At 44.7% G+C, this 72,089-nt stretch overlaps 1 long non-coding RNA gene across 1 annotated transcript; it reads left to right on the top strand.

Annotated features, from left to right (window-relative positions):
* The first annotated feature begins 24,970 nt into the window (after nucleotides 1-24,970).
* LOC124798307 lies at nucleotides 24,971-43,149 on the top strand. The gene is made up of 2 exons (XR_007016933.1): nucleotides 24,971-25,053; nucleotides 41,992-43,149. It is a non-coding gene; the product is annotated as an uncharacterized LOC124798307 (long non-coding RNA).
* The last annotated feature ends 28,940 nt before the right edge of the window (nucleotides 43,150-72,089 follow it).

The following is a 72,089-nucleotide window of genomic DNA, read 5'->3' as shown; positions in this document are numbered from 1 at the left end:
TTCGTTTGATGCTTATTTCGTGAGGTATTTGGCCCGGTCACGATCAATGGACCACCCTATATAAACTGAAGAAGATCGAACACTGCTGAACGCGGTCTCTCCTGGAAGAACGCAACTGCCGTAAGGAAACACCAAGAAGTATTGATTCCAGCACGCTTTCCTTAACATCGATGGACATTATCGGGAGAGAGACTTTGTATATATAGTGACCGATAGCCTGTTAACCGATGTGGACGCAGTATTACGCCAAAGGGCGATTGACGCTGGTTTTCGGTACTCGTCAAAAGACACATACGCAGTTGAAGTTCCCCCGCAAAGCTCGCTGGAGAAACACGTCAGATGGGTGTCTCTTAAATTCACTTGAAATGTTGTTTCTTGTGGCTTTCAGTGAAAAGACTGGTCTGATGCAGCTCTCATCTGTCTTGTGCAAGCATCTTCACCTCTGCTTATTGACAGCTATCTATATTCCTTTCAAGCTGGATATTGTGTTCTCATGGTCGCTCTCTGTAATTTTTCCCACACTTTCTTTTCTTACCTAATCGCCGATCCGTGGTATAGGGGTAGCCTCTTTGATTCGTAATTAAAACGTCTTCGGTCCCGGGTTCGATCCCCGCCACTGCCTAATTTTTGATAAATAATCAGCATTGGCTGCCGAAGACTTCCGGCATAAGAAGTCAGCCCCATTCTGCCAACGGCCTTGTCAAAGAGGGCGGAGGAGCGGATAAAGGTTCAGGACACTCTCTTGTCCTAGGGGTTGGAAATTGCCCCTAAAGGCGGAAGAATCAGCAATGATCAACGACATGAGGATGCAGAAGGCAATGGAAGCATTAAAGACACGTAACGTGTATCCACAGGACATGTGGCCTGTAATTGAAGAAGTGTCATGATGATCTCTCCATTGGCAAAAGATTCCGGAATAGTCCCCCATTCGGATCTCCGGGAGGGAACTGCCAAGGGGGAGGTTACCATGAGAAAAAGACTGAATAATCAACGAAAGGATAACGTTCTACGAGTCGGGGCGTGGAATGTCAGAAGCTTGAACGTGGTAGGGAATCTAGAAAATCTGAAAAGGGAAATGCAAAGGCTCAATCTAGATATAGTAGGGGTCAGTGAAGTGAAGTGGAAGGAAGACAAGGATTTCTGGTCTGATGAGTATCGGGTAATATCAACAGCAGCAGAAAATGGTATAACAGGTGTAGGATTCGTTATGAATAGGAAGGTAGGGCAGAGGGTGTGTTATTGTCAACAGTTCAGTGACCGGGTTGTTCTAATCAGACCAACACCGACAACGATAGTTCAGGTATACATGCCGACGTCGCAAGCTGAAGATGAACAGATAGAGAAAGTGTATGAGGATATTGAAAGGGTAATGCAGTATGTAAAGGGGGACGAAAGTCTAATAGTGATGGGCGACTGGAATGCAGTTGTAGGGGAAGGAGTAGAAGAAAAGGTTACAGGAGAATATGGGCTTGGGACAAGGAATGAAAGAGGAGAAAGACTAATTGAGTTCTGTAACAAGTTTCAGCTAGTAATAGCGAATACCCTGTTCAAGAATCACAAGAGGAGGAGGTATACTTGGAAAAGGCCGGGAGATACGGGAAGATTTCAATTAGATTACATCATGGTCAGACAGAGATCCCGAAATCAGATACTGGATTGTAAGGTGTACCCAGGAGCAGATATAGACTCAGATCACAATATAGTAGTGATGAAGAGTAGGCTGAAGTTCAAGACATTAGTCAGGAAGAATCAATACGCAAAGAAGTGGGATACGGAAGTACTAAGGAATGACGAGATACGTTTGAAGTTCTCTAACGCTATAGATATAGCAATAAGGAATAGCGCAGTAGGCAGTACAGTTGAAGAGGAATGGACATCTCTACAAAGGGCCATCACAGAAGTTGGGAAGGAAAACATAGGTACAAAGAAGGTAGCTGCGAAGAAACCATGGGTAACAGAATAAATACTTCAGTTGATTGATGAAAGGAGGAAGTACAAACATGTTCCGGAAAAATCAGGAATACAGAAATACAAGTCGCTGAGGAATGAAATAAATAGGAAGTGCAGGGAAGCTAAGACGAAATGGCTGCAGGAAAAATGCGAAGACATCGAAAATGATATGATTGTCGGAAGGACAGACTCAGCATACAGGAAAGTCAAAACAACGTTTGGTGACATTAAAAGCAACGGTGGTAACATTAAGAGTGCAACGGGAATTCCACTGTTAAATGCAGAGGAGAGAGCAGATAGGTGGAAAGAATACATTGACAGCCTCTATGAGGGTGAAGATTTGTCTGATGTGATAGAAGAAGAAACAGGAGTCGATTTAGAAGAGATAGGGGATCCAGTATTAGAATCGGAATTTAAAAGAGCTTTGGAGGACTTACGGTCAAATAAGGCAGAAGGGATAGATAACATTCCATCAGAATTTCTAAAATCATTGGGGGAAGTGGCAACGAAACGACTATTCACATTGGTGTGTAGAATATATGAGTCTGGCGACATACCATCTGACTTTCGGAAAAGCATCATCCGCACAATTCCGAAGACGGCAGGAGCTGACAAGTGCGAGAATTATGGCACAATCAGCTTAACAGCTCATGCATCGAAGCTGCTTACAAGAATAATATACAGAAGAATGGAAAAGAAAATTGAGAATGCGATAGGTGACGATCAGTTTGGCTTTAGGAAAAGTAAAGGGACGAGAGAGGCAATTCTGACGTTACGACTAATAATGGAAGCAAGGCTAAAGAAAAATCAAGACACTTTCATAGGATTTGTCGACCTGGAAAAAGCGTTCGACAATATAAAATGGTGCAAGCTGTTCGAGATTCTGAAAAAAGTAGGGGTAAGCTATAGGGAGAGACGGGTCATATACAATATGTACAACAACCAAGAGGGAATAATAAGAGTGGACGATCAAGAACGAAGTGCTCGTATTAAGAAGGGTGTAAGACAAGGCTGTAGCCTTTCGCCCCTACTCTTGAATCTGTACATCGAGCAAGCAATGATGGAAATAAAAGAAAGGTTCAGGAGTGGAATTAAAATACAAGGTGAAAGGATATCAATGATACGATTCGCTGATGACATTGCTATCCTGAGTAAAAGTGAAGAAGAATTAAATGATCTGCTGAACGAAATGGTCTAATGAGTACACAGTATGGTTTGAGAGTACATCGGAGAAAGACGAAGGTAATGAGAAGTAGTAGAAATGAGAACAGCGAGAAACTCAACATCAGGATTGATGGTCACGAAGTCAATGAAGTTAAGGAATTCTGCTACCTAGGCAGTAAAATACCAATGACGGACGGGGCAAGGAGGACATCAAAAGCAGACTCGCTATGGCAAAAAAGACATTTCTGGGCAAGAGAAGTCTACTAATATCAAATACCGGCCTTAATTTGAGGAAGAAATTTCTGAGGATGTACGTCTGGAGTACAGCATTGTATGGTAGTGAAACATGGACTGTGGGAAAACCGGAACAGAAGAAAATCGAAGCATTTGAGATGTGGTGCTATATACGAATGTAGAAAATTAGGTGGACTGATAAGGTAAGGAATGAGGAGGTTCTACGCAGAATCGGTGAGGAAAGGAATATGTGGAAAACACTGATAAGGAGAAGGGCAGGATGATAGGACATCTGCTAAGACATGAGGGAATGACTTCCATGGTACTAGAGGGAGCTGTAGAGGGCAAAAACTGTAGAGGAAGACAGAGATTGGAATACGTCAAGCAAATAATTGAGGACGTAGGTTGCAAGTGCTACTCTGAGATGAAGAGGTTAGCACAGGAAAGGAATTCGTGGCGGGCCGCATCAAACCAGTCAGTAGACTGATGACAAAAAAAAAAAAAAAAAATGTTACGGCCTAAAGTCAAGCGCCGGTAAGCCAGTCAGGAATGGGAGAGCAGAGTGGGCTGTGAAGAAGAAGTCAGCCAATCGCTCGCAGACCGACTCCTCTCCAGGACGACAACGCGACAGCAGCGGGTTTTATGCGAAGAGGACATAAGCGCCGTGCCGTACTTGCCGCGGACCGATACCTCAGCAGCTTCGACACTAGTTATTTCGATTGTACTGTGTAGCTTTGTCTATACTGAAGAAGCTTGTTTATTTCATAGATCGCCCTTTGCTTGCGACACTTTCTTATTATTGTCAGTTACATATTGATATTTTCTTTGCGTAATAAAACTCATTAATACGATTTGCTTGAAAGCCGGCCGGTGTGACCGTGCGGTTCTAGGCGCTTCAGTCCGGAACTGCGATGCTGCTACGCTCGCAGGTTCGAACCCTGCCTCGGGTATGGATAAGTGTGATGGTCTTAGGTTATTTATGTTTAAGTAGTTCTAAGTCTAGGGGACTGATGACCTGTGATGTTAAGTTCCATAGTGCTTAGAGCCATTTGAACTATTTGCTTGAATTGTTGTATAGCTGTTTCCTAGACTCCCCATAGTTGACGACTAGGCAGGATTCAACACTTAACGTCTCAGGATGTGCACTACTAGCCGATCCTTTAAGCAAAGTTCTGCTACAAATTTCTTATTTCCCGTTACGATTCAGTACCTCCTCTTTAGTTATGTGATCTACCTTAGCATTCATCTGTAGCACTAAGTTCCGAATGCTTCTATTCTCTTCTTGTCTGAACTGCCAGTCGTCCACTTCCACGCAAGACTACACCCCAGACAAATATCTTCAGAAAATACTTCCTAACACGGAAATTTGTATTCCATATTAATAAATTCCTCTTCTTCATAAAAGGTTTTCTTTAAATTCCGAGTCTCCGTTTTATGTTCGCTGTACTTTGGCCGTCGTCTGTTATTTTGCTGCCCAAATTACGTAACTGATAGACTATTTTTACTGCCTCATTTCCTAATCTGATTTTCTCAGCGTCACCTTCTTTTATTCGAGTTCATTCTATTACCCTTGTTTTGTTGTCACTCATCTTATAACCCGTTTTAAGATACTACCCATTACGTTCAATTGCACTCTCCCATCTCTCAAGTTTTTCTTTATTGCGCATGAACTTTCCAGATTTCTCCTTGGCTCCTTTAACGGTTACCCAATATGCAGATTGAATAAGAACTCCCCTCTCAACCTCTGCTTCCCTTTCGCGACCTTCGACGCTTTTAAAATCAGTCTGGTTTCTGTAGAAATTGTGAGGTAACTTTTGCACCCTGTTTTTTATCCCTAGCTACATTCACCTACATCTATAAAACGCAAAACTCATTACGTTGTGTGGTGGAGGGAACTTTGTATTCCAGTTACAGTTCCCCATTTTCCTGTTCCAGTAGCTAACGGTTCGCGGGAAGAGTGACTGCTGTTAAGCTCCCTGTGACCGCGTATCTCTCTAAGTTTATGTTGATAGTCTTTTCACGATACGAAGGCGGAAACAATATATTAGTTGCCTCTTCTAGGAACGTACGCTCTTTTCAATTTAACAGTAGATCATACCATGATGCAGAACGCCTGTTTTGCAGGCTCTGCCACTGGAGTTCCTTCAACATTACCGCGACGCTTTCGCGCTTACTAAATGAATCTGTAACGAAACGTGTTGCTCTTCTTTGGATCTTCTCTACCTCCTCTATCAGTACTACGTGGTTCGTATAGAATTTCAGAGAGTATTGCAGTCGACACAATCGAAAGGTTTCCCCAACTCTGCGAATGTTCTTTTTCTTCAGTCTATCGTGTAAGATAAGCCGTAGGATCTCTATGGCTTTGCCTATTCCTACATTTCACCGGTATCTGTTCTTCCCAAGATTGACTTCTATCAGGCTTTCCATTCTTCTGTACATAGTTCGTGTCAATGTCTTGCAACCATGACTTATTAAGGAAACCGGAAGATTAAGTAAAATTATTGGGTATTACTCGGATAGTTTGTAAAATGTTCATGGCCCCAGCGGTAAAGTCGTCCTCTTCACCATTGTTGATGCACCTTCCCTGGGATAAGGGAGCTTTGTCCAGCCTGGAGACGATTGGCCTCTGCGTAATGTTTCTAGATGGGTTGTAGTCGGGACCTACTACTGTATGCTGGCTGAAGGTATAAGACTTATCCATTACAGCAAGCGTTTCTGTGGTCTTTAGTTGGACATAAAATTCTGGCAAGAAGCAGCGTTTTGCAGTGGACTGTTATTAGCGCGAGTAGGAAAGAAGCCCGTGAATATGGCTGCATTTCTGCTCCTTAAACTAATGCTCTGGAGACCTGAATGTTGGAACACTTATGTGGTGCGAATTTGAGCTCACTAAACTCAGCTGTGAGTCGGAAGACCTCCCAGGTGCAGGAAGAAAGTAGTGGGATACGTGGGGCGGCGGTCGTATTTGAAGAGTGTTGAGTGTATCGAAACGTGCGTATGATCAGAAAAGTTGTTCTTGCGATAAAGAAAGTTTTTAAAAGAATCTGCCATGCATGGGGGTAGAAATTCTGCCCAGTGTTGCAGTTATGGTCAGCGTGTGCAAACTCGCCTGATAACAATGCGTGAAGCCAATAGCTAGCTGCAGGTGGTGTTCAGTTAAAGTGAAGGACTTGGTGAGGTTTAATTGATGCCAGTTAGTTCCATCTGTTTCATCAAGAAAAGAAGTACGACATACACACATCATAAAAAGTTTTATATCACCTCGGTTCTGATAGTTCCGGAACCTGTACAGAGACTTTGAATAGAGATCAACATAAAGACCATTTCCGCCCTTCCTATTGCTCATGAAAACCACGCATTGCATGTTGTACCATCATACAGCGAGAGCTTCGGAGGTGGTGGTCCATATTCCTTTAGACACCGGTACCTCTAATATCCAGTAGCACGTCCGCTTGCATTGATGCATGCCCGTATTCGTCGTCGCATACTATCCAAAAGTTCATCAAGGCACTGTTGGTTCAGATTATCCCACTTCTCAACGGCGATTCGGCGTAGAGCTTCAGAGTGGTTGGTGGGTCACGTTGTCCATAAACAGCCATTTTCAATCTATCCCAGGCATGTTCGATAGGTTTCATGTTTGGAGAACATGCTGGCTACTCCAGTCAAGAAATGTCGTTATCCTGAAGAAAGTCATTCACAAGATGTGCATGATGAGGGCGGGAATTGTCGTCCATGAAGGGGAATGCCTCGCCAACATGCTGCCGATATGGTTGCACTATCTGTCGGAGGATGGCATTCACGTGTCGTACAGCCATTATCACACCTTCCATGACCACCAGCGGCGTACGTCGGCCCCACATAATGCCACTCCAAAACAGGGACCCTCCATCTTGTTGCACTCGCTGGACAGTGTGTCTAAGGCGTTCAGCCTGACCGGGTAGCCTCCAAACACGTCTCCGACAGCTGTCTGTTTGAAGGCATATGCGACACTCATCGGTGAAGAGAACGTGATGCGAATCCTGAGCGGTCCATTCGGCATGTTGTTGGGCCCGTCTGTCCTGCGCTGCATGGTGTCGTGATTGCAAAGATGGACCTCGCCATGGACGTCGGGAATGAAGTGCGTCCAATTCCGCACCCAGTGCTGGAGCTGTGTCGCGGGAGTTATCTCTCCCCTGGGCAACAGTTAAAAAAATTTTGCGCCGCGTTTCACTCTTGCATCCCTAGAAGATTCATGAGCACCAAATGAAGATAGGCTACAAAGCCGTGGTTTTGTCCTTTGTTTTTTGGCACGCATTGAAACGGGTGATATATGGCCAGGGAATATTCTTTGGACAGACGAGCCACATTTTACTCTGCACGATGCCGTGAATACACAGAACTGCCGCATATATGGTTCTACTCTGCCACACGTTGTGCAGTAACATCCACTGCACTCAGGTTATTTGACAGTGCGATGTGGTTTCCCATCTTTGTCGTTCTAGTTCTGTTTTTCTTCGAGGAGACGGCATCTCACGGGCGTGGTGTACAGTGCCATGTTGCAGATCGTGAGGACCTCCCTGTCCAACACGTGATTCTAGCTTTGTAACAACGCAACTGTCTCCACACCACTATTTTCGCGCAAGATGGGGCGACACCACATGTCACTTGCCAGTTACAATATTTGCTTCGAGAAGCTTTCAGCTCTGGGCTGTTGCAAGGTGCGCAGCCTTAAAGATACCCCGACCCCATTCCATGTGGCTTCTGGCTGTGGGGATATGTCTGTCGGAGATATGTCTGGACTCTTCCTGATCCGAAGGATACTGTACAAAGAAATAAGCTGCGAGGAACTGTCGACCGTGCCGTGATGCGGATGCAGCATATTACTGGGTCTGGAGACCATATTGAACATTCAGAATGAAATTTTCACTCTGCAGCGGAGTGTGCGCTGATATGAAACTTTCTGGCAGATTAAAACCGTGTGACAGACCGAGACTCGAATTCGGAACATTTGCCTTTCGTGGACAAGTGCTCTACCAACTGAGCTACCCAAGCACGACTCACGACCCATTCTCATAGCTTTAATTCCTCCAGTACCTCATCTCCTACCCTCAAAACTTTACAGAAGCTCTACTGCAGATCTTGCAGAACTAGCACTCGTGGATGAAAGGATATTGCGGAGACGTGACTTACCCACAGCCTGGGGGATGTTTCCAGAATGAAGTTCGAAAGGTAGGACACGAGGTACTGGTGGAATTAAAGCTGCGAGGCCGGGCGGAGTGGCCGAGCGGTTCTAGGCGCTGCAGTCTGGAACCGCGCGATCGCTACGGTCGCAGGTTCGAATCCTGCCTCGGGCACGGATGTGTGTGATGTCCTTAGGTTAGTTAGGTTTAAGCAGTTCTAAGTTCTAGGGGACTGATGACCTCAGATGTTAAGTCCCATAGTGTTCAGAGCCATTTGAACCATTTTTTTTAAAGCTGTGGGGGGTGTTCGTGAGTCGTGCTTGGGTAGCTCAGTTGGCAGAGCACTTGCCCGCGAAAGACAAAGGTCTCGAATTCGAGTCTCGGTCCCGCACAAAGTTTTAATCTGCCAGGAAGTTTCATATTGAACATGTTTTATATTGTGAGCATATCGTAATAAACGTGGCAAAACCACCGTTAGGGTCTATCAAGTGTTTCATAGTTCTTCCCCGTTCGCTCCCCTCACACCGCATTTCGACAGCTAATAGCGCCATATTTTTATCTGATGGCGGAAACTGGAACTATTATTTTTTTTCTGCATGCTCCGCTAGGACACCGATTAATGGACGTACTTCCGATGTTTCAGCACCCTGCGATGTATACGGCCCGCGCTACAGCACTCGCAGCACCGTCAGCTTAATAATAACAACAACCCGCGTACGTCTGCCCGACCACCTAAAACGATACGCGGTGTGTTGTGTGTCCTCGTGCAGACGCGTGTTGTGCCAGAGGCTGGCTGTGTAGCGCTGTATGTGGTGAAGAACAGCGGCCGCTGTGGCCGGCACGCCCTGATTTACGGTGAGGCGGCAGTCGGCTGCCGGCCGCCTGCTCCCGGTGATACGCCCGACCGCTCGGCGCCTGGACGGTGCCTGCGGCTTGTCCCTGCCAGAGGAATGACGGCGTCCCCGCCGTACGCCGACGGCTCTTAAACCACCGCTCTGGTAAAAGCGTCGGAGGCGGCTACTGCTTGCAGCGCAGTTCCGAGCATCTGGTCCTCACAGCCACGACTGTATGTAGAGGTGGTCAGCACGTGCATCAGGATCGCTCGTTCCTAGAGAACTTGGCCCCTTCTCGGAAAGTGCGCTGGATAGAAACTCCGGTACTGGTGCCCATGAGGGAGGCGACTCGAGCAAGTCGCAACGAAAGAGATACCGGCGAAGTATCATCATGAATAATTTGCGACGAAAGTAGACGACTAATGAATATATTTTAATCTTTGCAATCTCTTCCCTTCTTGCTTACAAACGTCGCAGTATTAGTTGGTGAAGCACATGCCTAGAAGCACGTATGAGGTGATTTAAAGACTGATCAGTGCAAGAAATTATATTCTTCAACAGTTGCGCTACAACTAACGAACGCTTCTCAGCCATTCTATTTGGCACTAAACATAGCCCACAGAACTGCAAGTACTATTTTCACCCACTGCCTGAAATAAAAAAGAAAGAGATTAGTAAACATGTAGTTTCTCGAATAGAGCTCCCTATCTTTATCTCTTACCATTTGAAATAAACTGACCAAATTTTTTTTGAAATGAGAGTGCACCAAAAAGAAATCATTACGCCTATTATTCCGATAACGGTCCAAGGACTGCCTGTCTAATCTCTGGAACAGTTCTGAACCGATGGCCACGAAGTGGTTCCTTCAACTTCGGAATCAAATCAAATGGTTCAGATGGCTCTGAGCACTATGGGACTTAACATCTGAGATCATCAGTCCCCTAGAACTGGAAACTACTTAAACCCAACTAACCTAAGGACATCACACACATCCATGCCCGAGACAGGATTCGAACCTGCAACCGTAGCAGTCGCGGTTCCAGACTGAAGCGCCTAGAACCGTTCGGCCACAACGGCCGGCGGAATCAGATCAGTCACAAGGACTAAAGTCCGGGGAGTATGGTGGATGGTACAGTACTTCCCAGTCCCATCGAGCGAACAGAGCAGCCACAGCTTGCGCTGTATGCGCCCGCGCATTGTAATGCAAAATGATTGCGCAGAAAGTGTCACAGCTTCTTTCGCAAGCTGGTCGCAGGTCATACTCCAAAAACGAACAGTAATACTGTGCATTGAGCCGGCCGCGGTGGTCATTCAGAATGAAATTTTCACTCTGCAGCGGAGTGTGCGCTGATATGAAACTTTCTGGTAGATTAAAACCGTGTGACAGACCGAGACTCGAATTCGGAACATTTGCCTTTCGTGGACAAGTGCTCTACCAACTGAGCTACCCAAGCACGACTCACGATCCATTCTCATAGCTTTAATTCCTCCAGTACCTCATCTCCTACCCTCAAAACTTTACAGAAGCTCTACTGCAGATCTTGCAGAACTAGCACTCGTGGATGAAAGGATATTGCGGAGACGTGACTTACCCACAGCCTGGGGGATGTTTCCAGAATGAAGTTCGAAAGGTAGGAGACGAGGTACTGGTGGAATTAAAGCTGGGAGGCCGGGCGGAGTGGCCGAGCGGTTCTAGGCGCTGCAGTCTGGAACCGCGCGACTGCTACGGTCGCAGGTTCGAATCCTGCCTCGGGCATGGATGTGTGTGATGTCCTTAGGTTAGTTAGCTTTAAGTAGTTCTAAGTTCTAGGGGACTGATGACCACAGACGTTATGTCCCATAGTGCTCAGAGCCATTTGAACTGTGCATCGATGATCTGCCGTGGAGGAACGTAATGCGTTGGGATAACACTATCACAGTGGTACAGGAGAATCACCATAACTTAAGACGGCTCCATTCGCACCATAAACAGAACAGGCTCTGCTAACGGTATACTACGCCTTCCACACCGCTGGCAACGAGTTCTACACAACGCTGGTGACAGCTTTGAAGGACAGTAAGGGATGCAAACATGTAACTCTTTTGTATCGGTTGTGAATAAATAAGTTGCTACTATTTAAGTTCCAACCCTCGTATACAACGTTTAGCAGATGGTTGTTACATCACAAAAAACTCAGTACACAGTTAAATGCACAGTAGTTCATCTGTTTACTTTAGCTGGACGTGTTGTAATCAGGAGATCTATCTTAGACGGCGTATAAGGTACCTTATAAGACTAAGATGACAGCCAAGTCCGTCGAAACCAGCTGTCTATCAACAAAGAAATTGTGTTGCAATATTAGCTTTAGAAAATTTTTATCGAGTAAAACAGATCGCTCCTTCTGGTTTCTCAACATGAGAAATGAAGTCTATTTATCATTCTTTAGTATTGATCGCATAGGTGCTGGTTGAGTGTGTCTCGTTTCTAGAAACTTTTCTGTTTACGATATTGCAGTGCCTATGTTGTGTATAAGTGCATTCGGTGACTACGGCCGTTATGAAATACATTAAATATATTCTCAGTTGTGAACACGGACAGCCGTCAGCTGTATAATCGAAAGACGAAAATGACAAGTTGTGTCGGACAGGGAAATACACTCCTGGAAATGGAAAAAAGAACACATTGACACCGGTGTGTCAGACCCACCATACTTGCTCCGGACACTGCGAGAGGGCTGTACAAGCAATGATCACACGCACGGCACAGCGGACACACCAGGAACCGCGGTGTTGGCCGTCGAATGGAGCTAGCTGCGCAGCATTTGTGCACCGCCGCCGTCAGTGTCAGCCAGTTTGCCGTGGCATACGGAGCTCCATCGCAGTCTTTAACACTGGTAGCATGCCGCGACAGCCTGGACGTGAACCGTATGTGCAGTTGACGGACTTTGAGCGAGGGCGTATAGTGGGCATGCGGGAGGCCGGGTGGACGTACCGCCGAATTGCTCAACACGTGGGGCGTGAGGTCTCCACAGTACATCGATGTTGTCGCCAGTGGTCGGCGGAAGGTGCACGTGCCCGTCGACCTGGGACCGGACCGCAGCGACGCACGGTTGCACGCCAAGACCGTAGGATCCTACGCAGTGCCGTAGGGGACCGCACCGCCACTTCCCAGCAAATTAGGGACACTGTTGCTCCTGGGGTATCGGCGAGGACCATTCGCAACCGTCTCCATGAAGCTGGGCTACGGTCCCGCACACCGTTAGGCCGTCTTCCGCTCACGCCCCAACATCGTGCAGCCCGCCTCCAGTGGTGTCGCGACAGGCGTGAATGGAGGGACGAATGGAGACGTGTCGTCTTCAGCGATGAGAGTCGAAGCCAATGATGGTCGTATGCGTGTTTGGCGCCGTGCAGGTGAGCGCCACAATCAGGACTGCATACGACCGAGGCACACAGGGCCAACACCCGGCATCATGGTGTGGGGAGCGATCTCCTACACTGGCCGTACACCACTGGTGATCGTCGAGGGGACACTGAATAGTGCACGGTACATCCAAACCGTCATCGAACCCATCGTTCTACCATTCCTAGACCGGCAAGGGAACTTGCTGTTCCAACAGGACAATGCACGTCCGCATGTATCCCGTGCCACCCAACGTGCTCTAGAAGGTGTAAGTCAACTACCCTGGCCTGCAAGATCTCCAGATCTGTCCCCCATTGAGCATGTTTGGGACTGGATGAAGCGTCGTCTCACGCGGTCTGCACGTCCAGCACGAACGCTGGTCCAACTGAGGCGCCAGGTGGAAATGGCATGGCAAGCCGTTCCACAGGACTACATCCAGCATCTTTACGATCGTCTCCATGGGAGAATAGCAGCCTGCGTTGCTGCGAAATGTGGATATACACTGTACTAGTGCCGACATTGTGCATGCTCTGTTGCCTGTGTCTATGTGCCTGTGGTTCTGTCAGTGTGATCATGTGATGTATCTGACCCCAGGAATGTGTCAATAAAGTTTCCCCTTTCTGGGATAATGAATTCACGGTGTTCTTATTTCAATTTCCAGGAGTGTATTAACTGAAGGACGCTTGCTCGGTGTCAGCGGATACATACGATACTGAAGTGCCTGAGTTGTTCAGAAATACGAAGCACTGTTCCTTCGGACATGCATGCATGTCCGCCCTGTACGGGAAAATACATAATGGATGTAGAAACCAGGCTGTAGACACTCGATTGACGACGTATGGAGTTTAGGTCTAGCCCTAAGTTGTGCTCAGTTAGCCTAATGTTAAGGCGACCGCTTGCGGTAAGTGGGAAATCCTTGTCCGGCACAAATTTTCGTTGTCGTTATTCCATTATATATGCTTGTTCATGGGCGTTTCATGGTTTTCTGTTTGTCTGAACAGCTAAGCAGCCGGTGTGTGGCATGCACATTGTAACAACTCGCCTCTCGAGGCCAATTCTGTTGGCGATACAGTCCACGTAGGACCTTGGCATGCTGGCCGTGCACCGCCTCCCCTTCTGCATTAGATGTAGTTGCGCCACAGCACTGTTTAGGTTTACATTCAGCACATAACTTTTCCGGTCCTTAACGCAGTCTTGCGACACAGGAGCTGCTCCTGCCTCCCCATGTAGGACCCCAGTTGTTAGCAAGAGGCTGGGTGCCCCCCATACCAGTCGTCACACTACCTGCAACACCGTCGCTGATACCAGGGATCGAGGTTCGGTCCCCTGTGTGGCAGCGACACGCGCGCCCGCAGCACGGCTGTGGAGGCGGCTGGCACGTCTTGTACGCTGGAGGATGTGTTGACCTCTGCGTGCGTCTCGCAGCCGCCGCAACAGGTAATCTTTATAACGAATGTTAGGCCGAAGTTAGTATTCGATGAGAACACGACTGTTAAATTAAACTCCCATCAGCGGCGGTTTATTTTGTGCGCAAATGATGACAGCTAATTAAGCAGAGGTTATGAGAAGACCGCTCGGGACTGGTTTCTACGAGCGGAGGATCGGCTCATGAGGACAAGAGGAAGCCTGTCGGTAACCGGAAACCGTTTCGCTTACGGTCGTCGCAGGAGAGTTAATATCATTAGAAGCAGCTGCTCAGCAGCGTTTAACGGAAAGGGATGGGTACTGTGGGCTAGCAATGGCTGTCGTTTCCTCTCGTATGCAGAGACGATGTAATCGTGCTAATTACTTCAGGTGTGTCTACCGGCAGCGAAATGTAGATATTCCTTTGTAGAAAGAGATGTCATCTGCTAATTTCGAGCCAGGTAGGACAGCTAATACTTTAACAAATTACACGACTCTCTTGCTACTTACTTGATATCTTCGTACATAATATTAAGAGGTAATTGCCAGTTGCCTGAAAACTTACTGTTTCCTGTAGAAACCAACAGTAGCTACACAGAATCCGTTACAAAGGTTATTAGATTGTTCTGTACGAATGCAAAAGTCACCTTTACAATTTAATCACGCACTAGGTTCAAATTGTTCAGATGGCTCTGAGCACTATGGAACTTAACATCTGTGGTCATCAGTCCCCTAGAACTTAGAACTACTTAAACCTAACTAACCTAAGGACATCACACACATCCATGCCCGAGGCAAGATTCGAACCTGCGACCGTAGCGGTCACGCGGTTCCAGACCGAAGCGCCACGCACTTAGGTATGCTAGAAACTTACTGACAAGGGAAGCTCGCCATCGCACCCCCCTCAGATTTAGTTATAAGTTGGCACAGTGGATAGGCCTTGAAAAACTGAACACGGATCAATCGAGAAAACAGGAAGAAGTTGTGTGGAACTATGAAAAGAAAGAAGCAAAATATACAAACTGAGTAGTCCATGTGCAAGATATACAACAGCTATGACGGCCTGAGCTGATGAGAGCCATGGTCCCGTGGTTAGCGTGAGCAGTTGTGGAACGAGAAGTCCTTGGTTCAAGTCTTCCCTGGAGTGAAAAGTTTAATTTTTTATATAATTAACTTCGCTCTCCAAAATTCCAGGACATGTTGAAATTTTCTTGGAAGTATGCAGGATTTGGCGGTCTACACACGGAAAAATTTGAAAACGTTAAAAACATATATTTTGGCAGAGCACAGGGCAAACTGTGCGACTGTGAAACTGTTGCATTCACTTGTGGCAGTTTATGTGACAAACTCTTATGTTTTCATCACTTTTTTCGGAGTGATTATCACACCCACAAGAAAACCTAAATCGGGCAAGGTAGAAGAATCTTTTTACCCATTCGCCAAGTGTACAAGTTACGTGGGTCGACAACATATTCCTGTCATGTGACGCACATGCCGTCACCAGTGTCGTATAGAATATATCAGAGATGTTTTCCTGTGGAGGAATCGGTTGACCTATGACCTTGCGATCAAATGTTTTCAGTTCCCATTGGAGAGGCACGTCCTTTCGTCTACTAATTGCACGGTTTTGCGGTGCGGTCGCAAAACACAGACACTAAACTCATTACAGTGAACAGAGACGTCAATAAAAGAACGGACAGATCATAACTTCGCGAAAATAAAGAAAGTAAACTTTTCACTCGAGGGAAGACTTGAACCAATGACCTCTCGACCCGCAGCCGCTCACGCTAACCACGGGACCACGGCGCTCCTGAATACATACTCTCCTAGATGTTGCCTACATTGCGCATGCGCTACTCAGTTTGTACATTTTGCTTATTTTTCATAGTTCCACACAACTTCTTCCTCTTTTCTCGATTCATCTGTGTTCAGTTTTTCAAGGACTATCGACTATGCCAAGTTATAACTAAATCTGAGGGGGGTGTGATGGGGAGGTTCCCTTGTGAGATGGCGCTGTTGCCGCACTCTTCGCACGGCAGTTAGATCGAATCGCGCTCTTCAGCGCTGGTTTTAACTTGCTCAAGTTGCTAAGAACTCCACTGCAAAATTTAGTAAGGGGTACTACTATGGATGGTAGTGTGGGGTAATGAATCAAGCCCCCGACGCCCACGAGAAAGACAGCACGTGACACTGCATGTCTTACGAGAGCCAACAACCGTCACTATTTCAGGCGAATTTATTTACACTACTGGCCATTAAAATTGCTACACCAAGAAGAAATGCAGGTGATAAACGGGTATTCATTGGACAAATATATTATACAACAACTGACATGTGATTACATTTTCACGCAATTTGGGTGCATAGATCGTGAGAAATCAGTACCCGTAAGAACCACCTCTGGCCTTAATAACGGCCTTGATACGCCTGGGCATTGAGTCAAACAGAGCTTGGATGGCGTGTACAGGTACAGCTGCCCAAGCAGCTGTTAGTTATTTTCATGTTTCCAGGATATTTTCTGAATGACCGATTGACTTGCCTACCTCACAAAATCCAGCGCATGGACCCACACATCGACTGTTTCTTCTCCCTGTCAGATTTTGAATGTCTTTATTTATTTATGTTTCAGCTAATTCAACCTATGCAAAGCACAGCCTGTTTATTCTTAAGCTAAAAAACAGAATTTCATTCGCTTTTTTCCATTTCACTCTGGCTCCTGCTGTCCTCTGCTAGTATAAACCTGCGACTTTCTTTCAGTTCCTTATCCCAATATTTGGGTGGCCTCTCTTGTGGTCTACGACTTTCTCTGAGACTCCACTCCAATACTGCCACTGTTGATCTATCGTCATTTCTTCGTGAGATATGCCGAGCCCATTTACATTTTAGAGCCTGTGATTATTGGGCCTCCACAATATTCTGAAACATGTGCAGAAGTAGTATCTTGCTCTTATACTAGAGAGGGACACAGGTACACCGAAGTTGTGACAGGACACATATACATCATTCTAATGCACACTAATTCATCTAATTTTATATTGCCGTGTGACTTTGGCCTCCCGCCGGGTGCAAGTCTTTCGATCTGTCACTAGTTCGGCGACTTGCGCGTCGATGGGGATGAGGTGATGAAGATTAGGACAACACCACACCCAGTCCCCGAGCGGAGAAAGTCTCCGACCCAGCCGGGAATCGAACCCGGGCCCTTATTATTGACATTCTGCTGCGCTGACCACTCAGCTACTGGGTGCGGACAATCGATCTAGTGATGGAGGTTTAAACTTGCGAAACTGGTCTTGATAATGAGTATACGGTAACTGGTAACCGTAAACTTGTTGTTTCATTCGAAGACTATTGAATTATACAATAGTCCTTTTAAGATAACTGCACAGAGCCGGATGTTAATTGTACACAAACCGATGTTTCCGGCATACAGGTGTACTGCTGCCGTCCCTGAGCCTAGACAGACGACGCCTTAGGCTGCGTTCACACTGCCGGCCGGGCCGGGCCGGGCTGCCTCGTACTGGCTCGGCTCGTGCCTAGCCAGCTCAGGCCGGCGAGTAGTGCATTCACATTGCGCGCCGCGCCGAGCTGGGACGGCGAAATGGGGGAAAATCCACTTCTCCGATTTTCATGTTTTAAAAATTCTTAGCGGTATTTAAGACTTCGCCACATCGTTTTATGAACTTATTTTTTCCTTAAAAGCGTTAGTTACGTCGTGAAAAAAGAAAAAGTCTACTTTTCGTTTCGCGTGATTTCTTAGTTTCGTAACGCTTCCCAACCGATTTTGAAGAAAGTATGCGGCTAAAGAATCTGATTTTTGTACACGTGGTAGTGCAACATCTTAGCTTCGTATTGAATCATTTATCTTTCCATATTTCTTAACAGTCATTGTGAAATGATGCTATTTGTCAACGTTGTGCACTTGATTTACAAATCTTGTAGTGAAAAAGTTATGTAGCGGGTAGCTTACTGTTAGATCCGTTTTAGACCATGCATTGTCGGGAATGAAATGTAGCTAAAAGTAACAAAAAGTTTTTGATATGGTAATGATACTGATATCTGTCTCTGGTCACAAGTAATGCGAGCTACTCAGTGGAGTCAGTGCCGCGTCCGCAAGCCACGGAGTTCGCGCGGTTACAGCTTGGTTTAGTGTTGTCATATAATGCAGGACAGAAAAAAACTAATTACTAGTGATCAGCGCAGACCTAGTGCCGGTCCCTCTTATTATTTTAATGGTCTCATTCTCTAGATAAATCCAAATGTATAAGAATTTTTCCCTTGGCTACTGGACAATCATCTGCTATGCTTTTATATTGGCCACACGTTGCATCACAAAAGACAAACAATTATTTGTCATCAACATCCTACAATTAGTATGATGTACATTTAGTATTTCGAACTAAAAGATAACTGAAGCGCAATTCTGTAGTCTCGTTGTCTACTTTGACAGAAAAAATAATGGAGGGTTAATGAAACTAATGTAGATCGGCACTGATGTGCGTTTCATTGTTCTTCATTGTTTTTTTTTCTTCCTTGTCGGGCTGCGCTGCACTGTCAAGGTAATCCCCACTCTTTGGCTAAATGGCTGGCCGGAGGCCAAATAAATAAATGTAAAAAGATCCCCACCCTTCGACAGCTGACAAGGAAGTCAGTAGAAAACGCAGCTGCAGTCAACCGTTGCTCGCCTTTAGCTAGTCTGTGCTGTCGTGTAGAACAATGTCTTCACTCTTTTACTGGTATTGCTTTGACTCTGCAGTAACTCGTCGAGTTTTGAAGTGCAGAAGAACTAGGAGGTTATGGATTCATCCCATAAATAGCGACAGACATTTAGGAGAGTTTCTTTCTTTATATGAAGAACTTAAAAACTATCCTGAAAAATTTTATTCAAATTACAGAATGAATCAATATACATTTCAGTATGTGCTGCAGAACATTCAAGACAAAATTTCTAAACAGAACACAAATTTTTCCAGAAGTATAACAGCAGAAGAAAAATTGTGTATAACGATAAGGTAAGATTCGTCAGTACACACTTTTTGGTTTGCAGTAGAACTTTGTACAGCATTCACTACCTCCAATTAATTGTAGTCATGTTTTTGTATTTTAAATTTCACATACGCTAACTTCTGAGGGGAAGAGAGTTTATGGGACTCCTGAGAACCATTAGGAAGTAATTAGCTTCGTCATTTTGGGTAATGTCTTGCTGTGCCTTCAACGAAGAATCGCAGAAATACTCCTTCAGAATTTTACAACTTTTTTCTTCATGATGCAGCGCTTGGCAGTGGTGACGGTTCATCATGTGGAGCCACTGATGACCTCACAGAATTCTTTTCATTACCTTGTAAGATAGACAGATTGATAGGCGAAGAGTTTTGAGGTAATGCCCTTTGACTCAGTGGTTCTATTTCCACTGATAAGGAACTGCCACAGCATGACTTTACAATGCATTATCATCTGGTAGGGACACATTTCCGTCCCTCAGTGACACTCATATCTGTCTCCGTTTACAAGTAAATGCGAACTATTCAGTGGCGGCAATGCCGCGATCGCTGGCAAGCTATTGTTGTAAATGCATGTAAATACGGTAGATTAAATAAATGAAATAAAAGTAATTTCGCATGTATCATTATAATAAACGTAATTTTTCCTCACTGATTGTGAAATGAAAGACGTGTGCAGTCACACTTGTGATGAAAGCAGAAGGGAGACGTGTGATGCGTGTAGTGCAGAAGCTGTAGTGCTGCTCCACAGGCTGGCGCCTGCGGTCGGCTCGCGCCGGCAATATTAAACACTCGGGATGTCGCCGGCTCGGCTCCGGGAGGCTCACGCCGTGTCGGCGCGGCCCGGCCGCCAGTGTGAACACCGCAATTCATAACCATGTGTTTGATATCGAAGCGGGCGGCGGCCCGGCCAGGCTCGGCTCGGCCCGGCCGGCAGTGTGAACGCAGCCTTAACCCCTGTGGTCCGTTCTGGGACGCCAGAGTGAGCGCTTGTGTTGTGTTGTGTGTGTGGGCAGTGCCGGTGCAGCGACGACGAGTGCTCAGAGACGAAGCGGCGCGTGGAGGTGTGCCGGCCCTGGGTGGAGAACATGACGCGCACCTCGCGCCTCAGCTGCCGCGCCGCGCAGGCCGTCTGCGACGCCGACCAGCTGTGCTACACGGCGCTCGACTTCTACCACCGCAACTGCCGCGCCATGTTCGCCGGCCGCCGCTGCTCGCACCGCTGCAACAACTCCATCTCCATCCTGCGCCGGCAGGTGAGACAGCGCCGCTCGTACCTGCCCCATGCTCCTCTTCCACCTGCTTCCATCTCTTAAATACCCCCTATCTTCCTGCTTCCATCTCTACACCTTCGATAGCATCTACAGGGTTATTACAAATGATTGAAGCGATTTCACAGCTCTACAATAACTTTATTATTTGAGATATTTTCACAATGCTTTGCACACACATACAAAAACTCAAAAAGTTTTTTTAGGCGTTCACAAATGTTCGATATGTGCCCCTTTAGTGATTCGGCAGACATCAAGCCGATAATCAAGTTCCTCCCACACTCGGCGCAGCATGTCCCCATCAATGAGTTCGGAAGCATCGTTGATGCGAGCTCGCAGTTCTCGCACGTTTCTTGGTAGAGGAGGTTTAAACACTGAATCTTTCACATAACCCCACAGAAAGAAATCGCATGGGGTTAAGTCGGGAGAGCGTGGAGGCCATGACATGAATTGCTGATCGTGATCTCCACCACTACCGATCCATCGGTTTTCCAATCTCCTGTTTAAGAAATGCCGAACATCATGATGGAAATGCGGTGGAGCACCATCCTGTTGAAAGATGAAGTCGGCGCTGTCGGTCTCCACTTGTGGCATGAGCCAATTTTCCAGCATGTCCAGATACACGTGTCCTGTAACGTTTTTTTCGCAGAAGAAAAAGGGGCCGTAAACTTTAAACCGTGAGATTGCACAAAACACGTTAAATTTTGGTGAATTGCGAATTTGCTGCACGAATGCGTGAGGATTCTCTACCGCCCAGATTTGCACATTGTGTCTGTTCACTTCACCATTAAGAAAAAATGTTGCTTCATCACTGAAAACAAGTTTCGCACTGAACGCATCCTCTTCCATGAGCTGTTGCAACCGCGCCGAAAATTCAAAGCGTTTGACTTTGTCATCGGGTGTCAGGGCTTGTACCAATTGTAAACGGCTGTGGTACGTTTAGCTCCCTGCTTGCTTTATTCGTCGACTTCCGCGGGCTACGCGTGAAACTTGCCCGCACGCGTTCAACCGTTTCTTCGCTCACTGCAGGTCGACCCGTTGATTTCCCCTTACAGAGGCATCCAGAAGCTTTAAACTGCGCATACCATCGCCGAATGGAGTTAGCAGTTGGTGGATCTTTGTTGAACTTCATCCTGAAGTGTCGTTGCACTGTTATGACTCACTGATGTGAGTGCATTTCAAGCACGACATACGCTTTCTCGGCTCCTGTCGCCATTTTGTCTTACTGCGCTCTCGAGCGCTCTGGCGGCAGAAACCTGAAGTGCGGCTTCAGCCGAACAAAACTTTATGAGTTTTTCTACGTATCAGTAGTGTGTCGTGACCATATGTCAATGAATGGAGCTACAGTGAATTTATGAAATCGCTTCAATAATTTGTAATAGCCCTGTATCTATCCAACTGCTTGCAGCTCTGCACCTCCAGAATAGCCTACCTATCACTCTGTCTCAGTCTCTACAGCTGCTTATCTATCCACGTGATTCCATCTCCATACCTCTGGTACCCCTATCTATCCACCTGCTTGCAACAAGTCCACTACCCTCTATCTCTCCACCTACTTGCATCTCTACGTCTCCAATACATCCTAGCTGTCCACCTCTTTCCGTCTCTAATACCTCCTAAGGATACACCTGCTTCCATGTCCACTTTTCCAATACTCCCTATCTTTCCATGTGCTTCCACCTCTGCATCTTCAGTACCCCCTCTCTGTACACCTACTTCCACCTCAACACCTATACGAATGTGGGGAGGCTGTTCTTTCAGACATGTCCATAAGAACACACACCATGTGGAATCCACAGCTGTTGTTCAGGTGGGAGAAAGGAAAGCAAGGGGAAGGAACCACTGAAATCAGCTCCTTTGGGACTTCATAGGGAATCAGCGGCGACGAGTGAAAATGTGTGCCAGACCAGGATTCGAACCTTGGATCTCCTGCGTACTAGGTAGCCAGACACATATCCCAAAGAACAGCTCTACACTTTCACATAATTGACTTGCCGTATGAGCAATGACTGCACCATCTTCAGTGCACATGCACAACTGTGTTCACCCTTCTGTGGGAATCTCTAAGAAGCGAGTAAGGAGAACATCGATGGGGACTGTAGATAAGTAGCACTAGGTGGGAATGTGCGTCAGCAATGTGGTCTTCGCAATTGCGATAAACACTGTGCCCAGGTGGCGAAGTGGCTAACGCAATTGACTAGTAAGGAGGAGATTCCACTTTCGAAAACTGTTTCGTCACACATTTTCTCTCATTGTTGTTGACCCCACATAAAGTCCTGACACAGCTGACATTAATGGTTTCTTCCCTTTCTTTTCCCCCCATCCACCTCCATCTTCAATATACATACCATCTACATCTCCAGTAACCCTTGCCTATACACCTGCTTCCACCTATACATGTCCAGTACCCTCTATCCATCCACCTCCTTCGACCTCTACATGTGAAGTACTCCCTATCTATGTACCTGCTTCCATCCTTACATCTCCAGTACCCTCTATCTGTCCACCTGCTCTCACCTTTACTTCTCCAACGCTCTCTATTACTAAACGGCGAAAACAATCACAAGATCAAGCTGCAGATTGGCTGTCTAGAAGCTTCCAGGGGCCACAAAAATTATATTTTCAGTATTTCATGTGTTATTTGACCAATATATATGTATATATATATATATATATATATATATATATATATATATATATATATATATATATATAATTCTGTCACGTTCTACTCAATAAGAGAGATAATTTTATCTTTAAGCTTTAACACAATAAGATAAGTATTAACGATAGAAACAGTGTATGTGGGCTGTAATGGCCATAAGTGCAGATATTTTTATATGTTGTACCTTGATATGTACGCACATCATTGTATTGGTTGTTTTTTTTTTTTTTCTCTGTGTGAAATAGCCTTCCAACAGACACATCATATAATTTACTACCTGATGGTCGGCCGGGGTGGCCGAGCGGTTCTAGGCGCTACAGTCTGGAACCGCGCGGCCGCTACGGTCACGAATAAAAATATCTGCAGTTATACCTATTATTCCCTGTATATCTCCAGCCAGTGTAACTCACGGTACACATATTACCCACACTACGTTTTTCCACTATTTCAGACTGAGAGCACTTAGCGACTTCTAACGAACTTTACAGAAAATTTCAAACCTTTACAAAAGTTTCTGCCCGTGACATCCACCACAAAATTATGAAACGGAAAGAATATCGCTCTTCATATATTAAAAGTTCAGCATCAGGCATGACGTTTTATATTATTGCATGTTTATTACTGACTCTATTCATAAAACATTTTACAGACTGTACATAAACCACTGTATGTAATTGCAGGGTTATATCGTTTTGTGATACATACTTCAGGATATATGAAGTCATAAACATTGAGATGTGTGAAGTAAAGTTTTGACTTTTTTGTAAGTCTGTGGTTCAATATTCCAGAAACTAATAAAGCTAACATAATTACAACCTTGCGACGTGAACCGTAAATGTTTCACTTGCTCAACGTCAAGTATTTAACACATCAGCTAATTTGTAAAGTAACTAGTCTACCGAATCTGTTTTATATATGAGAGATCGGATCTTTGAAGACTCGAGACGGTTGAGGTGTTGCTAGTATCAACTATAATCTGTTTCACATAACCTAAATTTTGTCTGTTCCTGTAATTAGAGCACACAACATAAAAAATTAGTATTTCGCCGCCCCCCCCCCCCCCAGGAGACATCACGGTAATACCGCAAAACACAGCCTGTATACTCGATAATGACATCAGTACAGGGGACAAAAAAAATGGTTCAAATGGCTCTGAGCACTATGGGACTTAACTTCTGAGGTCATCAGTCCCCTAGAACTTAGAACTACTTAAACCTAACTAACCTAAGGACATCACACACATCCATGCCCGAGGCAGGATTCGAACCTGCGACGGGAGCGGTCCCGCGGTTCCAGAATGTAGCGCCTAGAACCGCTCGGCCACTCCGGCCGGCACAGGGGACAAGAGAGACGACAAGTTTCATCACGTGTACCATATCCGGGACTAAGGCAACCCGTTCATAATTAAATCCTTCAGATGTGGCAAATTGCAGGGATCGCACTGTTCCACATATTGGGATTTAGGGATCGTGATGTATGACCGAACGAGCGAACGGCGAGCACTGCTGTGCTGTTGCCGCGTGGGGTAGCCGCGGGGTCTAGGGGGGCCTTGCCACGGCTCTCGCTGCTGCCCCCGTCGGAGGTTCGGGCCTTCCCTCGGGCATGGGTTTGTGTGTGTTGTCCTTAGCGTAAGTTAGTTTAAGTTAGTTTAAGTAGTACGTAAGCTTAGGGACCGATGACCTCAGCAGTTTGGTCCCACAGGAACTAACCACAAATTTCCAATTTTTTTTTGCGCCGTTGCAGGAGAAGGCGGCCAAGCTGTCGGACTGCCGGTGCGACGGTAGCGAGGGCTACGACTGCGAGCGCGTGCGGGTCAACATGAACCGCCTGTGCTTCCCCGCCAGCGCGGAGCCGCCCCCGCGGGAGCCGGCCGAGCCGCCCCCGCTGCTCCCGCCCACCGCCGCCGCCGCTGCCGCCCCCGGCGCCGCCCCGCTGCCCGCCGCCGCCTGGCTCGCGGCCCTGCTGTGCTGGAGGCTGCTGCCCCTCGCCACCTGACACAGGTACCCATTGCCACACACACTACCACTCTCCTTGGGTCGCGAGCCCAAACATCGACGTGCTACGTGCACAGAGCATAGAACTAAATAGAGTGACCTTCGGGCGCACGAGAGGTGTCAAGCTCCCCACTGGGGAGAGCTTGATATATATATATATATATATATATTATTGGTTAAAAACAGTCTTGGTTGCAATTTTAGTTTTCTTACTTTTCAACGACGCGCTTCGCCTTATTTAGGCATCTTCAGGTTATCTTTATGCTTACTACCCGGGCCCCCATCTTACTGTTACTCGCTCCTGTTAACGGGAACGCGTTATGCAAAACTTGGTTGCTCTCGCGTCCATCTAGAAAAGATAACCTGAAGATGCCTAAATAAGGCGAAACGCGTCGTTGAAAAGTAAAAAAACAAAAATTGCAACCAAGACTGTTTTTAACCAATACTGTTACGCATTCGTTTCCTGTATGCCACATATGGATTGGAAGAATTTCTCTCTCTCTCTCTCTCTCTCTCTCTCTCTCTCTATATATATATATATATATATATATATATATATATATATATATATATATATATCGTATAAAATACATATATATATATACAAACTTTGCGCGTGCTCTCCGCTATGTAGCTTTTCTCATTCGATTTTGAGGAAACTATACGGTAAAAAAATCATTTTTCCACATCTTGTAGCGACACATCGGAGCTTCAAAATGTTTCCATATCTTGTAGCGACACATCGGAGCTTCAAAATGAACTTGTTTTCTTTTCTTCATCGCCCATAGCTACTGTGATACTTCAATGTGAAGTATGATGTTTTGAAATATGTTTAGTAATCCATAAAGGAAGGTGGGGACTGCAGCCGAACACGAAGTACTTGAATAACGATAACGAAACCAGCGGCTGTATTTGAATCTGCGTCATTTATTCTTTTTAACACATGCGATAAGGTTCGATACCAAATGGTGTCATCTTCAGGCCGCAGGCGTAAGTCGCCATCCACAATCGTTCTCATGTGCAATGAAAAGAATCGTATGCAGCGGGGCAATATTAACTGCATTCCGTTCCTTCCACGCTGGTCTTGTTATTGCCACAGAAGGTACGGAATCCAGGTAATTTTGTCCAGCTGATACGATTCTAATATTGTGGGTGGCAGGTTACGCTTGGGCCCTGAAGATGGTAGCATGTGTTAAGAAGAATAGACGACGTAGATTAAAATACAGCCGGAGGTTTTGTTATCATTGTTCAAGTATTTTGAAATGTAGTCGCTGGACAGTTTACGTTTGGTGTGTTTTATGCCGCACGTTACAGCGTATGAAATATAGCAAACGTACCGAAGTTGTTTTTAACTTTGGAAGCAGAGCCATATCTTTTCCGTTGCTGAGAAATACGTGAGGCGTACTGCAGATTGTCCGTGACGAGTTTAACACTTACGCGGCACACGTGCGGCTATTGCCGCCTGCTGTGTGCAGTTTGGAGCTGCCTCGTATTTCTCTTCTTCGAATGCTGCCGATAGAAATCGAAGCTGAAAAGAAAGAAAAACGAAATGAAATGAAAAGACACTGGCAATAATCAGCTCATGACGCTGTCTGTATGGTTTTAGCATTCCGTATCTCAGTCGGTAAAAAATAGAAACGTAATACGATCATTTTGTCGGCCATCAGTCTATCTCTCTATATATTAACACTCGTTTTTCTCATAAAAGGGCAGACGTATCAAGTTGAAAGTGTGTCACGTACCGAAGTCTACGGTCACCTCACGTCTGAAAAAAATGTAAGCTTCTACGTCGACGCAGGCAAACGACACAGCCATTTACGTCACATATTTTGATATCTTTCCAGTATCGATGTGGGTAACAGGCTAAAATCGTTGAAATTCTCGAATGCCCAGATGGGTGAACTATCTGTACACATAATTATGTTTCTGCTGAACCTTCAACGCGCGAATCTTACTAGGATTAATCCAGATTTTCTTCAGTCTGTGCTACCTGGTCTCAGGAAGGAATGTTCCCTGCATTATTTTGTTCATAACGTTACGTTTATTGTTGAATTTATTCGATCATTTATGCAACTAAATTTAAAACTAACTAAAATGAAAACTAAGAAATTTAAAGCAGACCTGACAAAAAGGTGAGGTGAGGCAGTGAGTAAACAGGTAGACACAGACAAAAAGAACCGCGAGACTGGTGCTGCGCTGCGCACAGTAAGGTAGCCAAAGGCTGGGGGTCGGAGCGTACGCCCTACGGTCCTACGCCTCAGTAAAGCCCCTCTACTTACTTCTATGCTCTGTGGCTACGTGGACAGCTTCTGACGTCAGAGCTTGTGAAATGCACCTAACCAGCAGAGCAATCTCAAGTATGTCAGATACCGTATCTGATGAAGTGTATCTGGACACCTCCATGTAGTGCGGAATTGACCGATAGATGTCACCAGAGGCGCTCTCGCCACTATGAAAGCAGTCTCTGTCAGTAGGGATGCAGTAACAGCAGAACAGGTCTTTCACGAGGGCCCCAGTGACTAATCTTTCAATGTTACCTAACAAATCCATTAGGGACATTTCAACTCTTCTGAACCTGAGGAGCCGACTGTTGGTGATGTGAGTGTCGAGTTGAAACGCGAAGGAACAACCGGAGATAAACCAAGACCAGCCGGACCTTACGTACTGACGGACAGCGATCATCGAGCATTCCGGAGACTGGTTGTAAAAAAATGATTTGTGGACAATAACATTCTTGAAAAGTACTCGCCTGAAACCCGTGGAACACCATTAAGATGACCTCGCTCCAGACCCCAGCGTCAAGCATCCCTACCCAACGTAAAGTCCCGAGTGACTGGAAAAAAGCGCAGGTGACGCCTGTATATAAGAAGGGTAGGAGGTTCAAATGGCTCTGAGCACTATGGGACTCAACTGCTATGGTCATAAGTCCCCTAGAACTTAGAACTACTTAAACCTAACTAACCTAAGGACATCACACACATCCATGCCCGAGGCAGGATTCGAACCTGAGACCGTAGCGGTCGTGCGGTTCCAGACTGTAGCGCCTTTAACCGCTCGGTCACTCCGGCCGGCGAAGGGTAGAAGGACGGATCCTCAAAATTACAGACCAATATCCTTAACATCGGTTTGTTGCAGGATTCTCGAACATATTCTCAGTTCGAATATAATGAATTTCCTTGCTGTCCATGCATCAGCACGTCTTTAGAAAGCATCGCTGCTGCGAAACGCAACTCGCCCATTTTCACATGATATCTTGCGAACCATGGATGAAGGGTATCAGACGGATGCCATATTCCTTGACTTCCGGAAAGCGTTTGCCCCACTGCAGACTCCTAACTAAGGTACAGCATATGGGATTGGTTCCCTAATATGTGAGTGGCTCGAAGACTTCTTAAGTAATAGAACCCAGTACGTTGTCCTCGATGGTGAGTGTTCATCGGAGGTGAGGGTATCATCTGGAGTGCCCCAGGGAAGTGTGGTAGGTCCGCTGTGGTTTTCTATCTACATAAATGATCTTTTGGATAGGGTGGATAGCAATGTGCGGCTGTTTGCTGATGATGCTGTGGTGTACGGGAAGGTATCGTCGTTGAGTGACTGTAGGAAGATACAAGTGATTTGGACAGTATTTGTGATTGGTGTAAAGAATGGCAGCTAACTCTAAATATAGATAAATGTAAATTAATGCAGATGAATAGGTAAAGGAATCCCGTAATGTTTGAATACTCCATTAGCAGTGTAGCGCTTGACACAGTCACGTCGATTAAATATTTGTGTGTAACATTTGAAACGTCCCCTTTGAACAATTTATACATGACTGTGCTTATACTGACACACAATGTTTTTAGCGCAACGCAATCTGACTTTCAAAATTCCCTACTAAAGAATGGCCCTGACTAACATTAAACTATACCTTTCACAAATCACTTACCTCACAAAAATCTTCGCTGCTCAAGCTACTGCAATACAGCGAGCGCCACTACTGCCAGCTAAATAAAAGATTCAAACTATGGAAGGCACTAACTACTGATAGGGATAGTTAGCAAATGAAAGATATTAGTAGAGAACAAACAATGTATTTACCTTGATATCATCATATATAAATATAGCAGTTCATGACAAATTACAAATCTCCGCCATCTCTCTCCCCACAGCCACCACTGCTGGCGGCTCACCTCCAACTGCGCAACGCTACGCGCTGTTCACAGCCAGCTGCCTAACACTACAATGGCGAGTATTACAACAATGCAAAGCAGCCACAGACTGCACACAGCACAGCCAGTGATTTTCATATTGAGCGCTACGTAACGTTGCCAATAAGAAAACATAAACAGCCTACTTACACATTGCACAGCGATATGAAGTGGGACAAGCATGTAATGGCAGTTGTGGGGAAGGCGGATAGTCGTTTTCGGTTCATTGGTAGAATTTTGGGAAGATGTGGTTCATCTGTAAAGGAGACCGCATATAAAACGCTAATACGACCTATTCTTGAGTACTGCTCGAGCGTTTGGGATCCCTATCAGGACGGATTGAGGGAGGACATAGAAGCAATTCAGAGGCGGGCTGCTAGATTTGTTACTGGTAGGTTTGATCATCACGCGAGTGTTACGGAAATGCTTCACGGCTTCGGGTGGGAGTCCCTGGAGGAAAGGAGGCGTTCTTTTCGTGAATCGCTACTGAGAAATTTAGAGAACCAGCATTTGAGGCTGACTTCTGTACAATTTTACTGCCGCCAACTTACATTTCGCGGAAAGACCACAAAGATAAGATAAGAGAGATTAGGGCTCGTACAGAGGGAGAGAAGATGCTAGTTGTGGTACGAGGTACCCTCCGCCACGCACCGTATGGTGGATTTGCGGAGTATGTATGTAGATGTAGATGTACCTTCTCTGATTCCGGCTCTTGAGGAAGAATGGGGTGCCATTCCTCCACAGACATTCAGAAGCGTCTTTGAAAGTGTACTCGGCAGAGTTCAAGGCGTCATAAAGGCGAAGGGTGAATATACTCAGTGTTGCAGCCCACCAGCAGGTGTACCGATGATAGTGTACTATGAACGCATTTTCCGAAGTAAACCAATGAAATGGTGAAAACGCTACCTACGTCACGTGCAGGTCGCTTCTCGTTTCATTACGGACACAGCATCACGGTTGCCTCGACACAGAGAACTGTTACGTGTTTCGACTAGCGTCAACAGTACAGATTATTACCGTAAGCGTTGTAGCACGGGGGACCAGTCTCGTGTGAGAAGCTAGTTTACGCTTATGCTTTTCGACAACTCGTGTGTAATGTATAGTTAGCACGCGTCGCCTGCGACCGCCAGTTGCCGTTGCACCGCGCCGTGGTCGTATATGTTACTTTCCCCGTACGTACCATATGGACAAGCCGGAACGTTTTTCAATGTTCAGCACCATGGTGGGTACCACGTCATCGTGTTAAACGTTGAGTGCCACGTTCCGTATGAAGGTGATTTTATTCCGTCTTCACACGGAACGTGTTTCTCAAAGTGCGGCACGTCGAACGTGATTGGTGGACGTTTAGAAACGAACTGGTACATCACACGAAACGTATTCCTCAATGTGTTTTACGATCGCTGCGCTCTCCACCGGCAATTGTCGGCTGTATCTGTCGCGCTAATCATGCAATTTAGCAAAATCGACGCGCTTAAAATGCGAGAGAATCAGGCAGTGACGTAAATAGAAATATTACAGTTCATTGGTCCACGTTCATTGGCACATTTACAAGGTCTACCTCTACATCTACACAGACACTCCGTAAGCCACTGCAACATGCGTGGCGGAGGGTACCTTGTATCACTACTAGCCATCTCCTTTCCTGTTCCAGCCGGAAACAGAACGAGGGGAACACAACTGTACACCTCCGTATGAGCCCTAATTTCGCGTGCCTTATCTTCGTGGTCCTTACACCCAATGTATGTTGGCAGCAGTAGAATCATTTGACAGTCAGCTTCCTTCTCAAAATTTTCTCAACAGTGTTCCTTACGAAGAACGTCGTCCTCCCTCCAATGGTTCCCATTCGAGTTCACAAATCATCTCTGTAAAACTTACGTGGTGTTCGAACCTGCTGGTAACAAATCTGGTAACCCGTCTCTGAATTGGCTTCACTTTGGGATTTGCTTTACTCTATGGAGAAAATATGATTGGCAAATAAGATACCAAGCACTGGCGCCATTCATCAACCAAGGTAACACTCAATCAAGCACTTGAGCTCTCTTATTTATACGTAATATCGAATATTTACTTCTATTACATTAATAAAGAATCTCTAGACTCTTTCGGAAAATATGAAGATGAATAAGAAAATACTACAGAAAGGAGTACGCTACACGGCAAATTTCCAGCGTAGATTCCACGTCCCTGCCCAGTACAATACTTTTTTCCCGCCTTTATTTAAAAATGTTTAGTACTACACTAAACAATACTATAGTATCTTTTGCATTCTCATAGGTCGTCTCAATTCTCAGCCTAAGTTTCACTCTGTGTATATCACCCTACCGGCTACTACTAAATTAGCAATAAACCGATAATATTACTCCTGTGAAAGGATATTAATTTGACCGTGTCCGTGCGCAATGGAAATGTATGACTGTTTTTGTTTGTCTAAAGATCTATATTGAAAGGAAGCGGTAGCAGAACAAATGGGAATCGAACTAAGGTTCTATTAGTAATCAAGTATACTGTAATTACATTAAAGGAAACGGTAGCCAGCCTAATTAGGCAAAGTTGTAACAAGTACTAGCATGGTTCATCAAAGGAAGTTACCTATTGGAATTGACTTTACATGATACAGAAATTATGTTTTGCAGATAAGATACTAAGCACTAGTGCAATTCATCAAGCAAGCTAACATTAATTTGGCATGAACAACACAGAAAGAATACAAACCTTTATGCAACAACTGGCTCTCCATAACACTATCCGTAAATACAGTACTAAGCTAATGATCATTATAGATAAATGATTACTAATTGTGGAGTGCTATTAACCTGGACAACTAGTCCTTTTACCAATGTAATTAATGGAAATTACTAGCACTGAAATAGTATTAAAATAATTGCATCATTTATACTGATTGGTATTTGTATCCATGGCTCTTGCTATGTAACTAGCTCTAAAAATTTTCTTCGTTGCGTCTGATTTTCATAGTGCAGAGCTAACCAAAGTATGCCATCAATAATAAGCCAAATTACTTCCACAACTAAGGCTATGATATATAATGTTGCTGTTCTTCTTGCCTCGTTCAGTTCACAAGATGTGAACACGTTGACTGCTAGTCACTAACGGACTTGCCACAAAGGAGTCTTGCAGTTCGACCGCCAACTCCACCTTTCTTATTCCCACCAAGCCAGTTTCACTGCAGAGGGGCTTCCCTCCAAGTATTACCCATTTACAAATCTACATGCCGTACGCATGAACCAGTACTACAAGTGAAATTTTAACAATTCTATTTTTTACGGCATATTAGTTTTGAAGTTACAGCCATAGATTAATTACAATTGCATAAATGGTCATAAATAATGAATAAAACTTTAACAATATTAGAGAAGGAAAGTTGCTACTCACCATACAGCGGAGATGCTGAGTCACGATAGGCACAACAAAAAGACTCACACAATTATAATTTTCGGCCATGAAGGCCATTGTCAGCAATAGACACACACACGCACACACACACACACACTCACGCAGACGCAACTTGCACACACGTCTGCGGTCTCAGACGTGGTTTCAGTGTGCTTTCAGTTGTCTGAGACTGCAGAAGTGTGTGCAAGTTGCGTCTGCGTGAGTGTGTGTGTGTGTGTGCGTGTGTGTGTCTATTGCTGACAAAGGCCTTCATGGCAGAAAGCTATAACTGTGCGAATCTTTTTGTTGCGCCTATCGCGACTTAGCATCTCCGCTATGTGGTGAGTAGCAACTTCCCTTCTCTAATATTGTTACGTTCCCTCCTGGATTTTCTATTGTTCGAACAAAACGTTAACACAGATGTTAGATCAAAGAGCTTCGCGTTCACCTTGGCCTTCATTGGCTTCCTGAGGACACCAGTCTCGCCGGCCGGTGTGGCCGTGCGGTTAAAGGCGCTTCAGTCTGGAACCGCGTGACCGCTACGGTCGCAGGTTCGAATCCTGCCTCGGGCATGGATGTGTGTCGTGTCCTTAGGTTAGTTAGGTTTAATTAGTTCTAAGCTCTAGGCGACTGATGACCTCAGAAGTTGAGTCGCATAGTGCTCAGAGCCATTTTTGAACACCAGTCTCGCTCTACCACCTTCCGTTTCACGGCCTTCGCATGAAATTTCGCGATAGTACCTTTCTGTAAACTGATGGCTGTCGGACCGACCGTGATGTGAGGTGCGCCTTCGTCATTAACGCCGAAGTTTTTCGGTATCGGCTTCCGGAACACCGCTCAGTATTTACAGCAGAGCCCTTCGTCCTGTATCAGGCCACGCAACACATCCGGTGACACAGGCTTTTCAATTGCGTCATCTGCTCAGACTCTGTCAGTGCCCTTTAAAGCCTCTGTGTGCTGTACGCCGTCCATCCCTTAGTGCAACGGGTCCAAGAAATGTCCCACTTTCTCGTTAGTGAGGGAGTCACTGTGATGTTTATGTGGGTTCCTGGTCACGATGGTCTGACAGGAAACGAAGCTGCTGACGCTGCTGCCAAGGCTGCAGTCGTTGTACCTCAGCCCACTAGTTCTTACACTCCCTCGGATGATCTCCGTGTTGCCGTCTGTCAGCAGGTGGTGCCACTTTGGCTTCACCACTGGTCCTCTCTTCGTGGGAACAGGCTCCGGGTTATTAAACTTCTGCCGGGCGTGGTAGTCGCGTGATCTGAAGCGCCTTACCACGGTCCGTGCGGCTGCCCCCGTCCGAGGTTCGAGTCCCTCCCTCGGGCTTGGATATGTTGTCCATAGAGTAAGTTACATTAAAGTAGTGTGTAGGCGTAGGGACCGATGACCTCAGCAGTTTCGTCCGATAAGACCGTACCACAAATATCGAAAATTAAGCTTCTCCCAGCGGCTTGGACAACTTCCTCTGGACCCTCTCGTCGCGAGGAGGTCATTTTAACGAGGTTGCGTATTGGGCCTTGTATTTTTAGCCCCCGCCATTTGTTAAGTGGTGCTCCCCCACCACATTGTGCCCACCTTTTAACTGCCCGCCGCCGGCCGCGGTGGTCTAGCGGTTCTAGGCGCGCTGTCCGGAACCGCGAGACTGCTACGGTCGCAGGTTCGAATCCTGCCTCGGGCATGGATGTGTGTGATGTCCTTAGGTTAGTTAGGTTTAAGTAGTTCTAAGTTCTAGGGGACTGATGACTAGAGATGTTAAGTCCCATAGTGCTCAGAGCCATTTGAACTGCCCGCCATTTCCTGACGGAATGCCCTTTCTCAACCGGTTTACGTTCCCGATTCTGTTTGCCGTCTGAGTTATCGGCCGTTTTAGCGAACGACGCGCGAGCTGCCGACAGCGTTTTACTTCAAAATGTTCAGAAGTGTGTGAAATCTTATGGGACTTAACTGCTAAGGTCATCAGTCCCTAAGCTTACACACTACTTAACCTAAATTATATCATAAGGACAAACACACACACCCATGCCCGAGGGAGGACTCGAACCTCCGCCGGTATCATCCGCACAGTACATGACTGTAGCGCCTTAGAGCGGCGTTTTATTTCTGATCCGTCGTAGCAGTATGGCGAAGGCCATTTAAATTTTAGTTCTGGGCCTCAGTTTCTCTAGGGCGTATTTTATAGGCCTATCTCCACGTCCCTGTTTTTAGCTGTCTTCTCTTCCGTCGATTGGAATTGACGTGTAATCGTTTTCAGCTCCTCACTTTGTCTTCCTGTTTTACAGTTTTGACGTGGTTGTACGTAACCCTACTTGTTTCTGCTCCCTGAAAAAAAAATAGAAAAAGAGTGTCGTGATACCAAGTTACGTTAGCTAAAAACAAAGAATTTAGAAAAGATAATTGTAGGTAATACCGATAATAGTGTACTAGTTGTATAGTTGGGTATTAAGTTATTGCACTGAACCATCAGTTCAATTAAAACTTTCTACCTAGCAGGAAACGTTACCAACCGAACAGAGGAGGTACTTTAACGTCGACATCAACATTTAGCAAAGTGTAATGCACTGTACTACAAAGTTTGACAAGTGTTGCTGCTTGACTTCCCTGGCAGCAGAGCTGATACATGGCGGTCCGCGGGGTGCCGGCCAGTCTCTTCGTCGCCCGCAGCGCCTTGTATTGTGTCCGAGGTCTGCGGCGGCTCTTTTGTGGACCCGGCGGGACGGCTGGAGTGGCTGTAACTCACGAGCGGCGTGGCGCCGGCAGACTTCTGGAGAGGCGTGGTCCGAGCCTCGAGGACGCCGGGAACGACTCCTCCAGTTCCCGCCTTTCGCAGCCCTCTCCTGAGCACACCGCGCACTCGGAATCCTCCCCGTGCAAGTCAGAAAGACGTTCACCAGACAAAATGCTGGTCACTCTCCTAGGAGAGCACTGTGCAAAGTAAAAGACGGCTGGAGGTTTCCATCATGAATTTCAACACACTTATCGCTTTGAGCCGACGGCCTTGCCGCAATGGTAACGCCACTTACCGTCAGATCATCGAAGTTGAGCGCTGTCGGGCTTGGCTGGAATTTGGATGGGTGACCGTCCGGTTTGACAAGTGGGGTGCACGCAGCCCCTGTGAAGCCAATGAGCTGTTGGCAAGCAGGGTGCACTCGGCCTTCGTGAAGCCAAGTGGGGAGGTACTTGTTTCAGAAGTAGCGACTCCGGTCTCGAAAAATGACAACGACCACGAAAGCGGTGTGCTGACCACATGCCACTCAATATCAGTATCCAGTGACGCTTGTCCTCTGAGGATGACACGGCGGTCGGTCGGTACCGCTGGGCCTTTCGAGGCCTGTTCGGATGGAGTAGCCGAACATCCAGGAGACCCAGTTCGTTCCATGTAAGCACAGTCCACACCATTATGGAACCACCACCAGTTTGCACAGTGCCTTATTGACAACTTGGGCCCATGCCTTCGTGGGATCCTCACCAGACTCGAACCCTACCATCAGCTTCTATCAACTGGAACCAGAACTCATCTGACCAGGCCACGGTTTTCCAGTCGTCTTTGGTCTAACCGAAACGTCCACAAGCCCAGGAGAGGCGCTGGAGGCGATGTCGTGCTGTTAGGAGAGCCACTTCCGTCCGTCATCTGCTGGCGTAGCTCATTAACGCCAAATTTCTCCGCACTGTGCCAACGTATACGTTCGTCGTACGGTCCCCATTGAGTTCTGCTGTTATTTCGCACAGTGTTACTTGTTTGTTAGCACTGACAACTCCATGCAAACGCCGGTGCTCTCGATCGTTAAGTGAAGGCCATCGGCCACTGCGTTGTCCGTGGTGAGAGGTAATGCCTGAAATTTGGTATTCTTGACACTGTGGATCTCGGAATATTGAATCCCCTAACAATTTTCGATGTCCCATGCGTCTAGCTCCAACTGCCATTCTGGGGCCCCATCTCGTGGTCGTGCGGTAGCGTTCTCGCTTCCCACGCCCGGGTTCCCGGGTTCGATTCCCGGCGGGTCAGGGATTTTCTCTGCCTCGTGATGGCTGGGTGTTGTGTGCTGTCCTTAGGTTAGTTAGGTTTAAGTAGTTCTAAGTTCTAGGGGACTGATGACCATAGATGTTAAGTCCCATAGTGCTCAGAGCCATTTGAACCATTTGAACCATTCTGGGTTGACAGTCTGTGAATTCCCGTCGAGTGCCCAAAACTAAGTTGGAAATCTCTTCGCAGGAATCACCTGATAACAAATTACAGCTCCACCGATGTACAGCCATTTTATACGCTGTGTACGCGATATGACCGCCATTGTGTAAACTTGCATATCGCTACCGCATGACTTTTGTCACCGCAATATATTGCTGACTCTTTACATCCCTTCATTCTAGATGTATTTCACGACGGAGATATCTCTTCCAGCACGATAAGTGTCCGCTTCACAGGCCGGAATGTTTTGTGAAGCATGATAGCGAACTCATATTGATACCTTGGCTACTAAATTTGTCTAATGCATAACCGACGGAACACATCTGGGACGCTATCGGGAGCCAGCTCTACACCCACTAAACACAAGCCAGTAATTTAGGAGAACTGCGTGACCTGTGCACAGCCAAGGCATTGTCGAATTCATGCCACGCTATATTCTTCCTGCATTGATATTAACATCTCAGTCACTTAACCATTCACTACAATTACCAAGAAGAATGACTCAAAAATAGTTGCTAAGAGAAAATTAATATCATAAACGGCAGTAGATCAACTACTGGGTGGGACACGAAGAACCAGTTCCGATTACTAGACTGCTCACTGTCGCCAGCCAGTTGTCATCTGTTGTTCCGACTACGTTTTATAGTCTCAGTACGAAAGCCGTTGCGACTTTGTTAAGACATGTGAAGTAAATATCTCAGCGAGATGTATCCTCTTCATGATACAAGTACAGTAGTGTTGGCGTACGTGTCTACCGGTTCATTTACGGAAAAGTGCGACATTTTTGCAAAGAAGTTTCCTGGCGTCTCCATACCAGCAAAGAGCAGTATGCAGTAATTGGTGCCGAAGTGGCGTACTATAGATTTAATTGCAAACGTAATAAAAAATCGAGCCCTGTCCGTTCGTATACTTGCTGCGATCGCCGATATTCGAGCACGAATGATCCAGAGCCCAAGGGAGTCGACCCGTAAATTGTAGCAAAAAGTGAACGTTTTATGTAGGTCCTGTGAACATGTTTTACAACATATAGAGATGAAGTCCTAAAAAAAGACATATATCCAAGAAATGATGCAGGATGATAAGGCAAAACGTCTGAATTACTGTACGTGGGACCGTCAGACAATTTCATATTTTCTGAAAAAAGCTGTAAACCCTGGTGCTTGTATACGAATCTTGAGGGATTTTGCGGACAGTTCACCCTCTGAGCGTACGCATGCTGTCTTTCAACAGGACGGGGCGACCTATCACACTTCTCGCGAGTCCGTTTCACGAATTAATCAAGTATTCACAGTAAGAAAGGACTGTCAGCAAAGGATTGTGGCCGCCGAGTTCTTCAGACCTAATCACTTGTGACTTTTATCTGTGAGGCAATCTAAAGCGAAAAGTGTGCGCACATAATGAAATAACGTAAGAAGAAAAAAATGGTTCAAATGGCTCTGAGCACTATGGGACTTAACTTCTGAGGTCATCAGTCCCCTAGAACTTAGAACGACTTAAACCTAACTAACCTAAGGACATCACACACGTCCATGCCCGAGGCAGGATTCGAACCCGCGACCGTAGCGGTTGCGCGGTTCCGGACTGTAGCGCCTAGAATGTAAGAAGACTTGAAGTACTATATTCTTAATAAAATTTTAAGAATCGATGCGGCAGGTTAGGCAAGAGCGTATTGAAGCAAAAGGAGGTCATTTTCAGTACCTAATCTGACAGAATAGATTCAGTAAATAGAGATCTTTGCATCAGTTTCTTTGTTATTTCTTTATTATCCAATTACTACATGTTTATTTGTTTGTTATTGTATCTACTCGAAGCGGGCAACAGTTCGTGCGTAATTGGTGAGCAGTCTGTACTCGCGGCCAGTTTTTCGTGCGCCACCGTGAATATCATTCATGGTTCAGTTCCCGCTTGCAGAAGGAGCCCTATATTCTTTTTACATGACGAAGTAATTTACACACACCCGCATTCAGGAGGGCAATGGTCCAAATCCTCGTCCGGCTATCCACTTTGTAGTTTTCCCTGATTTCCCGAAGCCTCATAAGGCAAATGCCGCGATGGTTCCTTTTAAAAGAACATTCGGTTTCAATTTGCAATCGAGGCGGATTCCTTATAATCATTAAATAATCATTAAATTATCTACGACTGCTGATGCACTGCAATGTTAAAAGTTCTAAAAGAACACAGCCGGTTTCTTTCGCCACTCTTTTCCAATCAGAGCTTGTGCTACATCTCTGATGACCTCGTCGGCTACAGGGCGTTAAACCCCAAATTTTCTATATCCACTCGTCGTTTACAATCTCGTAGGTAAACTTCTCTTCAATATTATGTTAACCAGAAACAGCTCACTAATTCATTTGAACAAACATGAAGAAAGGAATCAGCCGTGAATCTGTTTTTAGAATACACCCCCCATAATGTACTGAAACCATCGAAGTTGTCAGAATGGCCGAACAAGCATTTGAACTCAACAACTCTTAACCACAGAGCCACGTGACTCAGTGATTCTCTGGAGAGAGAGAGTGGCAGCTCACGACACGGTATTAAGTATTCCCCAGCCTGTCGAAAACGTAAGCACAAATCAGAACGGTTTCCACCATAACATCATCATATGTAGCATATGTTATCTATTCCGAGGATGCCTTTCAAACTATCAAACAAATCATTTTCAATAATAGTCACAGCCCTGACGTGACTGATAATATTCTACGAAAAAGATAAATCGGTAAAATTACACCACTTCTGCACTTTGGCCTACAGACATTGGTCAGCAGTAGGTACGAAAAAAGAAAAAAAATTATTGCACTATCCCAGCCGTCCTCAAACCCCACCCTCTCCCATTCTGTATGCTGAGGAAGTCGCGAATAGCCGGCCGAAGTGGCCGCGCGGTTCTCGCGCTGCAGTCTGGAACCGCGAGACCGCTACGGTCGCAGGTTCGAATCCTGCCTCGGGCATGGATGTGTGTGATGTCCTTAGGTTAGTTAGGTTTAACTAGTTCTAAGTTCTAGGGGACTAATGACCTCAGCAGTTAAGTCCCATAGTGCTCAGAGCCATTTTTTTGAAGTCGCGAATAACATTTTACCACATAGCTTCTGCCTCCGATCACCGGCTGGGTTGTCTACTTTCCACACACTGAACAACCACTAATGGCAGTGCGACCACCACTTCCTTGTAACGCTGACTACTAAAATATATTGTTAATCACATCCATCCTGACTGTATACTCGATTACATCCAGGCTTCCAGAGTCAGATCGAAGGTAGTGAGTTAGTCAAAAGTTGAATTCCAGCGCATTTTCAGTGGAAGTAATTAATCGGATTTAAAATAAAGTGGTACAAGTTCCTCCATTCCGGTGGGTAACTGACTGATCAACAGTGATAACAACAGATCCCATGGAAGTGATTCGCTGAGTGTCTCTTCTCTTTCGACAGTATGCAGTTCTAAGAAGGGAAAAAATTAATTAATCAAAGATCAAAGTACATGCCTCTTTCGCATCTTTCTCCAAACGCAAGCCGGCCGAAGTGGCCGAGCGGTTCTAGGCGCTTCAGTTTGGAACCGCGCGACCGCTACGGTCGCAGGTTCGCATCCTGCCTCGGGCATGGATGTGTGTGATGTCCTTAGGTTAGTTAGATTTAAGTATTTCTAAGTTCTAGGGGACTGATGACCTCCGATGTTAAGTCCCATAGTGCTCAGAGCCATTTGAACCATTTCTAAACGCAAAACGGAAGTGCGTAAATATCGAGTTGATTATATGACATCAGACCTTGCCTGCATTCCTTCGAATAATAAGGAATGACCACCCTTTGTTCTTTGTTTCGAGATTTTGCCAACGAAAGCTTGGAGTCTATAAGACTAAAGAGACACCTGCAGACAAAACATCCAGACCGAGAAAGGAATTGTCAGATTGCTCAAAAAATAAAAAAATAAATAAAACAGGTGTTAGTTCCTAGGACAGCCCTAACAGCATCCCTAGAGGTATCTTGCTTAAATTGCAAAATCCTAACCACCAGACATTATTACTGAGAAATTACGTCTTCCGTCAAAATGTGCGAAATCATGCATGGGGAAAGGTTTGGGGAGAGTATGAAGTCGGTACCACTCGATACTGTGGCTCGTGGTAGTGATGCAGTAACCGCTGACATGAAAAATAAGTTTCTTCCCCGTCTTCATGGAAGCCCAAAATTCGCCCTGCAACTTGACGCTATTGGTATCGGGAATCTTCCCCAGCTTGTTGTTTTTGTGCGGTACTCTTACGAAAATGAAATGCGCGAGGACTTTTTTCCCATGTTAAATGAAGTGTTAGCTATGCAGATGTCAGGTTGCAATAGCATATTCAACTTTATCGTCTTTCTTTAAATATAACGATTTCCACATAACGTAAAAAAATTACCATTTTGTTAGATGTAACGATTCTCGCATGGCATAAAAGAGTAATACTTTCTTTAAGACTTTAATCCATTATGGGTGTCGAACGCTGCGACTGTGAAATAACGGTTTCAAGAAACAGTTGGAGCTAGTCGTCTTTTATGATCTTCAGCTTTTATTTACCGTGACGATTTCGAATCACCTAGGGACTCATCATCAGGTAGTACAAACATGTAATTAATCCTGTGAAAGACATGGAGTTTGTGTAATGCTACATATTTAACGAAACTGGAAAACGTAAATTATGTTCTCCAGAGTAATGTGTGCACCAGGAATAAACTCATGGTTGCTAATAACTGTAAGTAATGCCTTTAAGTCGACCTTACGGCTACATTCAGTGCTTGCTTGTTTCGTTTTTCTACTTTCCCGCAACTACACACACCCCCACAATGCTCCGAACGGTCATTAAAAGTGTTTACCGTCTGATGATGAGTCGCTTGGCTGTTCGAAACAGCTCATAGTAGATATGAACTGAAGCATCACAAAAGGCGACTGGTTACAGTAATTTCTGGAACCAATACTTTCCTTTATAAACCTCTGTGTCATCATTTTATATGTCTCTGGAAGTATATCAATAATATCTTTGTAAGTCGCACTTCATTTATCTGTGGTTGCGACCTTCCATTGTCGCCTGGCGGCTTAAGAAGCCTAAAGCCATCAAATAAATATTTTTTTTTTTTGCGGAATTTCGGGAAATCGTTTTCTGTTTGATATTTTCCAACGAAATCTTTCATCAACCTGTAACTTTAATGTTCACAGGTCACAAAAGACACCGACTGCAGTCCGGTCGGGCGTTGCGGACATCGGTGGCCTGGACACACATCTACCTCATGAACGCCGACCAGTATTCATCCTGCGTCTTCTTCCTTCCTCGATTCCTCAGGTTTGTTCCGTTGCGGAACACTGCGACAATGTGCTGCGGGACATTTGCTTTGTTGTGGCCTGAAGAAGCGGCAGGCGTATACCAAGTACAAGTGAGAAACAAGAGGTTGCTGGCGGGCGTGGTTTGCAAAACTGCTGAAATGTGATCGTGAGAGAATAATGTACAAAATTATATTTTATATACAGATATATACACAAGCTTTAAGCTTTCCCGTGTTCAAAGCACGGGTGCCACTAATGAATTTTATATAACAATCTGATCGCCGAGTGGTTTTCAGAGCTCCCAGCCATACTGGTAGCTATCCATACGAATGTACGCTGTTGATATCTCTGTGAAAGCCTCAGCACGGCTTAAACTATTACATGGTAAGAAGAAACTTTGCAAAAATTGTATTCCTAAATCTGTGAAATACTCATAGTACACAGACGCCAAAGAAACTGTCAAACCGGTCTGGGTTCATTTCAGTATCTCGCAGCTTGCCATCACCAAACAATGTTTTGAGTACAAGGTGCAGGCTCTACGGTACTCGGTTTACATAAATAAAGTAGTCTTATTTTCAGTACGTACACCAAAGGATAAATCTCAGTTCAAAAGTATTGAAATTGGACTGATATTTACTATAATTTACATGCAGTAGTTGTGTTGCAGTATTACAACATTTCCACGTCGGGAACTACCATTTTGTATCATGATAGTGTCATCTATGTCGTCCACAAAATGTACTGCTATGTAAAAGGTAATACCTATGGAATACTGTTGTCTACATTTAAATGCCGTTATATGTGACATCGATGGTGATAAAAATAGACTAGGGGTGCCAACTGTCTCACAAATATTCAATGAGTTATTCATTGTCTCTGATCTCCACAAACTTGGCTACGATTGGACACGTCACGGAAGTGTAACATATGTATGTATGTATTTATTATAGATTAAACGATGTGACACTTCGAATCGAATTGCCTCTTGTACATTAACGTTTGACCATACACCTAGAAAAAATAAATAAATTTTTGATAATTTTATAAACGTCAGCTCCTCTGTCTTTTGTGCTGTTCATTGAAACTGGTAATTCCTTTTCCTATAGCAAACAAGAACTTTTATGGTAAAGTGTTATTCGCATAGTAACACTATTAAATACGATACATTACGAAAATTATCTGTAAAGGAAATGTAAATAACACATTCGAAGAATTTAGAAACTTATTTTCAATACAATTCTACTATAAGTTTTCCAAAAAAATAATCTTCAAGCTACTATTTTCCTTTATTTTACAATAACTTCTTAAGTACATTATTACTGTCATGTTTTGATTAAGTACGTAACTGTAATAGCTCACATCACTCTTTCACATTTTAAATTTCAATACACTAATTAAAAAAAAAATTATAATTTAATGGTTTGGCTACACAAAGCAGATTTATACCATTCCTTCCCGTTAACAAATAACGTTAACATTAATGTTTCTGACTAACTTGTTTTACAGAGATTTCTTTATTTAAATTAGAAATTTTTATTCATTACACACTTCTAATGGAATACATATAACTAAACAACAGCTAATTGCGGTATGGATATCAGTTCACGTGTATAGATCACACTTCCATTGTCTACGAACCGCCTACGTTGATCATAAGAACGTCGACACCTTCTAGTAACCTAGCCGATCCACAGTATCACGACATTTTTTAGTAGCTTACCCGTTACACTGTGTTTCGTCATAACAGAATATCGGAACAACGTGAAACTTTATCGCAGTGCATTTAACATAAAATGACCAAAATTTGTAATTATAAAAACGAAAGATATACAATGAAACCACCTAACGAACTCGAAAATGTTTTCAGCAACGAAACAGAAAACAGGAGACGTAATTGCCACTAGCCGCTACACAATGACGTAATAGCGTCTGTTTGGCGGTTCTAGATCTTCGTTGGCAGTCAGCTCGTACCTGAAAAAGAGGCACGTAGCAGTACTCGCTGATGACTGATGGGCAGCAGATTTCCTCCCCCGTGTAGACCAAACATGCTCCATAGTCTACAGTATTTGGTGGCCTCTCCATATGGCAAACAATTTTCCAATCGAAATATTCATTCACCACAGCTCACTGAAGGGGCTGAGAATAATCATCTATGAAAATATCTGTACCAATTGAACCACTAAAAAAAAATCATATATGTGGTTACAGTACCTCACGCCTACACTACTGGGCCTTAATAATAATCCCGTGACCACTAACGAAGATGTGGTGCTGCGTATGCCGATCCAGCCTGATGCCTTCCAGCAGAGAGTGTCACATCTGGTTCTTCCTCAGGTATTCGTGTGATTTTACCGGCAAAGTAAAAGAAGAAGGACACGATCTTCTGCTCATTCAGCGCCCGATTTCAATGTTGCCGACTCCACAATAAAACAATCCCGCCTCCGTACTGGATGTAGATAGACAGACACTCGGTCATATAGCGAAGAACAACGACTCTGTCGAGAAATGCGACTCTGGAGGCAGCGCACAGTACTTCAAACGCCGTCCGATTTCGTGCAGAGATACCGAAAACAGGCAGGTAAGCTTTCTTGTAATAATTTTCTTAATATGGTTTTTATTTACATTTAAAACTAGGTAACATTTTACCTTCAAACTGGTCAGAGATACACTGTTTCAGCTACGACGCGAGCGTTCTCTCCAGCGTTGCGCAGATGGCCCCATAGGCAGGAACTGACCGTCACACGACGACCCGTCGCTGGGACACTGTGGCAAGTGGCGTATAGGCTTCATACGAGATGTACGAGTTGGGGGCGGCTTCATAAAGAAGCCCGAGCGAACCGATGCCACTTTACACTTCAGTCTGACGTACCTGCTCACAGAGCTGTGCATGCTCTGCTTTGAAACGAGTTCGTTCAATATTTTTACCTCAAGCCAATTACGCTGTCCACGTAGCTATTTGTTTGTCGCTAGGAGAGGCAGGTGCTCACACGTGTGACTTCTACCGAACCATTAGTTTAATAATTCATAGTTACAAACACTCAGACGAATTATTTACAGATGTCTGAGTGGCTCGAAGAATTCTTAAGTGATGGGATCCGGTGCAAAGTCTTGACCGGCAGGTGCTCATCAGAGGGCCCCAGGGAAGCGTGTTACCACTCTTGCTCTCTGTATACATAAATGACCTTATACACTACTGGCCATTAAAATTGCAACACCAAGTAGAAATGCAGATCATAAACGGGTATTCATTGGACAAATATATTATACTAGAACTGACATATGATTACAATTTCACGCAATTTGGGTGCATACCTCCTGAGAAATCAGTACCCAGAACAACGACCTCTGGCCGTAATAACGGCCTTGATACGCCTGGGCATTCAATCAAACAGAGCTTGGATGGCGTGTACAGGTACAGTTCATCAAGAGTAGTGACTGGCGTATTGTGACGAGCCAGTTGCCCGGCCACCATTGACCAGACGTTTTCAATTGATGAGAGGTCTGGAGAATGTGCTGGCCAGGGCTGCAGTCGAGCATTTTCTGTATCCAGAGAGGCCCATATAGGACCTGCAACATACGGTCGTGCTTTATCCTGCTGAAATGTAGGGTTTCGCAGGGATCGAATGAAGGGTAGAGCCACGGGTTGTAACACATCTGAAGTGTAACGTCCACTGATCAAAGTTCCGTCAATGCGAACAAGAGGTGACCGAGACGTGTAACCAATGGCACCCCATGCCATCACGCTGGCTGATACGCCAGTATGGCGATGACGAATCCACGCTTCCAATGTGCGTTCACCGTGATGTCGCCAAACTCGGATGCGACCATCATGATGCTGTAAACAGAATCTGGAATCATCCGAAAAAATGACGTTTTGTCATTCGTGCACCCAGGTTGGTCGTCGAGTACACCATCACAGGCGCTCCTGTCTGTGATGCAGCGTCAAGGGTAACCGCAGCCACGGTCTCCGAGCTGATAGTCCATGCTGCTGCAAATTTCATCGAACTGTTCGTGCAGACGGTTGTTGTCCTGCAAACGTCTCCATCTGTTCACTCAGGGATCAAGACGTGGCTGCACGATCCGTTACAGCCATGCGAATAAGATGCCTGTCATCTCGACTGCTAGTGATATGAGGCCGTTAGGATCCAGCACGGCGTTCCGTATTACCTTCCTAAACCCACCGATTCCATAATCTGCTAACAGTCATTCGATCTCGACCAACGCGAGCAGCAATGTCGGGATACGATAAACCGCAATCGCGATAGGCTACAATCCGACCTTTATCAGATTCGGAAACGTGATGTTGCGCATTTCTCCTCCTTACACGAGGCATCACAACAACGTTTCACCAGGCAACCCGGTCAACCGCTGTTTGTGTATGAGAAATTGGTTGGAACTTTCCTCATGTCAGCACGTTGTAGGTGTCACCACCGGCGCCAACCTTGTATGAATGCTCTGAAAACCTAATCATTTGCATATCACATCAATTTCTTCCTGTCGGTTAAATTTCGCGTCTGTAGCACGTCATCTTCGTGGTGTAACAATTTCAATGGCCAGTAGTGTATGTAAGGTCAGGAGCAATATGGTTGGTTGGTTGATTCTGGGGAGGGGACCAAACAGCGAGGTCATCGGTCCCATCGGAGTAGGGGACGATGGGCAAGGAAACTGGCCGTGCCCTTCCAAAGGAAGATGAACCTGAAGCGATTTAGTGAAATCACGGAAAACCTAAATCATGATGGCCGGATGCGGGTTTTAGCCGTCGTCCTCCCGAATGCGAGTCCAGTGTGCTAACCACTGCGCCACCTTGCGCGGTGGAGCAATATGCGACCTTTTTTTTTATTTTCATAACCAACAGCCTCAGATGCAATGTTTACCTAGAGTTACCTAGGTTTCAGTCGGGATAACCCAACCTTCTTCAGAAGAAATGTAACTATCGTTTGTCCATAGTGGACATTAAAATTAATATTTATACAGTTGCTGATTGGGCAGTGAAATGTTGAAAATATTCAATATTCGACTGTTTGCTGAAGACTGATATGGGGAAGTGTTCAGCGACTGCAGGTGGATACAGGATTACTTTGACTGAATTTTCTCTTGGTGTAATGAACCGCAGCTTGCTTTATAAGGGAAAAATTTAAGATAATGCAGATGAGTAGGAAAAATAACCATGTAAGATTCGGATGCAGTTTTAGTGGTGTTCTACTTGACTCTGTTACGACGAATAAATATCTAGGTGCGACGTTGGCAATGCGATATGAAATGGAACGAGTACGTAAGGTCGGCTGTGCGGAAGGCGAGTGGTAGACTTCGGTTTATTGGGAGAAAGAAGGAAAGTGTTGTGGCTCACCTATAAAGGAGACAGCGTATAGAATGCTTGTGCGAGCCATTCTCGAGTACTGCGCAAGTGTTTTGGGATCCCCACCGGGTCGGGTTAAAAGAAGAAAATCAAACAGTTCACGAACATCCTGGTAGCTTTGTTAATGAGAGGTTCAATCAACACACGGGAGTTACAGAGATGCTACGTGAACTCAAATGTGAATCCCTAGTGGAAAGATACGCTACTGAAACAGTATAGAGAACTGGTATTTGCGGCTGACTGCAGAACAATTCTACTGGCGTCAATGTACATCTCTTGTAAGGACGACACAGACAACGTAAGAGAAATTAAGGATCATACAGAGGCATATAAATTGTTATTTGTCCGTCTCTCCATTTGCCAGTGGAGGACGGAAGGAAATGTCTAGTAGTGGTACAAGGTACCCTCCGCCATGGTGGCTTGCGGAGTATGGATGTAGATGTAGATGATATCGATCGAGATGTGCACGTCTTGGGACCAGTTCCGAAGAATCTCCGCAACTTGTTAGCGCTGTTCAAGTGTGCTTGAGGATGGCTCCCCTGAACTCTCTCAGTCTCCTGCAGACCACGTCTGAGCTACGCGTTACTTAAACGACATCTCTAATTCAGTCACTGGTGTCCGCATTTTAGTATCAAGTGTCCACGAACAACTTGTAAATTGGAGACTTCCTGTGCGTATCAGTGTAACATATCAGCATCAAAATCTACATTTATTCTCCAAAGGCCACTGCACAGTTTCTTTTGAAGGGTATTTTGCACCAGAGCTAATGTGGAGCGAGGGAAATATGTTGTAACATCTCTGCGAGTGCCTTATTTTTTCTACTCTCATGATACCTACGCGACATATATGATGGAGGCTGCAGAACTGCTGCACAATCATTATCGAATACGTTTTACGTCTTACTCTGGCATTTCTTTTGGCGCCTGTAACCCGTGCTTTTCTGGTATATATTCGTATGGGGCCTCTGGTTTCATTCAGTCCTTTGTTATGCCTACATAATAAAGTCGCAGTACACTCTTTTTATATAGTTTCTTTAACATAGACAATGCATTTCCCAGAAACATAACAACAACAAATTTAAGTCTTCCGCCAGTACTGTACTTGTGTTGGACATGGGTGTTCCATTTATCGACATTTTAAAGAGAACCACAACGCAGTACACCGAGTAGAAATTTAGGGATGATGTGCAACACCGCAGCCAGCGAACAGTATGAATCATGATTGGACCATTCGTATATATATAGTGAAGAAATTAGCTTCTTTTACGATTTCTTGGGGCTCACCAGACGATACTTAGTTTCTCTCGAACATTCTCCCTCCAGCAAAGCGAACTGCAAAAAGTTCGATGGCGCAAAGCCACAGTCATGCAACATTCTTTGAAAGAATAAACCGCCAGTTCACTGTGTATTACTGTATTTATCTTCTGTACCATCTAGTATTCGTCTTTTATGACATTATCGAGTACAGTGCTAAAAGTTCTTAGACCGTTAACACGTCGCATCTATTAAAGCAGTCCAAAGACTAGCCCCAGTCTGCGGCCAAATGCGAAATGTTTCTCCCTCCACGAAAGTGAACTGCTGCCAAATAGGAAACTATTTTAGTCGAGCCTTTATGTTTCAGTTTCAATAATATAGTTTATCAGTCGACAGAATGGCATTGTTTTCATGGTGTTTAATGTGTGTGCGAGCTGTTAAGGGACCAAACTGCAGAGGTCATCGGTCCCTAGACTTACACTACTTAAACTAACCTGTGCTAGGGACAACACACACTCCCATGCCTGAGGGAGGACTCCAACCTCCGGCGGGAAGTGGTGTTTAGTCTGTTTTTACCATTTTAAGAATATCGCCTGAGGGGGAAAAAAGCGCTATTTCACATACATGATGTTTCCTACACACACAGACTGTCTCATTTATTGCCGCTAGCAAGCCGTTTCGGTAAATTCTGCAGCGTGTGAAACTCCGAATTAAGTAAATAGTCACTGCACTTTCGCTGGCAGAGGTGCATCGGAGTGAGTGCATGCCAGTAACGCGACTGTAACTACATTTGTTATCGGTCAGTTTCCTTAGCATATACCACTCATTAATAGCATCGTTCTGTATGACACACGACTACCGTCGAAGTAAAAGACCCTGCAATCATTACTGGAAGAACCAAACGTAAATCTCACACCATCGTCTCCAAGATAATGCTTTCATTACGTTATCAGGGATAATACTTCAGTTTGAATTGTGCTCGAGCCATTTTGTTATGTACCATCTCTCGCAGATTCTGTAGCCATTTCAGGGGCACACACACACAAACAAACACAAACACACACACACACACATTCCTACAAAGGTTTCCGATTGGTGTCCCCTGGTCATCAGGCGAATGACGGAACTGGAAACTCCCTGCAAAAGCATATCGATTTGGGACACCTTCTGCATATATTCCAGTCTGCTGATATCTTGATTATCCGAACTCGAAACGAACTCGTAAATTGCAGGGCCGTCTCTGCCTTTGTGCCGGCCGTGTATATTTGCAGCTACGTTGTTACGGAGTACAGTGGAGTAAACACGGCTTTTGTAAGTACGTCAGTGATAAGCACCACGAACTTTTCTGGAACGCGTCATTTCGGTAAGGTTTCTTTAATTAATAATTAACAGATACGCCGACAGCTACTAAGTGAATTACTTCAATTTTAAAACCATATCGGCATTTGATCAGGCAGCAGTTGGTGCGTTCACATATTATGAATTTCATACGGTACGTGACAGGTATGGAGACAATTTAACAAAAAATATTTCCGCATGCTCGTGTTGAGTGTATTGCGACACAGAGATTTTGAAATGGACACGTGCGAATCTGGATTTAGCGCTAATGGAGACAGCCGGTCAGCTGCCTGGGTGGTCTCGTACGCTCGGAATCCGGCAAGCGGCGCTCGCCAGCTAAGTGGAAGATCTCCGTAAATGGGCCTGCTCTACGAAAGCATTACAGCCTTCTTAGGGAACTGTGCAGAACAAAGCTTAAGTGAGCCAGTATTCAGTTACAATTAGCCAGGATTTTCGACCTAACCATCATTTTTTTCTGCTACGTCAATAGAACCCCTGTCATGGTGGGATCCGTTGCGAGGATTTCGAAAGCTAGACGGCAGCTTACACAGAGAAATTTATCTGGTCGCTATGGGACTGAACCATTGGTTCTGGAAGTGTAAATAATTTATCTTGAAAGCTGAGTTTTACTGATGTCGAACACTGATGATGCGGTGATCTTGCTGAGATACTGCGCGTTACTGTCGAAGGTAATGAGCTTGAGTAGTGAATCGAGTTTAGAGAGACTGAAGTCTACGTAATGACGACTCGTAGAACACAGGATACGCTGTCGGAAGTGGAGTGATTTAATTGATTAAAAGTCGACAATGGTGAAACAGGCTTAAGAGACAGCATAGCAAGAAGAGATGGCCAAAGAGTCTTCAAGCAGGGGAAGGACCTCTTGACACGAGTGGAAGATGAGTGGCATACTGGTGACCACAAGGACTGGATGATGTCAGCAGTGGCTCTCAGCTCGGAGTATTAGTGAGCTGATGTAATAAATTATTAATGGACACCAGTCTCAGTTGGAAAAGAGGCTATGACAAATATGCAAACTTGCCTTTAAACGTGTAAAACACACAGATTTATGGTGGTGGTAGTAAGTTCCCATGGGCCCAAACTGCTGAGGTCATCGGTCCCTAGACTTACACATTACATAATCTAACTAACTTACGCTAAGGACAACACACATCCATGCCCGAGGGAGGACTCGACACCTGCGACGGGGGGAGGGGAAGGGGAGCGGGTGCCGCGCGAACCGTGGCAAAACTGACAGATACTTAAATTTCAAGAGACTATAGAAAAAATAAAACAATTCTGGACCTCTAGAAATTTTTCTTCCTTTTGTATGTATAGCGACTATAGAAAGCTTTGGTGTTCCTAGGAGAGTGTTGTTCAATGTGTGAGGTTACTAAAATCATATATTTTTAGTCTGAGAAGGAGGAGGAGGAGGAGATTACTGTTTAACGTCCCGTCGACAACGAGGTCATTAGAGACGGAGCGCAAGCTCGGGTTGAGGGAAGGATGGGGAAGGAAATCGGCCGTGCCCTTTCAAAGGAACCATCCCGGCATGTGCCTGAAGCGATTTAGGGAAATCACGGAAAACCTAAATCAGGATGGCCGGAGACGGGATTGAACCGTCGGCCTCCCGAATGCGAGTCCAGTGTGCTAACCACTGCGCCACCTCGCTCGCTTTTAGTCTGACATCAGGGTTAAAGCTCGTGTCATACAGAGTAAGAGTTGCTGTCAGATTAGTTAATGGTCCTCACGATGGTTCCCAAACAGGCACCAATATTGTTACATACAGGTTGCTTGCCAGCAGCGATCTTCGCATGTTTTCGGGTGGTAACTTCGGTGCTGATTTTCTTGAAAGAGGTTGTGTGCACTGGTCAGTGAGGATTTCTATTGGCACTTGACAATCGGAAAGGGCAGCGACGCTAGAAAAGGTTTGGCTGAAAAGAGAATGGCTCCAAAGTGGAGTAAGAAACTATTACAGCTTGAACTGGTACATAGCTGTGCTCATACGCTGTAAAAATTTTCATCTACTGTAGCTCTGACAAGAGTTTAGAGTAATGTGTCTATCTTGGGACTAAATACAACGTTATATCAAAACGTCATTAGTTACAATCATTTTAACATAGAATGCCAATCCTAATAAAGTAAGCTCACTAGGAAAAAAATTAGTCACCCCTTAAATAGCACACTGGTCGCTTTGGAGGGCTGTAGATGAACTACAGGGGTGAATAAATGCACGCCTGAACATAAAGACAGATGGATAGCCAAGCCTGCAGGTTGCACTGTTGTATTTGACCACGAACGGCACCTGTGGAATGTCCTCGATACGTCCAAGTGTCAATCGTGGCCACAACAGTGTTCTGTGTGGTTGTGAGTACATCACGTCGGAGCTAAGTCAGTTCGAACGTGGGCAGATTGTTGGTGCTCATATGGTGGTTGCTTCCGTAACCGAGGCAGCTGAAGTGTTTGGTGTTTCAAGAGGCATCTTATCTAAGAATTATACTGTATACAGAGAAAGCGGAAGAACATCATCCGCTAAGTCGCAACGCGGACGGAAAATGTGTGTTGCGCTATCATGACAGGCGGTGATTGAAGAGTGTTGTGACGAAAAATAAGAGGACGAGAGCTGCAAAAGTTACCGCAGAACTGAATGTCGTACACGTGAACCCTGTCTCAACCGAAACAATACGAAGGGAACTCCTAAAGGAGGGAATCGCAGCGCGAACTGAAATCCCAAAAACACTATTCAGAGATGCAAATGTTCGTGGTAAGGAAACGTGGTGCCCGAGCTGTGGACGAATGGAGGAAAGTCATTTTGTCGGATGGGTGTCGTTTCACACTCCAAATGTACGTCACGAAAGTGAAAAATGGCGGGGGTTCTGTGATGATTTGGGCATCCACATCGTGGTACTTCACGGACTCCATTGATACTTCGCCCGATCTCATCACTGCCAAGGATTATGCTATCAGTTTGGTTGGTCAGAACCATCCGACGGTACAGTGTTTGTTCCCCAATGCTGACGCTGCGTTTAAAGATGACAGAGGCCCTTGTCGCTCAAATCGCATCGTCCAGGACTGGTTTTATCAGCATGATGATGAATTCTCGCATCTGCCCTGGCCACCGTGGTCATCACATGTCAGTATTATCGAGACTTTGTGGTCAGATTTGGAGAGAAGGGTGCGTGATCTCTACGTACCTCCATCATCGTTACCCGAAGTTGACACTACTTTGTAGGGAGAATGGTATAAGATTCTCTTGGAAGCCATACAGGAACTGTAATTATCCATTCTGAGACGACTGGAAGCTGCTTTGAATACGAAAATTTTCCTAGGGCGTATTAGGCATTATAATGTGTCATCACAATAAAGGATGACAGCCAAAAACAGTTGCAGGATAGAATTTTTTTTATTAAAATTCTTGACCAAGGTTTCGGTACATATAAATATACCTTCATCAGAAGTAAAACTTCTAAAATTACATCATGCACTGGAGAATAATAAAACAATTATGCCAAAAGGCGTCGTCAATAATTAAAATATCATCTCCATTTGTACAGCATGTCTAATGGGCACAGAATCAAAGCGAACAATTTAACATCGTTACTTCGCCTATGAACTATTGAGACACCTTCATTAATAACTATAATTTCTGACAAATGTACAGTACGAAATGCCAAAACTTCACGAGATGTAAAACTTTCCAATCCAGTCCTAGAGGCATCATGACAAACAACAACAGCGAATGTAATCCAACCATTAGCAATACTACTTGATTCAGATGATTTCGCAATAGAAAAATTCAATTTCAGAACTAAAAAGTACGAAATGCCAAAACTTCACGAGATGTAAAACTTTCCAATCCAGTCCTAGAGGCATCATGACAAACAACAACAGCGAATGTAATCCAACCATTACCAATACTACTTGATTCAGATGATTTCGCAATAGAAAAATTCAATTTCAGACGTAAAAAGTATTTAGGACCTGACAATACAGATATACTGGCGATCTTCTTCAGATTGGTGACCTTCTTACTGGTACCAGGCGCTGGAACGGAACCATAAGTGCCAGTAATATTCAACAAATCTTTGTAGACCAGCATACGTCGGAATTAATCTTACGTCTAGACCTACAATTGAGAGACAATGAACCATAAGGTACTAAATAAGAACCTTCATTAATAACAATAATTTCTGACAAATGTACAGTACGAAATGACAAAAGTTCACGAGATGTAAAACTTTCCAATCCATTTTGGCATTTCGTACTGTACATTTGTCAGAAATTATTGTTATTAATGAAGGTTCTTATTTAGTACTTTATGGTTCATTGTCTCTTAATTGTAGGTCTAGACGTAAGATTAATTCCGACGAAAAAATTTATATTTGGTTGAAAATAAGTGGTACCTCTAATATGGAAGATTGTAAATTTGTTGGAGATTGTATGGTCTATTATCATTAATAAAGACTACACATTGATCTTGCCAAAAGCCGAGAAGCGATTCTTCTTAGTGTTGTAGCTCCCTGGGGCACCCTGGGATGCTCTCTGGGCCCCCCCTCAGGGGCCTCACACAGTAGATAACTCCGCGAGTACAGTCCTTAAAATTACTAGGACCGTGCCGCGGAGTTTGCCATGTAGTTATAACATGGAGATAACACAGGCTGCGGCCCCAGTACCGCGGAGTTGTATTGAGCGGCCGATTTGTTTACACATTATTAATGAAGGTTCTTATTTAGTACCTTATGGTTCATTGTCTCTTAATTGTAGGTCTAGACGTAAGATTAATTCCGAGAAAAAGCGATTCTTCTTAGTGTTGTAGCTCCCTGGGACACCCTGGGATGCTCTCTGGGCCCCCCCTCAGAGGCCTCACACAGTAGATAACTCCGCGAGTACAGTAATTTTAGAAGTTTTACTTCTGATGAAGGTATATTTATATGTACCGAAACCTTGGTCAAGAATTTTAATAAAAAAATTCTATCCTGCCACTGTTTTTGGCTGTCATCCTTTATTGTGAAGAATTTTAACAGTTGCTGCTGCAGCCATGTTTAAAATCTTGAATTATAATGTGTTGTGTCTTCGGTGTTTTCATATTTTTGCCTTCCCCCGTAGTTCTGTTACCAGACGATTATTTGTCCCTTCGCTGTTAACGTGAAGTCGTGCGAGAGAAGTAGTGTATAGGTGTCATAGGGCTGCGTGGAATCAGCACAGTAAGATCTCGGCGTGCGAACACGACAGATTGGCAGGAGGAGTTACGTAACATTGCCTAAGAACAGCGGTCAATAAAAGATCGAAAACAGCGGAGACCGGAAACGAGCGACGTGGCTTATCAATGACAATAGGTTTCAAATCCGACAGGAATCGTGTCTCACCCATCGAGCTCCCGAGCGAACGTTGCAGGCGGAACTTCACGCAGCAGATATTCGGAATCAGGTACCTCTCAGAAGGCCATTCCTCAAAGTAAAGTTGCATGTCTTCAGCGCACCAAACATGGCATACTGGAGTCGCGACGTTGCCTCTTTCCAAATGGTGCAAAGCGTCGAGTGAACCGACATCACAACGATGCGTTTAACCAGCACTGTGTTGGGGCTGTAGGTTGTTCTGTGGTGCTCTGTGGCTGTCTCTTGTACTCCGCAATGGACCATTTCATTCAGGTCAGCACGAAATTGAGTCAGGATGAAACCTGCTGGCTTTTTAGAACTTTGTGTCAGACTGGGATTCGAATCTGAGATTTTTGTCCGTGGCTAAGCCATTTCTCCTTTATATTCTTTCTTCCAAGAATGCTAGTCCCGCAAGGTACACAGGAGAACTTCTGTAAAATTTGGAAGGTAGAAGATAAGGTACCTCCGGAAGCAAGGCTGTGCGGTGGGTGAGAGGGGAGGGGGGACGGGGGGTGGAATCGCGAAATTGCTCGAATAGTTCAGTCGGTACAGCACTTAGTTTCTTGAGGCAAAGGTCCCAGGTTTGAGTCCCAGTCCGGTACTCACATTTAATCAGATAGGAAGCTGCAGATCAATGCACACTCCGCTGCGCAGGGTGAAAGTCCTTCCTATGGACCAAGATATTTACTTCAACATCGGTGTCTTTTTCATAATGAGTATGCTGTGAACACTCTAATATGACAACAGCCGTGTTCACAGAGCACGATCCGAGTTTGACGAACACTCACGAGCCCTGCGGCTAAAGGATCCGATCCTAATCCGACAGAAAAGTACTGGAACACCGTCTGAGATCTCTAAGATCAGTAATGAGGTGCCTGGAGCGAAATGGCGTCTGGAGAGTGTCTCTCTCTGTATTCTCGTCGACGCAGAAAAAGCACAATGGTGTGTCTAGTCCGAGAGAATGCAGTTCCGGTAGCCGCCTTTACAGGGAGGGGAGGGGGGGGGGGAGGGGACAGTTAGTTACGCAATCTTGTGGCTTTCTCAAATTAACCGTATGGCTGGTACTCAAATTGATCCGCTCCCATCACTCGTTGGTCCGGTACCAGAGTAACACATCGGTAGCTGCAGATGGCTTTGGAAAGTTGATTATAATGTATAAATTGGCCCATTAAGTTTAACGAGTTGCTAACTAATTATGCAGATGGCCCATAATTACTGTCACTGGAGTAGTAATTTAGTCTGCTGTACTAATCTGTGATTGGAAACATTGATTATCGCGTAAGGGACTGGACTACGCAGCTGCTGAGATCTATACATGTATACATGTGAGACGTCGCTGCAAAGTCTCAGGTTTACTAACTATACAATACGTACAAGAGCCAAGATGGAACAATAAGATTAAAAAACAAAGAGACACGTCCTGAGATGCAATAGGCCTTATGGCAGGGATGCAATATTTCTCTTGTAGTGTTCGTCATATTCGTCGAAGAAGCAATAAAGACAACACAAGGAAGATTCATTAGTTAGATTAAAATTCTGGGTGAAGGTGTGCAAATGATAAGATTCGCTGAAGGTAATGCTTTTACTGTGATAGTGAAAAGAATTACATGGCATGCTGAATGGGATGAACAGTCCACTGGACACAGAATGTGAATTGAGACTACACAAGAAACTAAAGTTTGTGGACCAGCAAAAGATACATCGTCGACAAACTTAGCACCAAAATTAGAGGACCACTTAGTAGATGAAATGAAAAAAAATCTGCTACCTTGCAAGCAAAATAACGCGTACCAGGCGAACCAAAAATGATATGAAGCGGACTGGAACAGGCAAAGAAGGAATTCCTGGCCGGAAAAAGACCTTCAGTGTCAGACGTAGGCAGTGACTTGAGAAACATTCAGATAATGTTCGTCAAGGGTAAAAAGTCCTGGAGACACAGGAGAATGCAAGCTGGATTACATCGTAGTGAGACAGTATATTCCGTAATCAGTTACTGGGTTTTAATGAGTATCCAGGAAGAGATATAGACAGACCACATTTTGGTAATGATTAAGAAAATGTTGAAGTTTGAGTGAATTATGTGCGATACAGAAGCACTGAGGAATGATGATGTGCGTTTGTAGTTGTATGTGGCTGTAGATACTGTATTAGTGAACACCGCAACAAATAGTTCAGATGAAGAGGAATGGTCATCCCTAAAAAGATCAATCACAACACAAACCCAGGTACAAGGAAGGCAACTGCCATGAAGCCTTAGACAACAGAAGACATGATTCAGTTGATCGACGAAAGAAATAAATTAAAAAATATTGAGGATTAGAAAGGCATACAGCAATTTAAGTAACTTAAGAATGAAATCAATAGAACGAAGTTGGGAGTTAAAATGAAATAACGTACAGAAAAGAGAAAATGACATTTAATGAAATCACAGTAAATACACCAGTATTAAGACACTACTTTCGAGCAGGCTGCCCTTATTTACTTTCCGTGATACGAACTTTCAGGCGCCACGTGTAGTTTTCAATTCTTCATCTTTCGTTCTTCCTATCCGTTCTTCAAGTTTTCCATCATAATTTCAATGTTTCTTCTTTATTTCTTCAGTGCACTTTATGCCTTCCGCTTTAGTTTTTAGCAACTTTCTTCCTGAGTATTTCTGCTTGTTTCTTTCCATCTTTGTCTTGACCTCTTGAGCCCGCGTAGTTGTTCACTTCTGCTCCCAAAGATATTTCGAGATCGTTTTGATTACTTAAAAGTCATCCATTACGTAAATATGTCGAAAGAAATGCAATCTCCGCATCTTCATTGTTTGTGATATGTTTTCCACATTTCGATAAATTTCATTATTCCTTCTCAATTTCAAAACATCTGGAATTTATAGAAGACATAATCTATTTTCTTATAATCCTTCTTTCTAATAGTTGCACATATTCAGACTTACAAAATCAGAGCCAATAATTGCCTGGCATTCCGGTTCGATTTTGTAATATTATTGGGCTTTCCGTCGTACGAAAGCTGTGCGTACCCGTGGAAAGACATTCACCTAGCTGTGTATTAAATGATCAGCTTATGAGATGAGACCTATTCTTTGAAAGACATTTTTTTATATAATTTACGTAACTGTAAAGATGCGCATCTAGCGCGAACGCTAATACATCGATTGCTCAGTCAAAGAAACATTTTGACAGAAGCTGAACTGAGCGTTCCGCTTCGATCTAAATAAAAAAATATGATGGTAAAAACCTTTGTAGATCTTCAGATTTTATCGTAATTCTTCTTGTAATGTGAAAGCGTAAAGAAGGTCGTCTTCAAGCATAAAAGTGAGCGGTCTTGTCAGCGTGCAGACAGCAGTTATTAATTAATAAAATTCAAGTAATTTATGTTCGATACTGTAAATCGGCAAGTTATTGTTATGAAGGTGTTGAATGGTGCAAGAATTGTCTCGAAGGAAGGAGAAAAGTTGTGACTGTAATTTGTGACAAAAAACGTGAACCAAGATTTCACAGGACAGGCTGAAATCTGATCGCACCATACAGTCAGAAATTACTTATGTAAGTTATACTGTTTATAAATAAGCCCTAATTGCTTGTGAGAATTATTTGAATATATTTAGTGTTTACCAGATTTCTTATTCTATTCTTTTCCTTTTTTTTTACCTCCATGTCATGGTATTTTTATAAATGTCGAACAGCCATTACTACAGCAGAGAATACTGCGGCATCCTGGTCGTAGACAGAAGGCCGCTCCTTGTCTTCTATACACCTCATAGCTGCCCCATTTATTAATGATTTCATTTGCAAATGCAATTTTTTATTGTTCATACTTAAAGGTCCCTTAGGTAATTATAAAATTCGTACTGATTACGTAAAGGAATCCGGGTTGTTCTTTTCCAAATAATAGAAGTCTTTGCGTAATCAGAAACTAGCCTCCTTCTGACAACGATCAGGAGCCGACCAGAAGACGGACGTCTTCGACCGCTTTTGTGTTTCCTGTGCCAAAGCTGTGCCAAACTGGGAACACGACGTTCTAGTATGAAACACAATATATACATAATTATCAGAATAAAATTGAAAAAAATTTAAATACATTCAATTTAATTATTTTTTTCATTTATCGTACTAGAATTTCTGCATTGCAGTGCTTTATTTTAAGGTATTTAGATAAGCACTTTTTGTTATAGGTATTCTCAATCATAGTGTAAGACTTACCAATTGCAAACCATTACCATGTGCATCTAGTACATACAGAAAAACAAATAGATAAAACAAAATAACTCAAAAATTAATGTAGGTGGTAAAAAAACACCATGTATTTGTAAATAGTTTGTATTTAAAAAGCTGCCAAGAAACATTACAGATCACACATCAAAATATGTATAATTAAATCATTTTCCTTATATTGTAGACTACTGTTGATGCCCAACGTGAATAGAAGAAACGTGTCTGGTAGACAGAAATACACAATATTGGAAAAAAAACGAAAAACACGACCAACAACGAAAGGATTATCCGAATAGGACAGAAATACATGCATGTGGCGTACATGCACAGTCAAACAAATGAATAGGCTTTCATAAAAAATGAATGATCTATTCAAGACCAAGTCAATGATGAGTTGGTCAGTCTCTGGCCCTTAAGCGAGCAGTTATTCTGCTTGTCTTTGATTGATAGAGTTGTTGGACGTCCTCTTGAGGGGTATCGTGCCAAATTCTGACCAGGTGGCGCGGCAGATAGTCAAGATTCTGATTTACTCAGAGGGCTCCGTCCATAATGCTCCGGTTGGGTAGAGCTCTGGCGACCTCACGGGCCAAGGTGGGGTTTGGCAGGCACGAAGACAAGCAGTAAACACTCGTGCCGTTTAGGGGCAGGCATTACCTTGCTGAAAAGTAAGCCCAGGATGGCTTACCATGAAGGGCAAAACAACGAGGCGTAGAGTCTCATCGACGTACCGCTGTGCTGTAAGAGTGACACGGATGACAGCCAAAGGGGTCTCGCTATGATAAGAAGTGGTATCCCAACTACCACTTCTGGTTGTATGACGGGTGACGGTCAGGGTGGTATTCCACCGTTGTTCGGGACGTCTCCAGACACATCTTCACTGGTCATCGAGGCTCAGTTCGAAGCGGGACTCATCACTGTAGACAATTCTACTCTAGTCAGTGAAATTCCAGGCCGAAGACGTGTCTAGAGTCGCTCCAGACAGCGGTGGGATACCAAACTGGCTGTCGCCCGCCATACAGCTCTAAAACCAGGAGTGATGTCTCGTGTACGATTTGTTTTCATAGCAGGACCCCTTTGGTTGTTACCCGCGGCATCCTACGATACTCGACGGCCAGTTTCGTTACCTTTCATGGCAATCAATCCTGGGCTTACATTTCAGCAAGACAACGCCAGCCTAAGTGCGGCGAGAGTTTTTGCTGCTTGTCTTTGCGCTTGCCAAACACTACCTTGGACAGTTAAGTTCGCCGGCCCTCTCCTCAATTGAGAAAGTTTGAAGCATTATAGGCAGGGTTCTCCAAACATCTTTGGATTTTTACGATCTAACGCACCAGCTGGACAGAATTTGGTGCCGTATCCCCCAGCAGGACATCCAACAACACTATCAATCAGTGCCAAGCCGAATAAATGCTCACGTAAGGGCCGGAGGTGGATCAACGCGTTGATTACTTGCTCAATTTGTGAAGTTATTCCTCTCGAATAAATCATCCAGTTCTTGTAAAATTGTAATAGTTTGTCTGTTCATGTACATAACATGTGCCAATTTCCGTAACATTAGGATAGCTCTTTCATGGTGTATCGCTTTTTATTCAAAGAGTGTACAGCTATTTATATTATTTCATAACACGTAACTGAAGTAGCAGCTGGGGAAAAATGGCTTCTGGTATTAACAATATCATAGGGTGAACTCTTTCCGTCTTCTGTATCCTTTCCTCTTTACCAGATTTTTCTAATACTTTGTCTTCGATTGCTTCCACCAAATTACTGCACGTTTTCTATACGACAAAACTAAGTTCTCAAAAGTTTTAGAACAATTTTTATATTCGTAGGAAATATTTTGACAGGAGAGATTCTTAAGCCTGCCATGTAAAATATCTTTTCCAGAAAAAATTAACTTCCATTGTTGTACTTGCTACAATTTCAGGAAACACAGTAAAGTCAACTACAAATCTTAGGCAGTTTATTCCAACTCTATTATTCTTTCTTCCCAGCATGAGAGATAATATTTTGTTTTCTTTAAATTTTTTATTCTAAGTTCTCACAAGTTTTTTTCCAAGATGCAAGTGCTTTCTTGGGCACCTGCGTTTATTTTGATAGGTCGTGGTACCTCATCTTTCAGTTTTACTTTTGTGAGCGCGTGTGTTACGAAACGTGGGCAGTGACCTCGAAACAAGAGGATGAAGAATCCCAGTCTGTGACGACAGGAAAAGCTGGAAAACTTACTGGAATGAACCAGGAAAAATTTTCTGACTAACGAACCCATCCTAGTTTGGAATTCGTTTCCTATCTTGAATGATACACAGTTTGCGTTACGTTTATTTTGATTAGTGGTTTGTTTCTTTTTCACAGTAAAGTGATATTTTCGTTTGTTTCGTAAGGCTTATTCTGGTATCTTTTGCTCCACTTTGCATATAAAGACGTGTGTCCACTAACAAGTAACTCAGCCTTCTTCAAGTACTTCTGCAAGTACTTGCTGCATTAGAATAAAAACTTGCGCAAGTTTGCTTCTGTAAGTCGCTTGAGCAAGTTAATTCCATGAAATTAATTTCAGGAACTTGCCGCAAGAGCTTGCAGATGTGTTTTCACTAGAGCCGCCTCGTGAAATAAGCAAGCGGAAGTCTACATTGTCAGGCTTACAGGTTAGAGCTGCTCTCACAGTTGTTGCGTTATAATTAGAGAAGGAATATGACTAAAAACAAAGCGTTAGACGAGAAATGTAGCGTGCCTGGATCATGTTTTCATTCAGAAAAAAAGAAGTGTTTGGACTAAGTAAAGGCTACAGAGGCATGCATATTTTTCATGAAACACTGTTGAATGAAGTAAAATCAGAAAATTTTGAACAAGTTAAAAACCTCCTGTGATTGTTGTGCACAAGTTTTCAACATCTGTTGTGCACTGTGCAAGTATTCGAAAACAGGGAGCAAAAATACGGCATGCTAAGAGATGTGGCATGTAATTACCCGTCCACTTGTACATCATTATTTATTATCTTTAACACAAATGTCATGCATTTATGTTTACACTGACATTAAAAGAAATATAAAGACCTCTGTATTGCCATTCCACTCCGCTCCTGGTGAGAAAAAAAATAGTCAAATTCATTTCACTCTCTTTTGTCTGATAGTTACCAGTTATGTTTGTTTATGGGTACCTGTAGTACATTTTTTGTTTCCCGTCATCATTGCCCAATTCTTCTTTCCAAAATTAGCGTTTTCGTACCAGTACTGAACATACAAAACTACTCTAAGTGTGCTGGAAGAGTAAGGAGAGACTGCGATCTAATACACCGAGTCTGAAGGAACACCGACAGGGTCCTTATAAGCTGTAAGACGCAAATGGCGGTTCTCTAAAAATTCTCAATAGTGTTTCGCGAAAAGAAAGTCACCTTCCCTTCTGGGATTCCCATTTGAGTTCGTGGAGCATTTCCGTAACAACGCATGTTGGTCGAGCCTACCGGTAACAAATATAGCAACTCGCCTCTTAATTGCTTCCACGTCCTCCTTTAATCCGACCTGGTGGGCATCCCAAACACTCTATCAGTACTAAAGAATGGGTCGGACAAGTTTCCGTACGCAGTCTCCTATACAATTGAGCTATCCTTTACTACAATTCCCCTAATACACCTAAGTCTGCCGTTCGCCTACCCTACGACCGACCTTATGTGCTCGTTCCATTTCCGTCGCTTTGCAGTGTTACGTCTAGATATTTAATGGACGTGACTGAATCAAGCAGGCTGTCACTAATATTGTATTTGAACGTTACAGGTCTATTTTTGCTACTCGTGTGCATTAACTTAGACACTAGTCATCAAGGACAATGTACTAGTTTCAATTATTTTAAAATCTTACAGCCACTCACATATCTGAGAAACTATTCCGTATGCATGAATATTCGTTAACTTTCTGCACTGAAACGGTCTGTCAAACGCCTTCCGAAAATCTGGGAATGTAGAATCTGCCTATTGCCTTTCATCCACGCCGGCCGCGGTGGTCTAGCGGTTCTGGCGCTGCAGTCCGGAACCGCGGGACTGCTACGGTCGCAGGTTCGAATCCTGCCTCGGGCATGGGTGTGTGTGATGTCCTTAGGTTAGTTAGGTTTAAGTAGTTCTAAGTTCTAGGGGACTTATGACCTAAGATGTTGAGTCCCATAGTGCTCAGAGCCATTTGAACCATTTTGAACCTTTCATCCACGGTTCGTAGAATATCGTGCGAGGAAAGGGCAAGCTGAGTTTCACACGAACGGAGCTTTCTAAACCGTACTGATGTGTGGACAGAAGCTTTTCCGTCTCACGGAAATTTATTATATGTTAACTTGGCGAAGCTACTACTGTAGGATGACGAAAGTCTACTTGCTGCTGACGATTCCACGTCAAAGGACTGCTGAAGTAGCTTTTAAATGGAACTTGTGGAAGTTTACTTGCTGGTGGATGCACGCTTTAGGCACACGAACGTTCAAAGACTCGCAAAGTTTTTTTGAGTAATTTATAACGGCGTGTGTCCACTACCCAGAAAAGTTTCGCAGAGCCCTTGTAGAAGTTTCTTCTGCAAGCTCTTTGACGTGGAAACACCCGCAGAACAATCCGCTTCCTTAAGTTTCACTAACTTCCAAGATTGGGTTCTGCAAGTTAGTAGAAACACTTTCCTGCATTCTGCCACATTTACTTGAGGAACTTGCAGTTGGTGGAAGTTTTTCTAAAATTTGCGAAGTTTGGTGCTCTGAATACCGATGTGAAAATGTCATTGTCGAAAAGGAGAATGGCACGAAAGAAAATAGGCCGAAGCAAATGTAAATTGCCAACATCAGCCAAGGAATTGCGAAATGAATTTATCGATTACTTTGTTTCATGAGGTCATTAAATTTTAGCTGTCTTTTCTTATTGTAGCACAAACATAAATAATTTCATTTGTAATGAGAATAATAAACATGATTTGAAAAAATTTAAGAGTAATTAAAAGGAAATGTGTTGTTGGTACAGGTTGTCGCATTTTTGTATCCTGATTTGAAATATTTGATTGTACAATAGATAATAGATACCCGACACTTGCAGATGAAATTCTCAAAAAGTTTTTAATCTGAACGAAGACGTCTGATTTTGGTTCATTCGATAGCGTTTCTCGATACCTATCTGTAAAACAGTTGTGCTTGTACACTCCAAATATATGCAAAAACGGACTGTGGGCTATGTAGGGAGTGTAACATTGTATTCAATACTACGATTATTTTTAAAAGACTTTTTCTGTCTGTTTGAACACGCTAATCTCCAAAACTACTGGACGAATTTTAATGGGGTTTTCATAGGTATCTTGAGGCCACATATAGGCTTTATTTCACCAAAATTGGATAAAAGAAAAAAGATACCTTAGTTTAAAGTTTTAGGACTATTCTTAGCTTACTAGATACCTCATAACACGACATAGCAGACCAATGAACCAATAGATGGCGTTATTAGCTTCGTAATAACCAAAGAAACAGGTCATTGTGCTGTTCATTTGTTTTTTATCTCAATGACAAAGGCACTGTCGAAAGTTTACGACAGTTATAGAACTAAGAACCGCAATCTAAATTTACGAGTACAAACTATATTGAGTTTACTTGGCTGGGGTATGCAGATTTACTGATTTCCCTTTGTTATTAAAAAACTTAGCGAAATTGCTTTACACCTATCAATAGGTTTTATTTCTATTTGAATTCTTGTGTAGAAAAAGTGAATTTATTGGGTCCTTCTGAAAGTAAGGCGTCATGTAGTTCTCATCGAGAGCGTCATGCATTATCTCGCTCCTCACTCCATATTACAAATAAGTCGTGTGACATTATATCCTTGCAGTTAGTGCTAATTTTGTGAAACTAGGTTCGGTCACTAGTCTTAAATATGTACACTTTTTTATTTATTTCTTCGCCCAAACGTTTCTTTTCTTCTTAACTTTTAGTTTTTCGACACGATTTTTGTTCAGTAATAATAATAACATAGCAAAAATGGCTGCTGCTCTGGTTTTTTTTTTTTTTTTTTTTTTTTTTTTTTTTTTTTTTTTTTTTTTTTTTTTTTTTTTTAAATACGGCGTTGTAAATATCGACTTGCTTATGTCTCAACGCGACTCTAGTGGAAGCATTTCTGGATTTCTGGAAGTTGTTCAAAGGTTTCACTGACGTAAGGCGCATTTAGGCAATGGCAGTGGTTGAAAATTAAAGCCAGACTGGAACTGGAACTCAGATTTTCCACTTTACACAAGGAGTCGCCTTCATCGCCACGACCAACCAAAGTCACTTCGCTTTCGACTCAAATTTGCAAAATGTTACACACTACTGACTTTGCGTCACCTAATCATTAACAAATCGCTGGCGGATCCCTGATTTCCATAAGAGATGGGCATGCTGTGCATCTGTGTTGGTCGTGGTCACCTTATTGATTTACACACTGCCAGAAAAAAATAGTACATCCATTTATAGGTTTCCAATTCACTCAAGGTTTATCGTTGCATCAGTGCATGTGGAATACATGATCACATTTACTGGTCTATAGCACGAACGGTTTCGAGGTACCATTTATTGACTCATGCTGAAGCTCCCATACTAGTACGTGGTGTGGCCTCTATGACGCGCAATGCAGGCGTGTCTAGTCGGTTGTACAGATGGCGAGTCCCGTCCTGGGATACGTTGTGACACGCCTGCTCAACCTGTTCACGTAGTCTTGTGAGAGCTCTTAGCTGATGAGTCACACGGGTCACCTCTCGTCCTACCACATGCCGCACGTACTCGACTGGAGACAAAGCCGGAGATCAGGATGACCAGGAAAGTTTCTGCACGCTTTGCAGAGCACATTGAATTTCACGGGCAGTGTGTGGACGAGCGTTATCCTGTTGGAACAACACTTCACATTCCTATTGCAAGAACGGCAAAGGAACGGGTCTAACAATATGCGGCACGTACCGAGCGCAGGTTAGCGCCTCCTCGGGAAACAGCAAAGATGCACGAGAGTTGTAGGTTATTGCACCCCAGACTATAAGGTCTGGAACAGGCAGCGTGTGTCTTGAACAAATGCACTCTACGAGACAATGCTCACGAGGTCTACATTGTACGTGCAAACGACCATCACTTGCGTACAGGCAGAACCAGCTTTCATTGCTGAAGACCATAGCGCGGCATTCCATCTTCCAAGTGATGCTCTGACGGTACCAGTCCAGCCGCGCACGTCGATGTTGTGGCGTGAGAGGAAGATGGGCTAGAGGCGTGCGTGCCCGTAGTCCCATTGCGGATTGGCAGGTCGCAACAGTTTTTGTTGACACGTCTGGGCTCACAAGCCCTCTTATCTGTGCTTTGGCAGCGATTGGATACGCCACTGCTGTACTTGCAGTGCGACGCTCCAGCGGGCGTCTGTGCTGCGTAGACGTCCAGAACCTCGTTTACGGGTGTGGAGAACGTTCGCGTGAGCACTGGTACCAGCATCGTTGCACGACTGACACAGCACGTCCAACTTGTTTGGCAATTCTCCAAAAGGACCATCTCGTCACTGGGAGGGCCACAATATGACCCCTGGAATGTTTCAACTGGCTGTAAGAAGCACGAGTGCATCTCTGTGGAATGACTGACTGCTTGCTTCGCACGTTTGCACCACGCTGAGTCCTCTGACTGCGAACACTATCATAGTGGTAACACACTGGACTCGCATTCGGGAGGACGACGGTTCAATCCCGCGTCCGGCCATCCTGATTTAGGTTTTCCGTGATTTCCCTAAATCGGTCCAGGCAAATGCTGGGATGGTTCCTTTGAAAGGGCACGGCCGACTTCCTTCCCCATCCTTCCCTTATCCGATGAGACCGATGACCTCGCTGTTTGGTCTCTTCCCCCAAACAACCCCCCCCCCCCCAACTATCATAGTGAAGACATAGATGGCGCTCTGGTAGCTACGCCACTACGGGATCTGTTGGCGGACGACGTTGAAACCATTATCAGTACATATACTATCCCTCATGTGGCATATGGCATGTTGTTGTTGTTGTTGTTGGTGTTGTTGTTGTGGTCTTCAGTCCTGAGACTGGTTTGATGCAGCTCTCCATGCTACTCTCTCCTGTGCAAGCTTCTTCATCTTCCAGTGCCTACTGCAGCCTACATCCTTCTGAATCTGCTTAGAGTATTCATCTCTTCTTCCAATACTAAATTGGTGATCCCTTAATGTCTCAGAACATGTCCTACCAACCGATTCCTCCTTCCAGTCAAGTTGTGCCAGAAACTGCTCTTCTCCCCAATTCTATTCAATACCTCCTCATTAGTTACGTGATCTACCCATCTAATCCTCAGCATTCTTCTGTAGCACCACATTTCAAAGGCTTCTATTCTCTTCTCCTCCCCAACTCTATTCAAAACCTCCTCACTAGTTATGTGATCTACCTATCTAATCTTCAGCATTCTTCTGTAGCACCGCATTTCGAAAGCTTCTATTCTCTTCTTGACCAAACTATGTATGGTCCATGTTTCACTTCCATACACGGCTACACCGCAAACGACTTCCTGTCACTTAAATCTATACTCGATGTTAACAAATTTCTCTTCTTCAGAAACGCTTTCCTTGCCATTGCCAGTCTACATTTTATATCCTCTCTGCATCGACCATCATCAGCTATTTTGCTCCCCAAATAGCAAAACTCCTTTACTACTTTAAGCGTCTCATTTCCTAATCTAATTCCCTTACAGGAATTGCAGGATAAAAATCGATTTCGTCTTTCCATATGTACTAATTTCTTTTCCGGCTGTTTATGATCATATGTCAAGTCTGTTTTTCCGGACATACAGGGTAGGGCAAATAAAAGCGGCCTGGTTCCCTGGGCACATTTTTGGCAGCATTAACGGAGGAGAAAAAGTTATTTCCAACAGGATGGAGCAGCTGCCAATAGAGCTGGCAGTACCTTGGAGATCATTTACACCATCTCCCCGCCTGACAGTGTAGTTAGCAGAGGCCAGTCTGGTTGCGGCCCTAGCTGACGGCTCACGTCACCTGGTCTGTCAGTGAGCGATTACTTTGTGTGGAGAGCCCTCGAGTCTAAGGTGTATCGCAACAACGCTGATAGTCTTCATGAACTACAGCAGAACATTTCGGATGTGATTGCAGCAGTCCAGCTTCGATCCGTCTTCAGCTACTTGCTGACTAGGGCCCAAAAGTGCCAATAGATGAATGGTGTTCATTTTCAGTTTCTGCTGTAGTCAGGTTAGTGCACTATTTCCTTTCTTCTGCTGTGTGTCTGTGTACCCTAGAACTCTGTTGTCTGGGCCACTTTTATTTGTCCCACACTATACTTCTGCAAGTACACTACTGGCCATTAAAATTGCTACACCACGAAGATGACGTGCTACAAACGCGAAATTTAACTGACAGGAAGAAGATGCTGTGATATGCAAATGATTAGCTTTTCAGAGCATTCACACAAGGTTGGCGCCGGTGGCGACACCTACAACGTGCGGACATGAGGAAAGTTTCCGACCAATTTCTCATACAGAAACAGCAGTTGACCGGCGTTGCCTGGTGAAACGTTGTTATGATGCCTCGTGTAAGGAGGAGAATGTGTACCATCACGTTTCCGACTTTGATAAAGGTCGGATTGTAGCCTATCGCGATTGCGGTTTATCGTATCGTGACATTGCTGCTCGCGTTGGTCGAGATCCAATGACTGTTAGCAGAATATGGAATCGGTGGGTTCAGGAGGGTAATACGGAACGCCGTGCTGGATCCCAACGGCCTCGTATCACCATCAGTCGAAATGACAGGCATCTTATCCGCATGGCTGTAACGAACAGTTCGACGACGTTTGCAGCAGCATGGACTATCAGCTTGGAGACCGTGGCTGCGATGGTGTACTCAACGACGAACCTGGGTGCACGAATGGCAAAACGTTATTTTTTCGGATGAATCCAGGTTCTGTTTACAGCTTCATGATGGTCGCATCCGTGTTTGGCGACATCGCGGTGAACGCACATTGGATGCGTGTATTCGTCATCGCCATGCTGGGGTATCACCCGGCGTGATGGTATGTGGTGCCATTGGTTAGAGGTCTCGGTCACCTCTTGTTCGCATCGACGGCACTTTGAACAGTGGACGTTACATTTCAGATGTGTTACGACCCGTGGCTCTACCCTTCATTCGATCCCTGCGAAACCCTACATTTCAGCAGGATAAAGCACGACCGCATGTTGCAGGTCCTATATGGGCCTTTCTGGATACAGAAAATGTTCGATTGCAGCCCTGGCCAGCGCATTCTCCAGACCTCTCATCAATTGAAAACGTCTGGTCAATGGTGGCCGAGCAACTGGCTCGTCACAATACGCCAGTCACTACTCTTGAGGAACTGGGGTATCGTGTTGAAGCTGCATGGGCAGCTGTACCTGTACACGCCATCCAAGCTCTGTTTGACTTGATGCCCAGGCGTATCAAGGCCGTTATTACGGCCAGAGGTGATTGTTCTGGGTACTGATTTCTCAGGATCTATGCACCCAAATTGCGTGAAAATGTAATCACATGTCAGTTCTAGTATATTTGTCCGTTTATGATCTGCATTTCTTCTTGGTGTAGCAATTTTAAAGGCCAGTAGTGTACTTGCAGCTTGATACTGAAATTAAGTTGCCTAAGGGACTTGCAGAATAAACTTGCGCAAGTTTCTGTTCCGATGTAGAAACATCGGATAGTACTTGCAGAAGTTACTAGTGCAGACACAACTTATCGTGCGCTCCTCGGCACTGGGACGTTTATATCCAGTAGTGGGCTGGGTGCAGCTGGGGGGGAGGGGGAGGGATCAGCGTCACGCCTGGCCGCGCCGCAGAGGCCCGACCACACCCGGAAGCCGCGGCGGGATTCGCGGAGGCCGCGGGCTGGCGATGCGCAGCTGCGGAGCGCGGCTGGCTGTCCGGGCGGCGGCGTCTGGGCCGGCAATTACGAGAGCCGGGCTGCGCCGAGCCGGAGAGAGCGGCAGAGCGCTGGGCCTCTAGGAGGCGGCGGCGGCGGCGGCGGCGGCGGCCCGAGCCACACACGTCGGGACCACCCAGCGAGGCCGGGCCGGCCGCGCTGCCGGCTCCGCTCCGCGCCGCTCTGCCCTGCCCTCCTCCCCCGGCCCGAGCCGCTCTGCTCTGCTCTGCGGAAGTGTGCGGCCCTGCCAGGCCGCGGCACGCTGCCCCACTCCGCCGAGCAGCTGCCGGCCGCCTGCTGTCAGCTGTGCCCCACGCAGTGGGCGCCGGGTTCGCTTCCCGGCGCTCCAGATCGCCGCCGGGCCGCCCAGGTAGCCTGAGGCGGTGACCGTGTCGAGCTAGTCCTCATACCTGAGATACGCAAGACGATCACGGTCCCTTTGTATCGAAAACAGATTTCATCTTCGTAGTGACCTACTAGTGTCAAGTAACAGCTTGAATTCCTCTGCTTGCTTTCTTCTTCCCTAATTTTCCAATACTATTTCATCCGGTTTCTCCCAATTTGTCTCTCCATCTCTTCTGCGCATCGTAATGTAACAGTCTCAGATTACCCAATTGTAGTATACAGTACATCTTTCAGTATAACTGTCAATACATTTTCGCTAACAAGGAAAACTCCCCATCGTATCCCCCTCAGATTTAGTGGTAAAATGGCCCAGTGGAAAGCCCATCAAAAACTGAACACGCATTAACCATGATTTATAGCCGGCCGGGGTGGCCGAGCGGCTCTAGGCCCCTCAGTCTGGAACCGCGAGACCGCTACGGTCGCAGGTTCGAATCCTGCTTCGGGCATGGATGTGTATGATGTCCTTAGGTTACTTAGGTTTAAGTTTTTCTTTGTTCTAGTAGAGTGATGACCTCAGATGTTAAGTCCCATAGTGCTCAGAGCCATTAAGCATGAAAACAGGAAGAAGGTTTCCAGAATGAGATTTTCACTCTGCAGCGGAGTGTGCGCTGAGGTGAAACTTCCTGGCGGACCGAGAATCGAACTCGGGACCTTTGCCTTTCGCGGCAAGTGCTCTACCATCTGAGCTAGCCAAGCACGACTCACGTCCCGTCTTCGTAGCTTTACTTCTGCCAGTACCCGCGAAAGACAAAGGAGTTCCAGTCTCGGTCTACATCTACATCTACATCCATATGCCGCAAGCCACCTGACGGTGTGTGGCGGAGGGTACCTTGAGTACCTCTATCGCTTCTCCCTTCTATTCCAGTCTCGTATTGTTCGTGGAAAGAAGGATCGTCGGTATGCGTCTGTGTGGGCTCTAATCGCTCGGATTTTATCCTCATAGTTTCTTCGCGAGATATACATAGGAGGGAGCAATATATTGCTTGACTCCTCGGTGAAGGTATGTTCTCGAAACTTTAACAAAAAAAAAAAAAAAAAAAGGTTTAAATGGCTCTGAGCACTAAGGACTTAACTTCTGAGGTCATGAGTCCCCTAGAACTTAGAACTACTTAAACCTAACTAACCTAAGGACATCGCACACATCCATGCCCGAGGCAGGATTCGAACATG

This window comes from Schistocerca piceifrons, chromosome 5, assembly GCF_021461385.2.
Source record: "Schistocerca piceifrons isolate TAMUIC-IGC-003096 chromosome 5, iqSchPice1.1, whole genome shotgun sequence".
NCBI lineage: Eukaryota > Metazoa > Arthropoda > Insecta > Orthoptera > Acrididae > Schistocerca > Schistocerca piceifrons.
Note: the sequence above shows the minus strand (reverse complement) of the source record. Positions and strands in the feature narration are given on the sequence as shown.